This window comes from Apodemus sylvaticus, chromosome 20, assembly GCF_947179515.1.
Source record: "Apodemus sylvaticus chromosome 20, mApoSyl1.1, whole genome shotgun sequence".
Taxonomy (NCBI): domain Eukaryota; kingdom Metazoa; phylum Chordata; class Mammalia; order Rodentia; family Muridae; genus Apodemus; species Apodemus sylvaticus.
Window position 1 is genome coordinate 3,958,414 of NC_067491.1, and position 72,089 is coordinate 4,030,502.

The following is a 72,089-nucleotide window of genomic DNA, read 5'->3' on the forward strand; positions in this document are numbered from 1 at the left end:
TCCACTCTTCTGTTGAGGGATACCTGGGTTCTTTCCAGCATCTGGCAATTATAAATAGGGCTGCTATAAACATAGTAGAGCATGTATCCTTATTACATGGTGGGGAATCCTCTGGGTATATGCCCAGGAGTGGTATGGCAGGATCTTCTGGAAGTGAGGTGCCCAGTTTTCGGAGGAACCGCCAGACTGATTTCCAGAGTGGTTGTACCAATTTGCAACCCCACCAGCAGTGGAGGAGTGTTCCTCTTTCTCCACACCCTCTCCAACACCTGCTGTCTCCTGAATTTTTAATCTTAGCCATTCTGACTGGTGTAAGATGAAATCTCAGGGTTGTTTTGATTTGCATTTCCCTAATGACTAATGAAGTTGAGCATTTTTTAAGATGCTTCTCTGCCATCCGAAGTTCTTCAGGTGAGAATTCTTTGTTTAACTCTGTACCCCATTTTTTAATAGGGTTGTTCGGTTTTCTGGAGTCTAACTTCTTGAGTTCTTTATATATATTGGATATTAGCCCTCTATCTGATGTAGGATTGGTGAAGATCTTTTCCCAATTTGTTGGTTGCCGATTTGTCCTCTTGATGGTGTCCTTTGCCTTTACAGAAACTTTGTAATTTTATGAGGTCCCATTTGTCAATTCTTGCTCTTAGAGCATATGCTATTGGTGTTCTGTTCAGAAACTTTCTCCCTGTACCGATGTCCTCAAGGGTCTTCCCCAGTTTCTTTTCTATTAGCTTCAGAGTGTCTGGCTTTATGTGGAGGTCCTTGATCCATTTGGATTTGAGCTTAGTACAAGGAGACAAGGATGGATCAATTCGCATTCTTCTGCATGCTGACCTCCAGTTGAACCAGCACCATTTGTTGAAAAGGCTCTTTTTTCCATTGGATGTTTTCAGCCCCTTTGTCGAGGATCAAGTGGCCATAGGTGTGTGGGTTCATTTCTGGATCTTCAATCCTGTTCCATTGATCCTCTTGCCTGTCACTGTACCAATACCATGCAGTTTTTAACACTATTGCTCTGTAGTAGTGCTTGAGGTCAGGGATACTGATTCCCCCAGACTTTCTTTTGTTGCTGAGAATAGTTTTAGCTATCCTGGTTTTTTTGTTGTTCCGGATGAATTTGATAATTGCTCTTTCTAACTCTGTGAAGAATTGAGTTGGAATTTTAATGGGTATTGCATTGAATCTGTATATTGCTTTTGGCAAAATGGCCATTTTAACTATATTGGTTCTACCGATCCATGAGCATGGGAGGTTTTTCCATTTTTTGAGGTCTTCTTCCATTTCCTTCTTCAGAGTCTTGAAGTTCTTGTCATACAGATCTTTCACATGTTTGGTAAGAGTCACCCCAAGGTACTTTATACTGTTTGTGGCTATTGTGAAGGGGGTCATTTCCCTAATTTCTTTCTCAGCCTGCTTATCCTTTGAGTATAGGAAGGCCACTGATCTGCTTGAGTTGATTTTATAACCTTCCACTTTGCTGAAGTTGTTTATCAGCTGTAGGAGATCTCTAGTGGAGTTTTTTGGGTCACTTAGGTAGACTATCATGTCGTCTGCTAATAATGATAGTTTGACTTCTTCCTTTCCAATTTGTATCCCTTTGACCTCCTTATGTTGTCGAATTGCCCGAGCTAGTACCTCAAGTACAATATTGAAAAGATAAGGAGAAAGGGGACAGCCTTGTCTGGTCCCTGATTTCAGTGGGATTGCTTCAAGTTTCTCTCCATTTAGTTTGATGCTGGCTACCGGTTTGCTGTATATTGCTTTTACTAGGTTTAGGTATGGGCCTTGAATTCCTGTTCTCTCCAAGACTTTAAGCATGAAAGGATGCTGAATTTTGTCAAATGCTTTTTTAGCATCCAATGAAATGACCATGTGGTTTTGTTCTTTGAGTTTGTTTATGTAGTGGATTGCATTGATGGATTTCTGTATATTGAACCAACCCTGCATTCCTGGGATAAAGCCTACTTGATCATGGTGGATGATCGTTTTGATGTGTTCTTGGATTCGGTTGGCAAGAATTTTATTGAGTATTTTTGCATCGATGTTCATAAGGGAAACTGGTCTGAAGTTCTCTTTCTTTGTTGGATCTTTGTGTGGCTTTGGTATCAGTGTAATTGTGGCTTCGTAGAAGGAATTGGGTAGTGTTCCTTCTGTTTCTATTTTGTGGAATAGTTTGAAGAGTATTGGTGTTAAGTCTTCTTTGAAGGTCTGATAGAATTCTGCACTGAAACGATCTGGCCCTGTGCTTTTTTTGGTTGGAAGACTTTCTATGACTCCTTCTATTTCTTTAGGCATTATGGGACTGTTTAGATGGTCTAGTTGGTCCTGATTTAATTTTGGTATTTGGTATCTGTCAAGGAAATTGTCCATTTCCTCCAGATTCTCCAGTTGTGTTGAGTACAGTCTCTTGTAGTAGGATCTGATGATTTTTTGGATTTCCTCAGTTTCCGTTGTTATATCTCCCTTTTCATTTCTAAGTTTGTTAATTTGGATACTTTCTCTGTGCCCTTTGGTCAGTCTGGCTAAGGATTTATCTATCTTGTTGATTTTCTCAAAGAACCAGCTCCTGGTTTTGTTGATTTTTTTGTATGGTTCTCTTTGTTCCTACTTGATTGATTTTGTCCCTGAGTTTGATGATTTCCTGCCTTCTACTCCTCCTGGGTGAAATAGCTTCTTTTTGTTCCAGGACTTTCAGGTGTGTCATTAAGCTGGTAATGTATGCTCTCTCCATTTTCTTTTTAGAGGCACTCAGGGCTATGAGTTTTCCTCTTAGCACTGCTTTCATTGTGTCCCATAGATTTGGGTATGTTGTGTTTTCATTTTCATTGTGTTGTAAAAAGTCTTTAATTTCTTTCTTTATTTCTTCCTTGACCAAGGTATCATTGAGTAGAATATTGTTCAGTTTCCACGTGTATGTGGGTTTTCTGTTGTTTTTGTTGCTATTGAAGACCACTTTTACTCCATAGTGATCTGATATGAGGCATGGGATTAGTTCGATCTTCTTATATTTGTTGAGGTCTGTCTTGTGACCAATTATATGGTCGATTTTGGAGAAGGTACCATGAGGTGCTGAGAAAAAGGTATATTCTTTTGTTTTAGGATAGAATGTTCTATATATATCTGTTAAATCTAATTAGTCCAAAGCTTCAATTAGTTTCATTGTGTCCCTGTTTAGTTTCTGTTTTCCTGATCGGTCCATTGAGGAAAGTGCAGTGCTGAAGTCACCCACAATTATTGTGTTAGGTGTAATGTGTGCTTTGAATTTTAATAAAGTTTCTTTTACGAAAGAGGGTGCCCTTGCATTTGGAGCATAGATGTTCAGGATTGAGAGTTCTTCGTGTTGTATTTTTCCTTTGACCAACAAGAAGTGTCCCTCAGAGTCTCTTTTGATGACTTTGGGTTGAAAGTCAATTTTATCTGATATTAAAATGGCTACTCCAGCTTGTTTCCTGAGACCATTTGCTTGTAAAATTGTCTTCCAGCCTTTTACTCTAAGGTAGTGTTTGTCTTTGACCCTGAGGTGTGTTTCCTGTAAGCAGCAAAATGTAGGGTCCTGTTTACGTATTCAGTCAGTTAGTCTGTGTCTTTTTATTGGGGCATTACGTCCATTGATGTTAAGAGATATTAAGGAATAGTGATTGTTACTTCCTATCATTTTTGACGTTATTTTTTAAATTTGATTGCTTAATTTCTTTTGGGTTTGATGAAAGGTTACTATCTTGCTTTTTCCAGGGTGAAGTTTCCCTCCTTGTATTGGTGTTGTCCTCCTATTATCCTTTGTAGGGCTGGGTTTGTGGATAGATATTGGGTAAACTTGGTTTTGCCATGAAATATCTTAGTTTCTCCATCTACGGTGATTGAGAGTTTTGCTGGATATAGTAGTTTTGGTTGGCATTTGTGTTCTCTTAGAGTCTGCATGAGATCTGCCCAGGACCTTCTAGCCTTCATAGTCTCAGGTGAAAAGTCTGCTGTGATTCTGATAGGTCTTCCTTTATAGGTTACTTGGCCTTTTTCTCTTACTGCCTTTAATATTCTTTCTTTGTTTAGAACATTTGGTGTTTTGATTATTATGTGACGGGAAGTATTTCTGTTCTGGTCCAGTCTGTTTGGAGTTCTGTAGGCTTCTTGTATATTCATGGGCATCTCTCTCTTTAGGTTAGGGAAGTTTTCTTCCATAATTTTATTGAAGATATTTGCTGGCCCTTTAAGTTGTAAATCTTCACTCTCATCTATGCCTATAATCCTTAGGTTTGGTCTTCTCATTGTGTCCTGGATTTCCTGGATATTTTGGGTTACAAGCTTTTTGCATTTTGCATTTTCTTTAACTGTTGAGTCCATGGTTTCTATGGAATCTTCAGCATCTGAGATTCTTTCTTCTATCTCTTGTATTCTGTTGTTGATATTTGCATCTCTGTCCCCTGATTTCTTCCCAAGGCTTTCTATCTCCAAAGTTGTCTCCCTTTGAGTTTTCTTAGTTGTTTCTACTTCTGATTTTAGATCCTGGATGGTTTTGCTTAGCTCCTTCACTTGCTTGTTTGTGCTTTCCTGTAATTCTTTAAGAGATTTTTGTGTTTCTTCTTTCATGACCTCAGCCTGTTGACCAAAGTTCGCCTGTATTTCTTTAAGTGTTTTTTGCGTTTCCTCATTGTTGGCTTTTGTATTCTCCTGGATTTCTTTCAATGATTTTTGTGTTTCCCTTGCAAGGGCTTCTAACTTTTTGATCCATATTCTCCTGAATTTCTTTAAGTATGTCCTTCATGTGTTCCTGTACCAGCATCATGACTAGTGATTTTAAATCCAAATCTTGTTTTACTGGTGTGATGGGGTATCCAGGACATGTTGGTAGAGGAGAATTGGTTTCAGATGTTGCCATATTGCCTTGATTTCTGTTAGTGACGTTCCTGTGTTTGCCTTTTGCCATCTAGTTCTCACTGGTGTTAGTTGGTCTTTTCAGTGCTGGACTCACCAGTGCAAGCTGCCCCTTCCCAGTTGGCCTCTGGTGCACAGCTTACCTCCTGCACTGCCTGTAGACCGGGTGCTGCTGCCCAGGCTGTTCAGATCCCGAAGCAGGCACCCGAAGGCTCCTGCTGGGGCCCGCTGGATTCACCTGAGCACACCAACTTCTCCCCGCTGGCTGCCCGGAAGCCCCTCTAGCCTCTTGCAGGACCTGGAGATGTGGTGCTGCCGTCCAGGCTGATCTGGATCCGGAAGCGGAGAGAGTTGAGCTGAGGGCTTCCGCCTGAGGCCTTGCCCCAGATTGTGTCTGTGGACCAGATGGAGCCAGTGTGCACCCCCAGGGAGTGCCGACAGTGTATGCTGCCGGGACCTCCCCTGTGTTCTGATCACTCTGCTGGGCAGCCGATCCCCCAACCGGGCTGGAGCACACAAGGTTAGCCTGGCCGCCCAGGCCCTGAGTCCAGGCAAAAGCCTGGGAGGCCAAGGTCCGAGCAAAGTTCCCCTAGGGCTATGACTGTTAATTGGGTCTGCCAGGTGACCAGGATGAGTTTCCTAAATTCTTAATGTTCAAATTTTTTCTTTAAAATGGAATTACAATTTCTAGAGAGTTTTTGAAAAATCCAATGAAATTATTTTAAAAATTGTTCTTTATAGGTATGTCATATTCAGACTCCAAAATTAGCTTTAGTAATTCTGTCATTTTCTTTCAAATTCTTCTCTTGGAAAATTATATTCCCAATAGTTGTAATTTTAAAAGGTACCATGTATTCGAATCTTTCTGGGTTTTTATTTTAAACCTCAGTTGGGCTTACAAAATTTTTATTATTATTCAAAAATGAAGCACTGTGGTTCAGAAAGATTGTATAAAATACACTAATTTGTGTAGCTAGCAAATATCAAGCATAAACTTAGATCACTTATGAGGAAATGTATTCCATTAAACACAGTCCTGCATAACCTATACTTGAAATTAAACACAGACACAGAAAGAGTAATTTCTTCCTTTTAATCAGTAAAAAATAGGTTTTATAAATTAAAACAGAATATACCACTTAATGTAACTTCAATATATCATTTTACAATATTGTTTGATATAATTTACTTAGTTTGACTAAAGTTGAACTATTGATTTTAAAATACAACTTTAAAAATAAGAATTCAAATGGAGTCATTGGTGGACTATGTTATTCTCAGAAGACATTTGTTATTATTTCCCTACAAGATATCAAATGCCTCCCATGATTTATTGGCAAGGTTGAGCCCCAATATCTGCAAAACTACACAGGCTATTACCATTTCCCTTGGTTGGCCAACATAATACATGGTAAGAACTCCAGTTCTGAAAACATCACACACCTTGAATGCAGGAATTAGAGAAAACAATCTCAAGACACCCAGAGAACTTTCTCTTTGCTACAAGTTTTCATAGTACTGAAAAGTTCCATGTAGACTGCTGGGGAGCAAACTCATCAGTGACCTTACCCAGCAGGAGACACTGCATGCTGTGGTGCTGTCCTGCTAGATGAGATGCAGCCACGTGTGCAATAGCGGAGAGACTGTCCGGGATAACTAAACACTTTACAATTGGAACTGAGGCCTACTCTTCAGAATAGAATTCTATATTTTGTGTTTTGATCGTGGTCAAAAGTCCATAAATATGGAGGCCATAGGTCCAAGTCACTTGAAATGGAAATATTATCAAATCCCTTCTATGTGCTTTTGTTCATACACACAGACTCTCAGTCTTTATCAGAAGAGCCTTTTTTGTAAGTGACACTAAGTAGAGGGATACATAATTGGTCAAAGTGCAGAATTGCTGAGTGCCCAGCCAGAATTGGGACATCTGTTTTAGTCCCCCTCCACCAAGGCTGAGGTAACCCCAAGAAAGAGGAGGTGGAAATAATGCAAGAATAAGAAAATAGGAGGCATGCTATGAATACCGTCTGCTGTACATGGCATGGCTACCACACTCATGGAGTTATAGGAGCTGTGGTAACCTGCACAAGGCCTATACAAGACCAAGTCCATCAAAATCCCAGCACAGAGAAGGCAGATAATCTCCAGACCCTGTGCCTCACTGAGGAACTATTGGCAGTGTATACCTGATGGAAGAGAGATTTATTCTTTTATGAGAATGTGGCCACTCGTAAGTTCCTCGTGCTCCTGGAGCATGGTGGCCTCACATCCATGAACAAATGTACTAAGTGGCTTATAAAGAAGCAAACAGAAAAAAGGCCTGAGGTTGTGAGGGAATGAATTGGGAAGGTGGAAATAAGTAGGCAATTTTCATTATATACATATATGAAATTCTCAACTATGAAAAATTTAAACTAAACTATTAGCTAATGAATCAATGCTGATATAATCTTCCACTGTATTATATATGCTTAATACATAGATATATATTAACTCCAATTTTTAGTGGTTAAGAATGGTTAAGAGTGCTTGCTACACCATGAGAAGCAGACTTTGGATATCAGTAGCCAAATAAAGTCTGAGTGTATCCCCACCCTTGCCTGAAACCCAAGAACTGAAGGGAATAGGAAAAAAAGTGGAAATTTAAACAAGGGAAAAGAACAAAACTAGTTAGGTTTTGCTTATGCTGAGCCTAGCTGAATTCCAGGTTCAGTGAGAGTTTTTGCCCCAAAGGAACAAGGCTGGAGTGATAGACAGAAATGCCCAATACTCTCCTCTGGTCTCCATACAGACATGCACATTCACACATAGGTACACAAATTCCTACACTGGCACACCACCCCAAATATAAACACAAAAAGGAATAGGCATAATAGAATACACACACAATATAAAGGAATATAAAACATGATACAAAAATGTATCTTAGTTTAAAAAGGAAGATTGAAAAATTGTGCCCAGTGAAATGGAGAAGAAAATAATAACAAATATATAACACCATGCATAAATTAATTTTATCATTAGCATCATAGTTTTGGAGATAAACATAGTAACCAAAATTAGTTCATATTCCACAGTATGATTGTTTATCAAATGTTTCATAACATTTACACTAATCTCCAAATCTCCAGGATAGAATGTTCCAATGCAGAGGAAAGGTAAATTACAGAGGTTTAAAGAAAAATATAATATAGTTACTTTCAATTTTAAAAAAAATAAAGAGACTAGAGAGATGGATCAGGGGTTTAAAACACTATCTTTTCATTCACAGTATAGTGGAGCAATTCCTAACATACACACACACACACACACATCAAATACCTTACAATAATTTGTAAATCTGGGGGATTCAACATCCTCCTCTGACATCTATGACTACCAGGCTTGTAATAGGTACATAGAAATATATACAGGCATAAAGGCAGGCAAACATGCCATACACAAAAAATACTCCTTTAAAAGCTGAAAACAAATGAGCTCATAATATAAAGTTTGATTCCTACATTTTTGAAAGGGACACAATGACATTCATGTTAACCAGTACATTCATTTCTTTCTATTAAGCACTACTTTATTAATCAAATCCTTGAAGGCTTGTTTTACCTGCTGATTTCTCAAGGTGTAAATAAAAGGGTTCAGCATAGGGGCAATTGAAGTATTGAGAACAGCCACCCCTTTGGTCAGCGATGCTCTTTCGTTTGCAGAAGGTTTGACATACATGAAAATGCAGCTGCCATAAGAGATGGAGATGACAATCATGTGAGAGGAGCAGGTGGAGAAAGCCTTTTTCCTCTGGCTGGCCGATGGGAACCTCAGAATGGTGCTGATGATGCAGATGTAGGACAAGATCACTAGGGCCAGGGTGAACAGCAGAGTGATGGAGGCACAATAAAAGCCAAATGCCTCTAAAAGCCTTGTATCTGAACAAGACAGTTGTAACATGGGGAAGTAGTCACAGGAGAAGTGATCAATGATATTCAAAGCACAAAAATCTAACTTGAGCATAAGCATGATCAAAGGGAAGATGCTCAGGAATCCCGCCAGCCATGAGGTGAGGACAAGCAGGGTGCAGACTTTCTGATTCATGATGACAACATAGTGCAGTGGCTTGCAGATGGCCACATAGCGATCGTAAGACATGGCAGTTAGAAGAAAGAACTCAGACACTCCCAGGGAAAGGAAGAAATACAACTGAGCCAAACAGTTGTTATAGGAAATGGTCTTGACTTTAGTAATTATTGACTCCAAAAATCTAGGGATGGAAACACTGGTGAATATAATTTCTAAGAAGGAGAAATTCTGGAGGAAGAAATACATAGGAGTCTTTAGCTGGGAGTCCAGCAAGGTGAGAGTGATGATGGTCAGGTTTCCAGTGACACTTAATATGTAAGCAATGAATAAAAGGATAAAAATCACAACCTGAACCTCTGGTGTGTCTGATATGCCCAAGAGCACAAACTCAGTAACCATAGTGTGGTTTCTCATACTGATTTATTGTTCATAGACTCTATTGATAAAAGAGAAATCGAAGTGTAAACACAACCTAAAAGGAACAAAAGCTTAAATGCTGATATTGCTACATTCTGTGAAGTTAAGCAATGGAATATTTTCACAAGGATTTTACATTCTCTGCTCATTCCTCTTAAACAAAAAACATTGCTGAAAGGAAATATTTTTGTACATGGGTATTTAAAGCCCTCTTGAGCAATTTATACACCAACACTCTACATATGGTTCTAATTTGTATGTGTGTAATGTACTGTTGAACTATAGGTTTATATAGCAATGTTTTAATAGCATCTTCATTTTCAGTATAAAACATTGTTTTGGATTCACATACTGTATTCTTTCAAAACTGAATATAACATTACATTTCAACTTCAATACTATTTCAAACTTCTATAGTTTAATAGTAGAAACTGAGCACCCAATCAAATTTACTAAACCTAAGTGATGTAATGGTTATTTTCAACAATAATTTGTATTATTTATTTTAAAATGGCTAAGGAAGTAAATGTATTTGTAGACACAGAAATCAGAATAGATTTTTTGTTATTATAAAAACAAAATCTTGGCTTGTGAGAATTAAAACATGGGCCAGGGAAAATAATTAAACAAAGCCAGGAATCAATAGTTATTTTCTATGAATGCTGAGACACTCGTATCATTCTAAAAAAAAATTGCTATGTTTATTTGCTATTTTATCTTTAAACTTTCTTGAGGACAAAAGGAACTTATACAAAGTTTATTTTTTTATCTCAAAGTGAAATAGTGCCTTCCTTCTCAGAGAATTATCAGAATGAATAAAATTATGTGTTGGAATTAATTTCTCATACCACAGAGCTCTACACCAGAACCTATATGACTTCCATCACTCCTGTTTTCTCCTGATATTTAACAGGCAACACAGAGCCTGTGATGTAAAGTACCAAAGTCGTACTAGTTTCTGTGCTGTGCAGTTCAGCAAGTGATAAGTACTAAAGCTGATAATGAATATCATTTACCTTTTCATATTTTAGTCTCCCAGCTCTTCCTGTTTTTTCTCTTTAGGAATATACACTTTTCATCAATATGCCATCAAAACTGACAAATAACTGTTATGTGGTTTACATGATAGTTAAAATATATTAAAATCTAAATTTAAAAGTAACAAATATATTTAAATGATAATTTGGGGATCCTTACATTTTTTTCAGTAAATTAACCTTTCAAGGAGGGATAAACATTTGTTCACAAATATGAAATATACTGTTTTGTATATATGGTAATATCATTCAGAAATAATATCATACAGTAGTCAGCCATGGCTTAAATTCTGCCACTTAAAAACATAAAAATAAACATATTCCTATTATTCTTCAGAAGATGTTTTTTGTCATTCAGGTCACACTTGCCTCTTTTAATTATCCAAAACATTAACATAAAAAACATACATGGTGAACTGCTTGTAAGAATGCTAACAGCCTCACTTAGAAATGAAAACAAATGTACCTTTCATCTCTTTTATCTTTTCACGGGCACAGAATGTGCTATAAACATAATGTTGTCATCCTTGGAATTGTTTAAGAAAACGAAGCAACTGATACTGTTTTAAGACACTGGAAGGTAAAACATTTTGAAGGTCTCTGGATAAGATAAAATGGAAATCTGCACAAGCATAAGTACAACTTTACCTTCTCTGAAAGTCTATGAATCCCTGACACACTCAACTAAAGACAAGAAGGATGCAACCAGAAGCTCAAGACATGGATGCAGTAATGCCATGACTCATCTTTCTTGAAAACCACACAAGATAGAGAGACAGAGATGAAAAGTGTACCAATCAACTGATAACATCCAACCTGACTTCCCTTTGGTCAAGCAATTCTCTTTAATGAGTGCATGGACTCAGTCTATGCTCAGGAGATAATTTATTCTCAATTCATTTGGGATTAGTTAAACCCAGAATATACCATCCTACAATGGTCTCTTCTTTGACAGTCTTACTGATATTTTACTAATTAGTAAATTCTGCCAGTACAGAGCAGAATAGGGAACTAAAGAAGTATTTGTTAATATATTCAAAAGTTATAATTGTACTTTGCTCTTGTTTTCTATTTTTTAACTTTAAATTTAATATATGAATCACAATATGGGATCCAGAGCCACAATAGTATGTCCTTACCCCATCCTACCAGGCATACATTTATATCTGTTGATTATTTAAAATAAAATATACTACACCAATTTGAATTATCTATTATGCATACACAACCACATAGTATTACAATTCACACAATGTTACAAGTCCAGACATTATGAAATTTTATTCCACAAAATGTTGTCCCAAATTCTTACCTTGATTTTTCAGTTAACTCTGAATGATTCATGTCATTCCTTGACAAGGTATCTTTAAAAAACACTGTACTTGTAACATTTGTATGGGATATCTAAGAAGACTTGTACATAATTCATTAATTTTATTATTGGCCAAGATTAGGATTACTACCCTCCCTCCAAAACAGTAACAGACTGGAAAGCCATCAAGGGTAATCTTAAAGATTGTGTAAGAATGCTGAAGTGTAGCCTTCTGTAACTGGTGGCTTCTGGTGAGGGTGTGAGTGGTAAATGACTCAGTGGTCTTTAAGGGTCTGTCCACTAGGAGTTTGATCATGCTACAGTGAATCTATCAGCACTACAAACTGAATTTTTTGCTTTTGTTTTGTGTTTCTTCTTCCTCTTCTTTCTCTTCTTCCTCTCCTCCCCTCCTTTCCTCCTCCTCCTCATCTCTCTTCTTCTTGTCTTTCTTCTACTGCTTCTCCTTTTTCTTCTTTTCCTTCTTTTTCCTCTTCTTTTTCTTCTTCTTTCTTTCTTTCTTTCTTTCTTTCTTTCTTTCTTTCTTTCTTTCTTTCTTTCTTCTTCTTCTTCTTCTTCTTCTTCTTCTTCTTCTTCTTCTGCTACTGCTGCTGCTTCTGCTCCTTCTTCCTCTTCCTCCTCCTCCTCCTCCTCCTCCTCCTCCTCCTCCTCCTCCTCCTCCTCCTCCTCTTCTTCTTCTTCTTCTTCTTCTTCTTCTTCTTCTTCTTCTTCTTCTTCTTCTTCTTCTTCTTCTTCTTCTTCTTCTTTTCCCCTTCTTCTTTTCCCCTTCTTCTTTTCCCCTTCTTCTTTTTCCCCTTCTTTGAAGTGAAATCCAAAGGGTGAGGGGTGGTTTTGGGAGGACTAGGAAGTAAAGGTGTTCGGGGTTCACAATGTGAAATTCCTAAATAATAAGAATATTATGAAATAAGATTAGGGTTAGAATCACATTTCATTCACTTTTAGATCTCTGTTGGCACACAGCAGCATGAGAACTTTAAATCATTTAAATGTGTTTTAAAATTTAATATCATACATTAGCTTAGGAAAAAAGGGACTCATGAAACCATAGCAGCTGTGGTTGACTGTGCAAGACATATACGATATCATGGCTTGGGAGGCCTAGCTGTTCCTGGGGAACCACACGTTCATAATTTTCTGGTTTTAATATTATCCATCTTACAAAAGAGTTGTTCACATCTTGTTCAGTTACATTTTAAATTTTGGTATCACTCAACAGTGACACTATCTGAACCTAGACTTGTATTTTTATGTGGTCTTACCTGCACATTCAAATTATTAGTAAACAGTGATATGCAGATAACTATTTCATCAGTGAATTTTGGTGAATGCATCATAAGAAATTTGTTCATTTCACCAAAGTTTTGAATTTTTTTCTTTTTTTATTTGATATATTCTTTTTTTATTCGATAAATTTTTATTTATATTTCACATGATTTCCCCATTCCTGGCTCCCCACTCCCTGAAAGTCCCATAAGCCCTCTTCCCTCCCCCTGTTCCCCCATCCACCCCTTGCCACTTCCCTGTTCTGGTATTGCCCTATACTGCTGCACTGAGACTTTCCAGAACCAGGGGCCACTCCTCCATTCTGCTTGGACATGATTTGATGTGTGGATTATGTCTTGGGTATTCCAAGTTTCTAGGCTAATATCTGCTTATCAGTGAGTGCATACCATGATTCATCTTTTGAGACTGGGTTACCTCACTTAGTATGATGTTCTCTGGCTCCATCCATTTGTCTAAGAATTTCATGAATCATTGTTTTAATGGCTGAATAGTACTCTGTTATGTAAATATACCACAGTTTTTGTATCCATTCCTCCATTGAGGGATACCTGGGTTCTTTCCACCTTCTAGCTACTACAAATAGGGCTGCTATGAAAATAGTGGAGCATGTATCAGTTGGGCAGTTCCTCAGAAAACTGGGCACGTCACTTCCAGAGGACCCTGCTATACCACTCCTAGGCATATACCCAGAGGATTCCCCAGCAATAAGGATACATGCTCAATACTTTTTTTTAATTTTATTTTCTAAATTTCCCATATGTCCCATTGTTTTTAATTGCAGAGTAGTATCCCATTGTGTAAATATACCACATTTTCTGTATCCATTCCTCCATTGAGGGACATCTGGGTTCTTTCCAGCTTCTGGCTATAAATAAGGCTGCTATGAACATAATGGAGCATGTGTCCTTATTGCGTGCCAGGTAATCCTCTGTGTATATGCCCAGGAGAGGTACATCAGGGTCCTCCAGAAGTGTCATGTCCAGTTTTCTGAGGAAACGCCAGACTGATTTCCATAGTGGTTGTACCATCTTGCAATCAGTGGAGGAGTGTTCCTCTTTCTCCACATCCCCACCAACACCTGCAGTTTCCTAAGTTTTTAACCTTAGCCATTCTGACAGGTGTGAGGTGAAATCTCAGGACTGTTTTGATTTGCATTTCCCTAATGACTAATGATGTTGAGCATTTTTTTATTTGATATATTTTTATTTACATTTCAAATGATTTCCCCTTTTCTGGCCCCCCACTCCCCAAGAGTCACATAAGCCCCCTTCCCTCCCCCTGTTCTCCCATCCGCCCCTTCCCACTTCCCTGTTGGTTCTGGAAAAACTCAGTGTAGCAGTATAGGGCAAAATTGATATATTCTTTATTTACATTTCAAATGATATCCCCTTTCCTGGATCCCCCCTCACTCCCCCTATTCCCCCAATTAACCCCTTCCCATTTCCCTGTCCTGGTATTCCCCTACACTGCTGCACTGAGCCTTTCCAGGACCAGGGGCCTCTCCTCCCTTCTTCTTGGGCATCATTTGATATATGAATTGTTTCCTAGGTATTCCAAGAGTGTGGGCTAATATCTGTTTATCAGTGAGTGCACACCATGTGTATTCTTTTGTGATTGGGTCACCTCACTCAGAATGACATTCTCCAGTTCCACCCACTTGCCTAAGAATTTCATGAATTCATTGTTTTTAATAGCTGAATGTAATTTAATTCCATAGTGTAAATATACCACATTTTCTGTATCCATTCCTCCATTGAAGGATATCTGGATTCCTTCCAGCTTGTGGCTATTATAAATAGGGCTGCTATGAACATAGTGGAGCATGTGAATTTAAAAAAAAAATCTTAGCTGTGAGCTATTTCCTAAATCTGAAATACAATAGCAAAAACATAATATTTTCATTCAAACATGAGAATGCAAACATTTCACATCTATTTAACAATGCACATTTTATACAAATAAATAAATGAAATGGAAGAGAGGGGACAGAAAGCAAGACTATGACCCAAAATGACAAATACTAGATCTTGTAATTAATATCCCAGTATAAAGAATATATGGTGGTAAGTCCTAATGACTTTAGCAATACTGTCATTGCAGCATCAACACCTGTATCCCACACAGGCGCTCTCTTGGGCTGAGACCACTCAATGCTTGCATCATTCCTTAGCAGATATTCTATATTCCTGTGCTGTTTAACTATGTGTAGGGACTCCAGCACTACCATCCAATACCTTGTTATTAATGATCACACTTAAGCAGTTTTAAAATGAAAAATATTAAATACAAAATATGCAGTTTAAAAGAAGAAAGAGAACCAGGAAGCTTGATATTGCAGACAAGACTTGAGATGAGACAGAGAAAGAGTGTAAGGACAGGCTTGCTCTGCATTGGAATATACACGTTACTCATCTAAGCTTCTAACTTGTATAAGGAAAATGACTGAGAATTTACTGATCCTAGAAAGAAAGACTAACAAGAAATCAAAAGTGATTCAAGAAGCCCAGGTTCCTTACCAGACTAACTGCCAGATAGTCATAGTGTCAGACAATGTATAGCAAGAAAATTCCTAAATAAAGGACCTGAGAGACCACAGTATTAAACTGTAGAAGTAAACACAGATGCATTGGAGACCCTAAGATGATGGAGAAGCCAGGAGCATTAGATGTCTACCAAAGAAAGCTAAACACTGGAAGTGAGACCTGCTTAACAGAAAAGGTATATTGTAATCAATAAAGCTAAAATGGTAGAGCTATTGCAGACCTTTGGCACTGGACATGATGCTACAGAATTTGACATTGCCTGTTGGGTTTTGATCTTGCTCTTCTCAGACTCCTCACTAGGCTCCCATAGCTCCATTTTCAAATGGTAATGTATACTCTGTGTCTTCTTGGGTTAAAAGAACACACTTGCTTTTATTTTACATGGGGTTACAGTTACAGGATCTCCTTGAGTTTTAGAAAAAACTTTGATTGTGGGATATTTAAATATTGGTGAGACTTTGTAAGGCCAGAGAGACTTTTGAGATTGTGCTAAATACATTTTGCATTGCAATATGACCAAAAGCCTATGGGTCAGGCAGTAGAATATGGTAGTTATATTAGATGCCCCCATATTATTAGGCATTTGAATATTTGGTTCTCATTTGGTGTGCTGCTTAAGGTAATTTAGGAAATGTGGACTTACTGAAGGAAGTATGTTACTAGAGGATGGATTCAAGGTTTCAAAATCTAGGAGGTAGGTACCCTTATTCATTTTCTGAAACTTGCTTATGCCTTTCAATGTGTTCTCAGCTTGATGCTTCAACTGCCATGTTTCTCTACTGTGGTATTAATGGACTCTTACCCTCTGGGACCATAGGCCCAAATAAAACTTTCCTTCTTATGTTGCCTTTTGATGGCATGAATATTTTTAAACACCTACATGACAGAAACTATACTGAGTCAGAAAAGCCAATAACACAGGTGAAAACAGTTGACTTTATTGTCTATTAGCATCCCCATCAGACTTTGAAGTCTTATGTATTTACAAGAATTAGAAGTTTGTACTGAATGTCATATAGATATATGACACATGGCTACATGAATTATAGAAAATAGCCTATGGTTTGCTTCTGTAACACCATCTCAACTATCAAATACAAAAAAACAGCCTCCTGCAATTTCTCACTTAACCTAGAATTACAACATTGGAGTAAAGTTCTGCTGTATATGGTGGTTGTAAATGAATCATCCACCTGAATTACAAAATCCTCACCTGGGTAGTAAAATGCTTTTCCATGGGATGTCTGTGATGATTTTTCCTAAAAGATTATCATTTGAACTAGTACAATATAAAGATGGCCTTTCCTTTGTGTACATTTAGCCTAGTATAGATCACAAAAAAATATAAAAGAATGGAGGGAGGGTAAAGTTTCTCTATTATTTGGTGTTCCTGTCTGTGCACATGTGAGCATGTCACAACATGCATGTAGAAGTGATAGAAAAGTCTGCTTTGTTCTTCCACTACATAGAATTGATACAGGGTCATTGCACATGACCACAAGTATGTGTCCTGTTTATCCTTCATGGCAGGCTCATTTATTTTGCACCATGAATTGTGATATTCATATATTAGTGACCGTGTACAGTTTTCACATGTTAATACTCAGGCTGGACTTGAAGCAAATAGATCCTTTTTTCCTCATTTTTTATTAATAATTTTATACACTCCGTATTTTATTCTTCACCCAGCCAACCCCTGTCCACCCACTGATTGTTTCACATCCCATACCTCCTCTCCTCCCACTGTCTCCACGTGAATGTTCCTACTCCCGACCCACCTGACCTCTAAACTCCCTGGGACCTCCAGTGTCTTGAGGGCTAAGTGCATCATCTCTGAATGAACACAGACCCAGCATTCCTCTATTGTATGTGTGCTAGGGGCCTCATATCAGCTGGTGTATGTTGCCTGTTTGGTGGTCCAGTATTTGAGAGATCCCAGATGTCCAGATTAATTGAGACCGCTGGTCCTCCTACAGGGTAGCCCTCAGCTTCACTCAGCCTTCCCTAATTCACCTAATTCAACAACAGGGGTCAGCTGCTTCTGTCCATTGTTGAATGCAAATATCTGCATCTGACTCTTTCAGCTGCTTGTTGTGAACTGCTTAGAAAAGGTTAGGAAATGTGGTCTACTTGGAAGAGTTGGGTCATCTAGGTGTTGAAGGATTTGAAGTTTTAAAACCCCATGCCAGAGTCTCCAGAGTCTCTCTCTTTTTCTCTCCTTCCCTCCCTCCCCCCCCCCCTCTCTCTCTCTCTCTCTCTCAGCAGATTTCAGATCAGATATGCATGCTCAGCAACTTTTACAACACCATGCCTGCTTACTTGCCACCATGCTCTTGCTGTAATAATCATGGCCGAAACTTCTAAAACTGTAACTAGACCTCCTATTTAATGCTTTTGGCTGTAGGTTGCCTTGGTCATGATGTCTCCTAACAGATATAGAACAGTAACTAACACAGTGGAAATGCATAGGAGCTAAACAACATCCTATACAGAAAAAATATTTCTATTCCTGTTTTAAGGTATTTTTAACATATATAATAAAGAACACTATAACTTTTTAAAAATATAGCAACATTCAAGTATTTCAGGGTCTGTGTCCACATGCAAGGGTTCCTTTTGGAATTTCTATTAACTGGTTATAGCAAAAATTCCTCAGAAGTAACTTAATGGTTAAAAGAATTATTTTATTAGATTTTATTGTCAATTTTACATAAGTTTGCCTAGTAAGATATGAGTGTGGTGCTCATTACTTTTCATAGTAGTGGGCAAGTTCAATCTTAAAGATCAATACCAGTGTGTCTAGAAACAAATCTGTGGAAAAGAGAAGCCGCTATATTCAATTTAATAAGAAGTTAATAAATAGTCAATAATAATACTCAAGATGTATATGGACTTTGTTCGCCATAAACTGATGAGAAGGCCCTATTGCTGAAGACACATGCATATCTCATTGAACACAGAGAAGCCAAACTGATGCCTAAGTAGAGCCTTCACTCCTATAGACTAGCCTTCATGGAACTGGAAGTTACTTTGTGTGCAACCAGAGTAGAAAGGCAAACACTAACAGAGCTATCAGCCCTTTGCTCTACAGTGGTGACCTGCCTACATGATACACTGATTCAATGGTGACACTGCTGTGGGCCTAACCACCTGCTATATGATTAGATTTAAGCCCAGTTTCACAAGATGGAACCCATGACTGACACTGCCCATGTGGCCATAAGAGCTAGAACTAGATAGACCATAGCCCTAGAGGAAAGCCAGATATTTTTCTGCTAGACAATAGCAATGTGATGATTCCTAACTACATTCTGCTATACTCAAAGACCAGTATTGCTCAGCAATTATCAGGAAGCTTCCTCTATAGCATATGAGAACAAATACAGAAACCCACAAAAGGACAATGGACAGAGAGTAGGAGACCTTGGAATACTCAATCTTTAATGGGATATCTCCAACAAACTCCCTTTCTCAGGGCTCAGAGGACCTACAGAAGAGGAAACAGATCGATTACAACAGCCACTGAGGATGTAAGACACTAAAGAGACAATGTCTTCAAGACACAGCAGGCTGACACACATATAAATTCACAGAGACTATGGCAGCATGAACAGAACATACACAGAGCCTAGCCAGACATGGTCCCAGCACTGAGAAGAGAAATGAATGTGAGCTCCCATTCCTAACTGCATAAATCAGGGTTTTGCTGTTGTTTTGTTTTGTTTTGTTTCTGTTTGTTTTTGTTTTGTTTTGCTTGCTTTTTTGAGACAGGGTTTCTCTGTATAGCCTTGGCTGTCCTGGAATTCTGTAGACCAGGCTGTAATCGAACTTAGAAATCTGCCTGCCTCTGCCTCCCAAGTGCTGGGATTAAGGCATGCACCTCCACTGCCCAGTTTAGGGATTCTATTCCTGCACAAACATCATGACCAAGAAGCAAGTTGGGGAGGAAAATGTTTATTTGGCTTAAACTTCTGCACAGTTGTTCATCACCAAAGGAAGTCAGGACTGGAACTCAAGCAGGTCAGGAAGCAGGAGCTGATGCAGAGGCCATGGAGGGATGCTACTTGCTGGCTTGCTTCCCCTGGCTTGCTCAGCTTGCTCTCTTATAGAACCCAAGACTACCATCCCAGGGATGGCACCACCCACCAGGGGCCCTCCCCCCACCCTTGATCACTAATTGAGTAAATGCCCCACAGCGTTCATGGAGGCACTTCCCCAACTGAAACACCTTTCTCTCTGATAACTTCAGCCTGTGTCAAGCTGACACACAAAACCAGCCAGTATACTAACCAAGACCCTATCTCTCTTTGACAACCACTCACAACAGAAAAATGAATCTGGTCCAATGGTGTATCATTGGGTATATGAACCATACTTAAAGGCAGGAACTACACCCTACAAAATGGTTTAATTACCAACAAAAAAGGAACTCAGTGCAACTTTTTGGACATATTATATCTCAAACCTTTTTTTACATCACTGATATTTTATTTAAATATGATTTCCAATTTTGTGTTTAGTGTATGTCTATCGGTCTGTGTCTGTCTGTTTTTGTACCTTGAGCTGTTTCTTTATTTCATTATTCTTTTGAGAAACAATACCCAATGAAATGGAGAGGGAAATGATTACAAGCATATAACACTAAGTATAAGTGAATTTTACCATTTGGCATCATATGTTTGAGGACAGATACAATGAAAAGAGGTTCTCATTCCAAAATATGTATGTCTATCAAATGTCCCATAGAATTGTACAGGGAGCCGACCTCCTCCATGAATAAAAGTTTCAGCATGGAGTAAATAGTAAACAATGCCCATACAATTTTGAAAGAAAACATAACAAAGATACTTTTAAATTAAAAGGAAAGTTGAAGAATGAGAGAGGTAGCTCCAAGGTTAAAAGTTTTTCCAGTTCCTTCTGAGGACACTGGGGCAATTCACAACACCAACATAACAGCTCATAGCCTTCAGCAACTCCGCTGCCAGGAGACCCAATGCCCTTTTCTGGACTCTGTGGGGACAAAGCTTGTAATAGGTACACAGAAATGCACATAGATATACAAGCAGGCAAAATACCCATATGCACAAAATACTTTTTTAAGAAACTGAAACCATGGTGGTCATAATATAATTAAAGGTTGATTCCTTCATTTTTGAAGAGGTACAATGACTTTGATGTTCACCAGTATGTTCATTTCTTTCCATTAAACATTAATTTATTAATTAAATCCTTGAAGGCTTGTTTTACCTGCTGATTTCTCAAGGTGTAAATAAAAGGGTTCAGCATGGGAGCAATGGAAGTATTGAGAACAGCCACCCCTTTGGTCAGCGATGCTCTTTCGTTTGCAGAAGGTTTGACATACATGAAAATGCAGCTGCCATAAGAGATGGAGATGACAATCATGTGAGAGGAGCAGGTGGAGAAAGCCTTTTTCCTCTGGCTGGCCGATGGGAACCTCAGAATGGTGCTGATGATGCAGATGTAGGACAAGATCACTAGGGCCAGGGTGAACAGCAGAGTGATGGAGGCACAATATAGACCAAATGCCTCTAAAAGCCTTGTATCTGAACAAGACAGTTGTAACATGGGGAAGTAGTCACAGCAGAAGTGATCAATGGTATTGGAAGAACAAAAATCTAACTGGAGGATAAGCATGATTAAAGGGAAGATGCTCAGGAATCCCGCCAGCCATGAGCTGAGGACAAGGACAGTGCAGACTTTCTGATTCATGATGACAACATAGTGCAGTGGCTTGCAGATGGCCACATAGCGATCATAAGACATGGCGGTTAGAAGAAAGAACTCAGACACTCCCAGGGAAAGGAAGAAATACAACTGAGCCAAACAGTTGTTATAGGAAATGGTCTTGACTTTAGTAATTATTGACTCCAAAAATCTAGGGATGGAAACAGTGGTGAATATAATTTCTAAGAAGGAGAAATTCTGGAGGAAAAAGTACATAGGAGTCTTTAGCTGGGAGTCCAGCAAGGTGAGAGTGATGATGGTCAGGTTTCCACACACACTCAATATGTAAGCAATGAATAAAAGGATAAAAATCACAACCTGAACCTCTGGTGTGTCTGATATGCCAGAGAGCACAAACTCAGTAACCATAGTGTGGTTTCTCATACTGATTTATTGTTCATAGATCTATTGATAAAAAAGAAATCAAGATGTAAACACAACCTAAAAGGAAAAAAACTTTAAATACTGATATTTGCTACATTCCATGAAGTTAAACAATAGAACATTTCCAATTTTTCTAATCTCCTATCATCCTCTGAAACAAAAAACATCTTGCTGAAGGGAAACATTTTTGTATGTGGATGTTTAAAGCCCTCTTGAGTAATTATACACCAACAGTCTACATATAGTCCTAATGTCTATGTGTGTGACATATTTTGAATTATAGATTTATATAACAATATTTTAATAGCATCTTTATTTTTAATGTAAAACATTTTTTCTGCTTTGTCATATTGTATGCTTTCAGAACTGAATATATAACATCAAATTTCAACTTCAATACTATTTCCAGACTTCTATAGTTTAGTAGTAGAAACTGAACTCCCAATCCTATTTATTAAACCTAAGTGCTGTCATGGTTATTTTCAACATTAATATGTGTTAAAGATAAAATTATCTTGAGGACAAAAGGAACTCATATGAAGGCTTTTTTCATCTCCAAGTGAAATAGTGGCTTCCTTCTCAAAGAATTATCAGAATGAATAAAATTATGTGTTAGAATTACTTTCTCAAACCATAGAACTCTACACTGTAACCTATATGACTTTTATCAGTCCTGTTCTCTCCTGATATTTAACAGACAACACAGAGTTTGTGATGTGAGTTATCAAAGTTGTTGGACTACTTTCTGTGTTATATAGTTCAGCAAGTGATAAGAACTAAAGCTAATAACGGATGTTATTCAACTTTCTACTTTAGTCTTCCAAGTTTCCATGTTCTTACTCTTTAGGAATATACATTTTTTAATTAATAAGCCATCAAAACTGACAAATAACTGTTATGTGGTTTATATGACAGTTAAAATTTACTAAAATTTAAAATTAAGAATAATAAATATATGTCAATGATCAGTTCAGGATTGTAGCATTTTTCAGGTTAAAATAACCTTTCAATGATGGATAAAAAGCACTTTTTACAAATGTGAACCATGCTGTTTGGTATATATGGTACTATCATCAGATATAAAACCCTAAAGTAGTAAGCCATGACTTAAATTCTACCACTTAAAAGCATATAAATAAACATATTCCTATTATTCTTCAGAAGTTGGGTTTGTCATTCAGGTCACGCTTGCCTCTTTTAATTCTACAAAACTTGACATAAAAAACATACATGGTGAACTACTTGTAAGGATGCTAACAGCCTCACTTAGAAATGAAAACAAATGTAGCTTTCATCTCTTTTATCTTTTCACAGGCACAGAATGTGCTATAAACACAATGTTGTCATCCTTGGAATTGTTTAAGAAAATGAAGCAATTGATACTGTTTTAAGACACTGGAAGGTAAAACATTTTGAAGGTCTCTGGATAAGATAAAATGGAAATCTGCACAAGCATAAATACAACTTTACCTTCTCTGCAAGTCTATGAATCCTTGACACACTCAACTAAAGACAAGAAGGATACAACAAGAAGTTCACAACAAGGACATAGAGATGCTGTGACTCATCTTTCTTCAACACCAAACAATATAGAGAAACGGAGAAAAATGTGTGTCAATCAATTTATAATATGCAACCTGACTTCCCTTTGGTCAAGCAATTTTCTTAATGAGTGCATGGACTCAGTCTATGCTCAGGAGATAATTTATTCTCAATTCATTTGAGATTAGTTAAACCCAGAATGAAAATGTCCATAAAGGATCTCCTCTTTGACAGTCTTACTGATATTTTACGAATTACTAGATTTTGCCAGTGTAAGACAGAATAGGGAACAAAAAAAATCATTATGTTGATATATTCAAGTCTTGCAAGTTCAAAACACAAAATAACAAGCATTAAATCTTGTAATTAATATCCCAGTATTAAGAGCATATACTGGTATGGTGTAAGTCCTAAAGATTTTAGCAATGCCATCACTATAGCATCACCATCTGGATCCCACATAGGCGCTCTCTTGGGCTGACACCTCTCATTAACCACATCATTCCTGGGCAGACATTCTATATTCCTGTCCTGTCTAAACATGTTTCAGGACTCTAACACTACCACTCACTACCTAGTTATTAATGACCACTTTTAAGTAGCACTAAGATGAAAAATATCAAATAAGACAGAAATAAATACAAAACATACAGTATAAAAAAAGAAAGAGAACCAGGAAACTTGATATTGTAGATAAGGCTTGAGATGAGATAGAGAAAGAATTTAAGAACAGGTTTGATCTGTATTGCAATAAAGATCTCACTCATATAAGCTTCCAACTTATATAAGGAAAATCACTAAGAATTTACTGATCCTAGATAGAAAGACAAATGAAAATGCTGTAAATGTGATTCAAGAAGCTCAGTCTCCTTACCAGGCTAGCTGCCAAATACAGAGCCATAGGTCCAGGCAATGTGTAGCAAGGAAGACCCCATGAAAAGGACCTGAGAAACCACTGGGAAGTGAAACCCAGATTGCATTGGGACCCTAAGATGATAGAGAAGCCAGAAGCATGAGATAAATATCTGTGAAAGAAAACTACACACTGGAAGTAGGATCAGCCCAACAGAAAATGTATATTGCAATCAACAAAGCTGGAAGGGTAGAGCTATTCCAGCCCTTTGACATTGGACATGATGCTACAGAATTTGACACTGCCTGCTGGGTTTTGATCTTGCTCTTGAAAGGCATCTCCTGACTATGTTCCCATATCTCCATTTTCAAATAGTAATGTATACTCTGTGTCATCACACATTAGAAGAACACAACATGCTTTTATTTTACATGGGGTTACAGTTACAGGATCCCCTTGAGTTTTAGAAAAGACTTTGGTCATGGGACATTTAAACATTGGTGAGACTTTGAAAGACCACAGAGACTTTTGAAATTGTGCTAAATACATTTTGCATTGCAATATGGCCAAAAGCCTATAAGGGTCAGGCAGTAGAGTTTGGTATTTACATTATTAAGGCATTTGAATATTTGGTTTTCATTTGATGTGCTGTTTAAAGTAATTTAGGAAGTGTGGACTTACTGGAGGAAGTATGTTACTAGAGGATATAGTCAAGGTTTCAGAATCTAGGAGATAGGTACCCTTATTCATTTTCTGAAACTTGCTTATGGCTTTCAACGTGTTCTCTGCTTGATGCTTCAACTGCCATGTTTCTCCACTGTGGTATTGATAGACACCTATCTCTCTGGGACCTTATGCCCAAATAAATCTTTTCTTCTCATCATCCCTATAGCTGATCTAAAATCCACCTAACATATTCAAAGTCTACTAAACCTGTAAGAATCCAGGACAGTGGCCCCAAGGGCCACTACTCTGATTGGCCGTGATAAGAGAAACCATAATGCTGAAGACATGTGCATATCTCATTGAACACAGAGAAGCCAAACTGATGCCTAAGTAGAGCCTTCACTCCTATAGACTAGTCTTCATGGAACTGGAAGTTACTTTGTGTGCAACCAGAGAAGAAAGGCAAACACTAACAGAGCTATCAACCCTTTGCTCTACAGTGGTGACCTGCCTACATGATACACTGATTCAATGGTGACACTGCTGTGGTCTTAACCACCTGCTATATGATTAGATTTAAGCCCAATTCCACAAGATGGAACCCATGACTGACACTGCCCATATGGCCAAAGGAACTAGGACTAGACAGGCCATAGCCCTAAAGGAAAGCCAACTATTATTTCTCTGCTAGACAATAGCAGTGTGATGACTCCTAACTGTATCCTGCTATATCCTGTTGCATGTGATTTTTAAAGACATACTTTCTCCATTTAGCAGCTGCCCACCTATTGTATACAATGCCCAAAGACCAGTCTTTCTCAGCCATCTTCAGGAAGATTCCGCCTACAATAGATTAGAACAGATACAGAAACCCACAACTGGGTGATGTGCAGAGAGTAAGAGACCTTGGAACACTCTATCTTTAATGAGATGTCTCCAACAAACTTCTCTCCTCAAGGCTCTGGGAACCCTGCAGAAAAGGAAACAGAAAGATTACAAGAGCTGGCATAGATGGAAGACACTAAGGAAACAACATCTTCAAGACACAGCAGGCTGACACACACATATAAACTTGCAGAGACTGTGGCAGCATGAACAGAGCCTACAGACAGCCTAGCCAGACTGAGAAGAGAAGTGGCCATGATCTCCATCCCTAAACAAGAGGCTATCTCCACTTGACAACCACTCACAAAGGACAAACAAATCTACACTGATGGAATATCATTGGTTATATGAACCACACCTAAGGGCAAGAACCATGCCCTACAGTAAATGGTCAACAAAAAGGAACTCAATATGATTTTTGGAGATATTTTATCTCAAAGCTTTTTGTGGAACTTTTTTTTTTTGCAAATTTGATATTTAAATATGGCTTCCAAATTCATGTGTTTAGTGGGGTGTGTGTGTCTCTGTCTGTCTGTGTCTGTCTGTCTTTGTATCTTGAACTGTTTCTTTTTTTTAATGTTAGTTTTGTTCTATTCTGGTTGGATGATTGGTTGATTGGTTGTTTGTTTGGTTGGTTGTTTGTTTGGTTGTTTGGTTGGTTGGTTGGTTGGTTGGTTGGTTGGTTGGCTGTTTGGTTGGTTGGTTGGTTGGGTAGTTGGTTGGTTGGTTTGATGACCTGTTTGTTTTCAAAGCAGAGAGAGAAAGAATGCCTGAAGTTATATAAGCAGGAAAGTAGGGAAAAATCTTAGAGGAAATGAGGACCATGATAAGAATATGTTGTAAGAAAAAAACCTATTGTCATTAAAATATTAATAAATAAGCACATGAACTTTGCATTAAGGAGACAAACAATCAACGCACTAATAGGCATTTAAAGGGGTTTCTGGTGTTGGATTTTAATCTTAATTTCCTTAGTCTTCAGGTTTTTTAATGGAATAATTTCAATAGATTTTCTGAGAATTCAGTGACATTATATAAATAATTGTTCATTATGTAAGTGTTGCATACAGGCTCCAAAAAAATTGCTGTAGTGATTTTGTAATTTTTCCTTCAAATGAATTAATTCTTAACTTGGGGAAGGATGTTCACAGTGGCTGTAATTTATAAAAGGTACTGTTTATTCTAATTACTGCAAATTTAATCTTTGGCTTTTCAACATTTTTATTATTATTCATAAACTAGGCATTATGTATCAGAGATCTTATGTACTATTCACTAATTCATGTAGCTATCAAATGTCAAATATCTTAGATCTGCTATGAAAATGTGTATTATCTATTCTAAAAAAATCTTTTATACCATGTGCTTGAATTAAACACAGGCATAGAGTAATTTCTACCTTTTAATCAGTAGGAAGCTAGTTTTTATATACTAAAACAAAATATACAATTCAATGTAATTTTAATATATCATTTCACAATATAGTTTGAGGTAATTTTCTTACCTTGATAAAAGTTATGCTATTAATTTTAAAATATAACTTTCAAATAAGAATTCAAATAGAGTCATAGGTGGACCATAAAACTCCCAGAAGACATTGATTGTTAAATGAAAATTTCCCTACAAGGCATCAGATCTCTCTCTCTCTCTCTCTCTCTCTCTCTCTCTCTCTCTCTCTCTCTCTCTCTGTGTGTGTGTGTGTGTGTGTGTGTGTGTGTGATTTATTGACAAGAGTGAGCCCCAAAGTCCACATAACTAAACAGGCTATTACCATTTCTCTTGGTCATCCAACATAATACATGGTGAGAATTCCAGCTCTGAGGACACATCACACCTTGACTACAGGCACTGCAGGAAATAGAGAAAACAATCTCAAGACACCCAGGGAATTTTCTTCTGGCTACAAGTTTTCATCGTGCTGGAAAGTTCTATATAGACTGCTAGGGAGCAAACAGATCGGTGACCTTACCTAGTGATACACACTGTATGCTGTGATACTGTATACTATACAAAAATGTGTCCATGTGTGCAATAGCAGCAAGATTGTTTGAGATAAGTAACCAGTTTATGAATGGATTAGGGCCCTGCTTCACAGGACAAAATTATATATTTTTGCTGTAAACCTTGATAAAAACCCATAGATAGGAAGGTCATAGGTCCAAGTTGTTTTAAATGGCCACACCATCAAGTACCTTCTAAATCAGTGATTTCTCAGCCTTCCTAATGCTGTGACCCTTTAATACAGTGGCTCACATTGTGGTGAACCCACCCATAAGAGGTTTTTTTACAAAAAAAAAGAATATTTTTACTACCTCATAACTGTAATTTTGCTACCATTATGAATCATAATGTAAATTTCTGTATTTTCCAATGGTCTTAGGTAACCCCTGTGAAAGGATCATTTGATCCCCAAATGACCCTTATTTTGAGAACCTCTGTTCTAAATGTTTATGTTTATACCCATAGAATTAAGTTCTTAGTCTTTGTCAGAAGAGCTTCTTTTGTAAGTGAGTGAGTGTCAGTGGAGAGATGCAGAACTGGCCAAAGTGCAGAGAGTGACAGGGTGCTCAGACAGAAATAGTCATCTCTTTTATCCACCCTCCATCAAGGTTCACTGAACACCAAGAAAGAAGAGGTGGAAAGGCAGGAAGGGGAGAGTGGGCAGGTGGAGGAGCACCCGGGGTGGAGGAGTACCTCATAGAGGTAGGGGAAGGGAAATGGGATAGGGAGGTTCGCAAGGGAAGACTTGGAGAGGCAATAACATTTGAAATGTAAATAAAGAAAATATCCAATAAAAGGGAAAAAAGAATGTAAGAACCAGAAGACGGGAGGCATGCTATGAGTACCATCTGCTGGACATAACATGTCTACCACACTCACGGGGTCACAGGAGCTGTGCTGATCTGCACAAGGTCTATACAAGATAAAAACAATCAAAATTCCAGCACAGAGAAAGCAGATGCTCTCCAGACTCCTCCCCTTACTGAGGAGCTATTGGCATTGTATATTTAGTAGCATTTATAGTTTATTTAGTAGAGATTCATTGTTTTATGAGGATATAGGCACTAGTAAGTTCCCCATATACCAGAAGGTGACATCACATCTACAAACATATGGGAAGCACTAGGTGGCTTATGAACAAACAAACAAAACATGGGATGGTGAGGTTGGGAAGAAGTGATTTGGAGAAGCTGAGGGTAGATATAATTCATTGTAAACACAGGTTAAATCTTAAAAAGTGAAAAAAAATAAGTTAAGCTGTTACCTAGTAAATTAAGGCTGAAATCAGAATCTCTATAGTCTTCTGTATGTTTAATACATGGATATATATTATGATCCATGCAATTTTATAGCATCCAAAATGGCTATAGTAGTGATAGTATCAGCTTATGACTATGACTGAAATGATTCTGTATCTTAGTTTTCCCATTTTATAGAAAGTATTTGTATTAATTTGGCTGAAGAGATGAAAAAGCAAAACTTTAAAAGGAAGAGAGTAAGACAGAAGGCATTTAAAATTATTTGGCATGTTTTTACATACATTCCACGTAGCGTGAGATGCTTAATGTATGATCTTTTCTCTTCCACCTGCCCAGGGGACTAATTTATTTTAATAAATTTGCAGTCTACTTGGCTTTAGAGATGCTCAGTGGTTAGGAGTGCTTGCTGTACAATCATGAGGAGCGGAGGAGTCTGGATATCAATAGCCACATAAAGCCTGAGCACAGTCCCTTGCTTACCTATAACCCAAGAACTGAAAGCAAGAGAAACAAGTGGAAACTGAAACAAGGGGACAGAAACAAAATCAACTGGGCTTGTTGATGGAGATCCTAGCTGAACTGCAAGTTCAGTGAGAGTCTTCCTCAAAGGAACAAGGCAAGAGGGATAGAAGGAGACGCCAGTACTGTCCTCTGGCCTCCAAACACACAGGCGCGCACGTTCACACATATGTACATGTGTGACTATAACACAGGCACATAACACCAAATGTAAGCAAATTTTACCATTAGCATCAAATGCTTGGACACAGAGATACAATGAAAACAGGTTCTTATTCCAAAATACGGGTATCTGTCAGATGTTCCATGACATTTTACAGTGATCCTACCTCCTCAATGATGGAATGTTTCAACACTGAGTAAACAGCACACAATACTCACACAGTTTTAAAGGGAAACATAACATGGTTACTTTCAAATCACAAAGAAAGTTCAGGGATTAGAGAGGAGGCTCTGTTCTCTCTGAATACACTGGTGTAATTCACAGCACCAACATAATGGCTCACAGCCTTCAGCTACTCCACTTCCAGGAGACCCAATGCCCTTTTCTGGACTCTGTGGATACAAGGTTTGCAATAGATACCCAGCAATGTACACAGGTATACAAGCAGGCAAAATATCCATACATACAAAATACTTTTTTAAGAAGCTAAAGCCAAGGTACTCATAATATAATTAAAGCTTGGTTCCTCCTTTTTACAACATCTATTTTATATAACTTACATTCATGTATGAAATATGTATATAGAAAGCTATTATATCTTGCTACAAGATAAGCATTGTATAATATATAACATAATTACATATTATATATAGTTATATCATGCATACTTATAAAGCTATTCTTCAATTTCTTAAAATACTGATGTGTGAATTAACTTTTGGTTTAGTTGTGAAAGTAATATTTGATTAGACATATTAAAATCCTTCTCGCTTAAGAACTCAAACTTCATTTGAAATAAAGACCGCAGGTAGGAAACACAAAGTGTTATTTGTCCCAGTCGTCTAGAGCAGTGGTTATCACCCTAATGATTCCTCCATTTTTGAAGGGGCACAATGACATTTATGTTAACCAGTGTGTTCATTTGTTTCTATTAAACATTACTTTGTTAATCAAATCCTTGAAGGCTTGTTTTACCTGCTGATTTCTCAAGGTGTAAATAAAAGGGTTCAGCATGGGAGCAATTGAAGTATTGAGAACAGCCACCCCTTTGGTCAGCGATGCTCTTTCATTTGCAGAAGGTTTGACATACATGAAAATGCAGCTGCCATAAGAGATGGAGATGACAATCATGTGAGAGGAGCAGGTGGAGAAAGCCTTTTTCCTCTGGCTGGCCGATGGGAACCTCAGAATGGTGCTGATGATGCAGATGTAGGACAAGATCACTAGGGCCAGGGTGAACAGCAGAGTAATAAACGCAAAGTAGAAGCCGATTGTCTCTAAAAACCACGTGTCTGAGCAGGAGAGCTGTAGCATGGGGAAGTAGTCACAGCAGAAGTGATCGATGACATTCGAAGCACAAAAATCTAACTTGAGGAATAGCATGAGCAGTGGGAAGATGGTCAGGAATCCTCCCAGCCATGAGGCGAGGACAAGGACGGTGCAGACTTTCTGATTCATGATGAGGGTGTAGTGCAGTGGCTTGCAGATGGCCACATAGCGATCGTAAGACATGGCGGTTAGAAGAAAGAACTCAGACACTCCCATGGAGATGAAGAAAAATAACTGAGCCAAACAGTTGTTATAAGAGATTGACTTGACTTTAGTAATTATTGAGCCCAAAAATCTAGGGATGGAAACACTGGTGAAGATGATTTCTAAGAAGGAGAAATTCCGGAGGAAAAAGTACATAGGAGTCTTTAACTGGGAGTCCAGCAAGGTGAGAGTGATGATGCTTAGGTTTCCACACACACTCAATATGTAAGCAAGGAATAAAAAGATAAAAATCACAACCTGAACCTCTGGTGTGTCTGATATGCCCAAGAGCACAAACTCAGTGATCACAGAGTGGTTTTTCATGCTAGTGTATTGCCCAAAAATCTGTTAATTAAAAAATTTAAGCCAGGCGATGGAGGAGCACACCTTTAATCCCAGCACTCTGGGAGGCAGAGGCAGGCGGATTTCTGAGTTCGAGGCCAGCCTGGTCTACAGTGTGAGTTCCAAGACAGCCAGGGCTACACAGAGAAACCCTGTCTTGAAAAACCAAAAAAAAAAATTAGTTGAAGAAAATTGAAGTTTAAATGTTGATATTACAATATCCAATGAAGTGAAATAATGGCTGTTCATTCCTATTAACCAGAAATCATCTCGTTAAATGGAAAAATATTTGTAAGGGGATATACAAAGCCCCTTCAACAATTATACAGAAAACTCTATATACAGTCATAATTTCTATACATGTAGGGTACCTTTGAACTATAGATTTATGTAACAATATTTTAATAATATCTTCATTTCCAATATGAAACAAGTTTTCTGACTTCACATGTTATATGCTTTCTAGACTGAATATATAACATTTGATTTCAATTCTAATACTACTTTAAAACTTCTTTAGTTTATTGGTAGAAACACAAACATATTTGCTAAACCTACATGCTGTCACGGTTATTTTTAACCTTATGTGTTGTTTTTATAATTTTTTGCTATGCGCCCAGCCTTTAGTGGCTGAGCCAGCTCTCCAGCCAGTGTGGATTGTTTTTAAATGGCCAAGGAAGTAAATGTGTTTGCAAATACCAAAAGTGAGACCAGATTTTCTTTTATTATAAAAACAAATAAAGCTGGGTGATGGTACTACAAGCATTTAATCCCAGCACTCAGGTGGCAAAAAGAGGACAATCTCTATGAGTTCCAGGCCAGCCTGGCCTACAGAACTAGTTCTAGGACACCCAGGCTTACACAAAGAGACTCTGTCTCGAACAATCAAACAAAATAAAACAAGCCAAAAACAAATAAGTTGGGCTGGAGAGGTGGCTCAGTGGTTAAGACTGCTCTTCCAGAGGTCCTGAGTTCAATTCCCAGAAACCACATGGTGACTCACAACCATCTGTAATGGGATCCAATGCACTCTTCTGATGTGTGTGAAGAAAGCTACAGTGTATTCACTACATTAAATAAATAAATACAGAAATACATAAATATTAAAAATATAAATAAAAATAAATTTTGATTTGTGACAATTAAAACATGGACCAGGAAAAATAACTAAACAGAGCCAGGTATCAATAACTATTTTCTATGAATTCAGAAACACGTGTTATTTTAACATTTTTTTACTTAGTTTATTTGTGACTTGATATCTAAACTTTCTTGAGGACATAAGGAATTCATACAATTTTTTTTATCTCAGAGTATAATAGGGCCATCCTCCTCAAAGAATTATCAGAATAAAATTATCTATAGGATTGACTTTCTCAATTGGAATACCCAAAACATAATCCACACATCAAATGAGGTACAAGAACGGAGGAGTGGCCCCTGGTTCTGGAAAGACTCACTGTAGCAGTATAGGGCAAAACCAGAACAGGGAAGTGGGAAGGGGTGGATGGGAGAAAAGGGGGAGGAAAGGGGGCTTATGTGACTTTCGGGGAGTGGGGGGCCAGAAAGGGGGAAATCATTTGAAATGTAAATAAAAATATATCAAATAATAAAAAAAAAAGGATTGACATTCTCAAACCACAGAGCTCTACACTGTATGCTATAAGACTTCTGTCTGTCAGTCCTGTTCTCTCCTGATATTTAACAGACAACACAGAGGTATCAATGTTGCTGTACTAGTTCCTGTGCTGTGCAGTACAGCAAGTCATAAGAACTAAAGCTGATGATGGTATTATTCACCTTCCTACTTTAGTCTTCTGAGTCTCCATGTTTTTTTCTCTATAGGAATATACATCTTTTCCATCAATATGTCATCAAAACCAACAGAAAACTGTTACATTGTTTACATAATAGTTAAAAAATACTAAAATGTAAAATTAACATATGAAAATATTCAAATAATAATTTGGGAATCCTTCCTTTTTCCAGTAAATCAAACCTTTCAGTGATAAAGATGCATTTGTTCACAAATATGAAACACGCTATATGGAATATATGGTAATATCACTCAGATATAAAACCCTACAGTAGTCAGCCATGACTTAAATTCCATGCCACTTAAAAACATAAAAATAAACATACTTGTAATATTCTTTAGAAAACAGTTTTGACATTTGCTCTTGCCTCTGTATATTGCACTGAAGCCTGCCATGCTAAAAGGTACATGGAGAATGTACCCTTCTAAGTTTGTTAACAGCCTCACTTAGAAATGAAAATAAATGTATCTTTAATCATTTTTATCATTCCACAGGAACTGGGTGTGCTATAAATATACTATAGTCATCTTTGGATTCTTTTTTTTTAATTCTTTAAGAAAATGAAGCAACTGGTGTTTTTTTTTAAGACAAAGAAAGTGAATTGAAGGTCTTTAGATAAGATAAAATTAAAAACTGCACAAACATAAATATAACTTTACCTTTTCTGGACCGTCTATAAATCCCTGACACACTCAACTAAAGACAAGAAGGGTGCAACCAGAAGTTCAAGACATGGATGAGGTGACATCATGACTCATCTTTCTTGAAAACCACACAATATAGAGAGACAGAGATGAAAAGTGTACCAATCAACTGATAACATCCAACCTGGCTTCCCTTTGGTCAAGCAATTTTCTTAATGAGTGCATGGACTCAGTCTATGCACAGGAGATAATTTATTCTCAATTCATTTGGGATTAGTTAAACCCAGGACTAAACTGCCCTACCATGTTCTCCTCTTTGGCAGTCTTACTGATATTTTATAATTAATAAGTTCTGCAAGTACAGAAAAAGAATTGAGAACTAAAGGAACATTGCATCGATATCTCCAAAAGTTAGGATTGTATCTTGTTCTTGTTTTTTATTTTATAATTTCAAGACTGATACTTGCTCCATCATGTGAGATACAGAGCCACAGAGACCTATCCTTGCCCTACCCTAACAGCTACACATTTTCTTCAAATCTTTTGTTTAATGTAAAGAAGATACTATATATTACACCAAACTGTTTATATGTATTACATAATGACACATTCAGATATTTTATTGTTTTTTATGTACTTTATTGTATTTTATACAGTATACAAATACAGACATGATGAGATTTTATTACACAAAAATGTTCCACAGATTTCCTAACCCAGAATGCTGGAACTCAATCTACCTCAAGACAAAGCTATACCACCTTAGGGCATATAGCCAAAAGAGGCTCCATCATAACACAAGGAGACTTGTTCATCCATGTTCACAGCAGCTTTATTCATAATAGCCAGAAACCAGAACAACCTAGACATCTCTCAACTGAAGAATGGATAAAGAAATTTTGGGTACATTTACACAATGTATTATTATTCACCTGCTTTAAAAAAAATGGCATCATGATATTTGTAGGCAAGTAATTGGAACTAGAAGATAATTATCCTGAGTGTGGTAACCCAGACCCAGAATATGGTATGTACTCATAAGTGGATATTAACTGTTAAGTAAATGATAATCAAGCTGCAATCCATAGACTCAGAGAAGTTATGTAAAAAGGGGGGCTCTAGTAGTAGGATGTATGGATCTCTTTGGGAAGAGGAAATAGAATAAATTTTGTGGGTAGACTGGTGGTGAGTGAGGACAGAAGCAGGAAGGATCAGGTTGGGGAAGGAGTTAAGGGAGAGAGTTCAGGGAAAGGCAACTGAAACTGGGGTCATTTGGGGGGAGGCAGGCATGGAAACCTACCATAGTCAAAACTTCTTGAAATCTATGAGGATGGCCATAGTGAAAACTCCTTGGATATGAAGTAATGGAAGATATGGAGTCTGAAATGGTCATCTTTTGTTGCCAAGCAAGGCTTCAGTGATGGCAGCAGGTTGCATTCAGTTGAGCTATTGACCAAGGAGGACCCATGGAGTTTCCTAAACAACCCAGGATGATACTAGGAAAAAGAGCTACTCTCTGCAAAACTGAGGCCCCATTGCTAAGAACTTCCACACAACTCATTGGAGAGGTCAGACTGGTGACTACATGGAACCTTCACCCTGACATTCTAGTCTCTTTGGCAGAAGGCTATGGAACAAGAAACCAGGACACCAACCCAGTCACAAATCTCTTGACCAACAATATGTCCTGACTGCAAAAATTGCTGGAGCAATGGTGTCACAGAACCTTTCAGAGTGGCCAACCTATGTTGGGTTTAACTTGAAGTCCACACTACAAGGAGATGGGGTGCACGTCCTATGCTATCTGGATGGTCAGAAACGAGAGAGTAGATAACCCAGAGAACTAGTCAGGCAAAAAAAAAAAAAATCAATGAAATTATTCCTAGTGATATTCTGCTATACTCATAGGTTGGTCCTTGTCCAGTTGTCATCAGAAAGGCTGTCACCAGTGCAGCAGAGGGAACCTGGTGCAGACACCCACAGCCAGACATTATGTGGAGAGTCTAAATGGGGGGGGGAGGGTCTCCATTAGGTTCCTCCCCTCGGACATCAGGGAATTCTACAGAAGAAGGAGTCAGAGAGGATGGACACCATGAAAATGTGTCCAACTTAATCAACTAAACAGGGTTCATATGGGCTCACCAAAACTGAAAAGGTAATCATGAGCCTGCAAGAGTTTGAACCAACTCCTCTGCATATATGTTATGGCTGTTAGCTTAGTAGTTTTGTGAAACTCCTAATAGTAGAAATGAGTGTCCCTCTGACTCTTCTGGCTACTCTTGGGACTCTTTTCCTCCTATTGGGTATTGGGTTGCCTTGTGCAGCCTCAATCTGAGGTCTTTTGCCTTATCTAATTGTATCTTTGATGTACTCCTCCTCTTCTTCCTCCTCTTCCTCTCTCTCTCTCTCTCTCTCTCTCTCTCTCTCTCTCTCTCTCTCTCTCTCTCTCTCTCTCCATAATTGGAACTCCCTCTGTAGACCAGGCTCCCTCTGTAGACCAAGCAGAGATCTGCTTGCCTTCCGGCTGTCTCCACCTTTCTTTATACGCATGCCCCATCATGCCCAGTTGTGGGGCTGAGACTAAACCCAGGTTTTGTGTTTGCTAGACAGGCACTCCAAAATAAGCTACATTCCTGTGTCTGATTTCTCTCACTTCCTCTGAATCAATCAAATGTAGGGCCTCATGCAAGAGCTGTATGTCAAGCCTGTGTTAGTTTTTGTTGTTGTTGTTTCTTTGTTTTGGGGTTTTTGTTTTGTTTTGTTTTTCCTTTTTGGTGGGAGTTGTAGTTTCCTTTTCTCTTCTGGTTTGAGATAAGATCCTATTATATACAGCTGTGGCTGGCCTGGAACTTGTTATGTAGACCAGTGACCTTGAACTCAAAGATCTTGCCTCTGCCTCCTGAGTGCTGGGATTAAAAGTGTGCTTTCAGCTCCTTTGTCGAAGATCAAGTGATCATAGGTGTGTTGGTTCATTTCTGGGTCTTCAATCCTATTCCATTGATCCGCTTGCCTGACATTGTACCAATACCATGCAGTTTTTATCACTATTGCTCTGTAGTAAAGTTTAAAGTTTGGGATACTGAATCCCCCTGAAGTTCTTTTACTGTTGAGAATAGTTTTAGCTATCCTGGGTTTTTTGTTATTCCAGATGAATTTGAGAATTGCTTTTTCCAGCTCTATGAAGAACAGGGTTGGGATTTTTATCGGGATAGCATTGAATCTGTAGATTGCCTTTGGCAAGATAGCCATTTTAGCTATATTAATCCTGCCAATCCATAAGCATGGAAGTTTTTTCCATTTTCTGAGATCTTCTTCGATTTCCTTCTTCAGAGATCTGAAGTTCTTGTCATACAGGTCTTTCACTTGTTTGGTTAGAGTCACCCCAAGATACTTTATGCTGTTTGTAGCTATTGTGAAGGGAGTCATTTCCCTAATTTCTTTCTCAGTCTGCTTATCCTTTGAATATATAAAGGCTACTGATTTGCTTGCATTGATTTTGTAGCCAGCCACTTTGCTGAAGTTGTTTATCAGCTGTAGGAGTTCTCTAGTAGAGTGTTTAGGGTCACTTAAGTATACTATCATATCATCTGCAAATAGTGATAGTTTGACTCTTCCTTTCCAATTTGTATCCCTTTAAGCTGAACGCATCCAGTGGAAAAAAGATAGTCTTTTCAACAAATGGTGCTGGTTCAATTGGAGGTCAGCATGCAGAAGAATGCAAATCGATCCATTCTTATCTCCTTGTACTAAGCTCAACTCCAAATGGATCACGGACCTTCACATAAAACCTGACACACTGAAACTAATAGAAAAGAAACTGGGGAAGACCCTTGAGGACATGGATACAGGGGAAAAGTACCTGAATAGAACACCAATAGCTTACGCTCTAAGATCAAGAATTGACAAATGGGACCTCATAAAACTACAAAGTTTCTGTAAAGCAAAGGACACCATCAAAAGGACAAAACGTCAACCAACAGATTGGGAAAGGATCTTCACCAACCCTAAATCTGACAGAGGGCTAATATCTAATATATATAAAGAACTCAAGAAAGTAGAACCCAGAGAACCAAATAACCCCATTAAAAAGTGGGGTACGGAGCTAAACAAAGAATTTTCACATGAAGAACTTCGGAGAGCTGAGAAACACCTTAAGAAATGTTCAACATCATTAATCATTAGGGAAATGCAAATCAAAACAACCCTGAGATTTCACCTCACACCAGTCAGAATGGCTAAGGTCAAAAACTCAGGAGACAGCAGGTTTTGGCAAGGATGGAGAAAGAGGAACACTCCTCCACTGCTGGTGGGATTGCAAGATGGTGCAACCACTTTGGAAATCAGTCTGGCAGTTCCTCAGAAAACTGGGCATGACACTTCCTGAGGACCCTGTTATACCACTCTTGGGCATATACCCAGAGGATTCTTCAGTATGCAATAAGGACACATGCTCCACTATGTTCATAGCAGCCCTATTTGTAGTAGCCAGAAGCTGGAAAGAACCCAGGTGTCCTTCAACAGAGGAATGGATACCAAAAAAATGTGGTGTATTTACAAAATGGAGTACTATTCAGCCATTAGAAACAATGAATTCATGAAATTCTTAGACAAATGGATGGAGCTGGAGAACATCATACTAAGTGAGGTAACCCAGTCTCAAAAGATCAATCATGGTATGCACTCACTGATAAGTGGATATTAGCCTAGAAACTTTGAATACCCAAGACATAATCCACATATTAAATGATGTCCAAAAAGAATGGAGGAGTGGCCCCTGGTTCTGGAAAGACTCAGTGCAAGAGTATAGGGGAATACCAGAACAGGGAAGCGGGAAGGGGTAAATGGAGGAAAGGGGGAGGGAAGACGGCTTATGGGACTTGCAGGGAGTGGGGACCCAGAAAAGGGGAAATCATTTGAAATGCAAATAAAAAATATATCAATTAAAAAAAAGCAAAAAAAAAAAAAGTGTGCATGTGTCATTATGCCTGACTCTGCCTATAGTCTTGAAATCCCACCAGGAAAAAAACCAGAACTTGCCTGGTGTGATAGCACACATCTTTAATCCCAGCACTCAAGAAGCAAAGGAAAAACCCCACTGAAGATCAGCAGTGGCAGAAGGCAGAGGGCCATCACAGAGAAAGACTTGGGCAATGAATTTTTCAAAGAGGAGAAATATGAACAAGCAACTGAATGCTACAGCAGAGGGACAGCAGCGGACAGCACCAACGCCCTACTCCCAGCTAACAGAACAATGGCCGGTCTCAAGATTCAGAAGTATGAAGAAGCTTAAAGAGACCGCACACAAGCTATCTTACTAGATGACTCATATTCAAAAGCATTTGCGAGAAGAGGAACCACAAAAAAGTTTTTGGGAAAGATCAGTGAGGCCAAGCAAGATTTTGAAACTGTTTTACTTCTGGAACCTGGAAATAAACAAGCAGTGACTGGGCTTTCCAGAATTAAAAAGGAATTAATTGAGAAAGGGCATTGGGATGATGTCTTTCTTGACTCCACACAGAGACACAATGCAGTGAAGCCTGTAGACAATCCTCCTCATCGTCGTGGGTCACCTAAAGCATTCAAGAAGGATTTTATTGAAGAAACCGGCAATTTGATAGAGACTGTTGATGCACTTCTGCCACTGTCCCCAAGAGTGATCAAGCAACAGCGTCTGTGGGCACTGGAAGCAAGAAGAATTCAAGCCAGGAGGCCTCTTTGCCCGCATGGGTGCTCCAAGAGCTAAAGTGTTGAAAATAGAAGCAGTCAGTGGCACTTCAGCCCCACAAGCACAGGTGGACGTGAAGCAGGATGAGCATCAGCCTGTGAGTGAGGCCTCTGTGGGGGTAGAGCAGACCCAGGTCAGTTGGCCACTGTGGTTTTGCCTCCAGTTCCTGCCAACTCCTTCCAGCTCCAGTCTGATTTCAGACAGTTGAGAAGTTCCCCAGAGATGCTGTCTCAGTATGTAAAGAAAATCGAACCATCTTTATATCCGAAGTTGTTTCAGAAAAACCAAGATCCACATGTATTCAATCAAATCAGTAAAATTTCACAAAACTTTTACATTGAGAAGGAGAAGCCAGTGCTCATCTTTGAAGTCTTAGAAAGATATTCTCACCTGAGGTTTGGCATGGCAGTGATGTTTATGTCAGGACCTGAGAGAAAGCTCACAAATGTATTATTCAATCACTTAGAAAAATCAGGGGGGGAGGCACCTTGCTCAGGTGAATCCCTCTGGCATCCGGAGGCCTCTGGCGGGAGCCTTCCAGTTGCCACGGCTGGATCAGAAGCAGCCTGGGCCACGCTCCCATCCCCAAGCAGTGCAGAGGGCCAGCGGTTCATCTGGAGGCAGGCTGCAGGGACACATCTTGCAAGGGTGAGTCCTGCAATGACAACAAGACCAACTAACACCAGTGAGATCTAGATGGCAAAAGACAAATGTAGGAACGTTACTAACAGAAATCAAGGCAATATGGCAGCATCTGAACCCAATTCTCCTTTAATAGTAAGTCCTGGATACCCCAACACACCAGAAAAGCAAGACTTGGATGTAAAATCACTGGTTGTGATGATGTTACAAGAACACATGAAGGACATAAATAAATCTCTTAAAGAATTTCAGGAAAAAAATGATCAAAAGCTAGAAGACCTTACAAGGGAAACACAAAAGGCACTTAAAGAAATTCAGGAGAATATGGGTCAAACGATAGTAGCCAATAAGGAGGAAATGCAAAAATCACTTTAAAAAGTACAAGAGAAATTTGATCAACAGACAGAAGTCATGAAAGAAGAAACACAAAAATCTCTCAAAGAGGGCTAGAGAGATGGCTCAGTGGTTAAGAGCACTAACTGCTCTTCTGAAGGTCCTGAGTTCAAATCCCAGCAACCACATGGTGGCTAACAACCATTCGTAATGAGATCTGACACCCTCTTCTGATGTGTCTGAAAACAGCTTCAGTGTACTTACATATAATAATAAATAAATCTTTAAAAAAAAAATCTCTCAAAGAATTACAGGAAAACACAAACAAGCAAGTGAAGGAACTGAGCAAAAACATCCAGGATCTAAAAACAGAAGTAGAAACAACTAAGAAATCACAAAGAGAGACAACGTTGGAGATAGAAAACCTTGGGAAGAAATCATGGACCATAGATGCAAATATCAACAACAGAATACAAGAGATAGAAGAAAGAATCTCAGATGCCAAAGATACCATAGAAACCATGGACTCAATGGTCAAAGAAAATGCAAAATGCAAAAATCTTGTAACCCAAAACATCCAGGAAATCCAGGACACATTGAGAAGGCCAAACCTAGAGATTATAGGCATAGATGAAAACAAAGATTTACAACTTAAAGGGCCAGCAAATATCTTCAATAAAATTATGGAAGAAAACTTCCCTAATCTAAAGAGAGAGATGCCCATGAACATACAAGAAGCCTACAGAACTCCAAACAGACTGGACCAGAACAGAAATACCTCCTGTCACATCATAATCAAAACTCCAAAAGTACTAAAGAAAGAAAGAATATTAAAGGCAGTAAGAGAAAGAGGCCAAGTAACATATAAAGGAAGACCTATCAGAATCACACCAGACTTCTCACCTGAGACTATGAAAGCTAGAAGATCCTGGGAAGATCTCATGCAGACTCTAAAAGAACACAAATGTCAGCCAAAACTTCTATGCCCGGCAAAACTCTCAATCACCATAGATGGGGAAACCAAGATATTCCACGACAAAACCAAGTTCACCCAATATCTTACCACAAACCCAGCCCTACAAAGAATAATAGGAAGAAAACACCAATACAAGGAGGGAAACTTCACCCTGGAAAATGCAAGGGGTTTGTTTCATCAAAACCAAAAGAAGATAACAAATCAAATATAAAAGATAACATCAAAAATGACAGGAAGTAATAATCACTATTCATTAATATCTCTTAATATCAGTGGACTCAATTCCCCAATAAAAAGACATAGACTAACAGACTGGATACGTAAAAAGGATCCCACATTTTGCTGCATACAGGAAAAACACCTCAGGGTCAAAGACAAACACTACCTTAGAGTAAAAGGCTGGAAGACAATTTTAGAAGCAAATGGTCTCAGGAAACAAACCGGAGTAGCCATTCTAATATCAAATAAAATTGACTTTCAACCTAAAGTCATCAAAAGAGACACTGAGGGACACTTCTTGGTGGTCAAAGGAAAAACAGACCAAGAAGAACTCTCAATCCTGAACATCTATGCTCCAAATGCAAAGGCACCTTCATTCATAAAAGAAACTTTACTAAAGCTCAAAGCACACATTGCACCTAACACAATAATTGTGGGTTACTTCAACACTGCACTTTCCTCAATAGACCGATCAGGAAAACAGAAACTAAACAGGGACACAGTGAAACTAATTGAAGCTTTGGGCCAATTAGATTTAACAGATATATATAGAACATTTCACCCTAAAGCAAAAGAATATACCTTTTTTCTCAGCACCTCATGGTACCTTCTCCAAAATCGACCATATAATTGGTCACAAGACAGACCTCAACAAATATAAAAAGATCTAACTAATCCCATGCCTCCTATCAGATCACTATGGAATAAAAGTGGTCTTCAATAGCAACAAAAACAATGGAAAGCCCACATACACATGGAAACTGAACAACACTCTACTCAATGATACCTTGGTCAAGGAAGAAATAAAGAAAGATATCAAAGACTTTTTATAATTTAATGAAAATGAAGACACAACATACCCAAATCTATGGGACACAATGAAAGCAGTGCTAAGAGAAAAACTCATAGCCCTGAGTGCCTCCAAAAAGAAAATGGAGAGAGCATACACTAGCAGCTTAATGACACACCTGAAAGCCCTGGAGCAAAAAGAAGGAGGAGTAGAAGGTGGGAAATCATCAAACTCAGGGCTGAAATCAATCAAATAGAAACTAAGAGAACCATACAAAGAATCAATGAATCCAGGAGCTGGTTCTTTGAGAAAATCAACAAGATAGATAAACCCTTAGCCTGACTAACCAAAGGGCACAGAGACAGTATCCAGATTAACAAAATTAGAAATGAAAAGGGAGATATTACAACAGAAACTGAGGAAATTCAAAAAATCATCAGATCTTACTACCAAAGCCTAAACTCAACACAACTGGAGAATCTGGAGGAAATGGACAATTTCCTAGACAGATGCCAAACACCAAAATTAAATCAGGATCAAATAGATCATTTAAACAGTCCCATAACCCCTAAAGAAATAAGAGGGGTCATAGAAAGTCTCTCAAGCAAAAAAAGCATGGGACCAGATGGCTTCAGTGCAGAATTCTATCAGACCTTCAAAGAAGACCTAACACCAATACTCTTCAAACTATTCCACAAAATAGAAACAGAAGGAACACTACCCAACTCGTTCTACGAAGCCACAGTTATACTGATACCAAAACCACACAAAGATCCAACAAAGAAAGAGAACTTCAGGCCAATTTCCCTTATGAATATCAATGCAAAAATACTCAATAAAATTCTTGCCAACCGTATCCAAGAACACATCAAAATGATCATCCACCACGATCAAGTGGGCTTCATCCCAGGGATGCAGGGATGGTCTAATATACAGAAATCCATCAATACAATCCACTACATAAACAAACTCAAAGAAAAAATCCATATGATCATTTCATTAGATGCTGAAAAGGCAGTTGACAAAATTCAGCATCCTTTCATGCTAAAAGTCTTGGAAAGAACAGAAATTCAAGGCCCATACCTAAACATAATTAAAGCAATATACAGCAAACCGGTAGCCAACATCAAACTAAATGGAGAGAAACTTGAAGCAATCCCACTAAAATTGGGGACTAGACAAGGCTGTCCCCTCCCTCCATATCTTTTCAAAATAGTACTTGAAGTCCTAGCTAGAGCAATTAAACAACATAAGGAGGTCAAAGGTATACAAATTGGTAAGGAAGAAGTAAAATTATCACTATTTGCAGATGACATGATAGTATACTTAAGTGACCCAAAAACCTCCACCAGACAACTCCTACAGCTGATAAACAACTTCAGCAAAGTGGCAGGTTATAAAATCAACTCAAGCAAATCAGTTGCCTTCCTATACTCAAAGGATAAGCAGACTGAGAAAGAAGTTAGGGAAATGACACCCTTCACAATAGCCACAAACAATATAAAGTATCTTGGTGTTACTCTAACAAAACAAGTGAAAGATCTTTACGACAAGAACTTCAGGTCTCTGAAGAAGGAAATCGAAGAAGACCTCAGAAAATGGAAAAATCTGCCATGCTCCTGGATTGGCAGGATTAATATAGTTAAAATGGCCATTTTGCCAAAAACAATCTACAGATTCAATGCAATCCCCATCAAAATCCCAACTCAGTTCTTCACAGAATTGGAAAAAGTAATTCTCAAATTTATCTGGAATAACAAAAAACCCAGGATAGCTAAAACTATTCTCCACAGTAAAAGAACTTCTGGGGGAATTACTATCCCAGACCTAAAGCAATACTCCAGAGCAATAGTGTTAAAAACTGCATGGTATTGGCACAGTGACAGACAAGTGAACCAATGGAATAGGATTGAAGACCCAGAAATGAATCCACACACCTATGGTCACTTGATCTTCGACAAAGGAGCTGAAAGCATCCAGTGGAAAAAAAGATAGCCTTTTCAACAAATGGTGCTGGCTCAACTGGAGGTCAGCATGCAGGAGAATGTGAATTGATCCATTCTTATCTCCTTGTACTAAGCTCAGCTCCAAGTGGATCAAGGACCTCCACATAAAACCAGACGCACTGAAACTAATAGAAAAGAAACTGGGGAAGACCCTTGAGGACATCAGTACAGGGGAAAAGTTCCTGAACAGAATACCAATAGCATATGCTCTAAGATCAAGAATTGACAAATGGGACCTCATAAAATTACAAAGTTTCTGTAAGGGAAAGGACACCGTCAAAAGGACAAAATGGCAACCAACAAATTGGGAAAAGTCTTCACCAACCCTACATCCGATAGAGGGCTAATATGCAATATATACAAAGAACTCAAGAAGTTAGACCCCAGGGAACCAAATAACCCTATTTAAAAAATGGGGTACAGACCTAAACAAAGAATTTTCGCCTAAAGAAATTCAGATGGCTGAGAAGCACCTTAAGAAATGCTCAACATCATTAGCCATTAGGGAAATGCAGATCAAAACAACCCTGAGATTTCACCTCACACCAGTCAGAATGGCTAAGGTTAAAAACTCAGGAGACAGCAGGTGTTGGCGAGGATATGGAGAAGGAGGAACACTCCTTCACTGCTGGTGGGATTGTAAGATGGTACAACCACTCTGGAAATCAGTCTGGCGGTTCCTCAGAAAACTGGGCATGACACTTCCGGAGGAACCTGCTATACCTCTCCTGGGCATATACCCAGAGCATTCTCCAGCATGCAATAAGGACACATGCTCCACTAAGTTCATAGCAGCCTTACGTATAATAGCCAGAAGCTAGAAAGAACCCATATATCCCTCAATAGAGGAATGGATACAGAAAATGTGGTATATATACACAATGGAGTACTATTCAGCAATTAAAAACAATGAATTCATGAATTTTTAGGCAAATTGATGGAAATGGAAAATATCATCCTAAGCGAGATAAAGCAATCACAAAAGAATACACATGGAATGCAATCATTGATAAGTGGATATTAATTAGTCCTGAAGCTCTGAATACTGAAGATACAATTAGCATATCAAATGATTCCCATGAAGAAGGAAGAAGAGGGCCCTAATCCTGGAAAGGCTTGATCCAGCATAGTAGAGGAGTACCAGGACAGAGAAAAGGGAGGGGGAAAGACAGGAGAATGGATGGAGAGAAGAGGACTTATGGAACATATGGGGGTGGGGACTGGGAAAGGGGAAGGCTTCTAGAATGTAAACAAAGAATATAGAAAATAAATAAAAAAATTTTTTTTAAAAAAAGGAAAAATCAGAATTGAAGGAGGATTCTGATGAGGAACTCAAGAAAAGATACAGCAGCTGACCTCCATGATTGGACTGCTTCATTGTACATTATTTTCCTTACTGAAATCAAGTGTTTGACTTTTTACAAAAGTGAAACTTTACCCGAGAGGAGTTTCCTCTCTCTGGATGGCAATTAATTCACTGTAAGTGTTCTGTAGCCTAACTAGTGAGAAATGCTTCAAATAAACCAAGTTTTTATGAGGAACAAAAAGTATGTATGGGTTAATGCAGTGGGGTAGAAAAGTCTAAATGAAGATGAAAAGAGGTATACCAAAAATTAGGATTTGGGAGAGAGTCAGCCAAAACTCAGGATAGATGAAAAACTGCACACTTCTGTATAAGCTAATAAAAAAAATCCTAATTTTTATTTCAAATGGAGATATCTTGCTCCTCCCAGAGGCTATAGATTGGGAGGTAGGGTATTCCAGTGCCAGCTGCCTACTTCCCTATGAGCTGTTGCCTATAGAGTCCTTATAGCTGCTTATATTATGAATGCTAATTATGTTCCCAAAAAATTGTTTGCACAAGAGGATCTGCACGTAGCTTCTGGGAACCTACTCCTGATTGGTTCTGGTGAGTACATAAAGATGCCAGCAGCCAATAGCTGGGGAGGACAGACAGAGGTAGGATTTTAAAGTTTCCTGAGCTTAGGACCAGAGGACAGAAAGAAGAAATCCAACATGCCAGGAGAGTGTGGAGAGGGGGGAAACATGGGGTAGCGAAGCAAGGAGAGTGCCCTGGGCTCTGGGCCAAGAATCATGGCCTGGACTAATTGGAGGTAAGAGCAGCCAAGATGGAACATAGAATTTAGAAAGTGGTGACTCAGAATTATCAGTGGGAAGTAGATTCCAGTGGCACAGAAGCTAGGCAGTCGCCCAGCTATTGTGCTGCTTAAGGTATATTAAAATATAAAGGCTGTGCGGTGTGTGTGTGTGTGTGTGTGTGTGTGTGTGTGTGTGTGGTGTGTGTGTGTGTGTGTGTGTTTCATTTGGGATCCTAGACAATTGAGGTGAGTATTGAACCCCGAGATGGGATTTAATAATTATTTTAATTAATTCAACAGAGTCCTCTAGAGGCTCCCAAAACAGTAAAGTCTGCTGCTATAGCTCTTGATACCACACGCTTTGCAAACGGCATGCAGAGAAATCAAGCTGGAACCAAACTAATCCTCCATTTTGGCTAGTGTTCATAGTCCTCCTAGTCAGACTTCTGGGAAGAAAAATTCATCAACAGCCTTTCTAGACTATAAACCCAAAACGCAACTATTCTGTGAGATGGGCAAGATGTTCCCACAGCTGCAATACTGCTGTGACTGTTTTTAAGGTAATCAACTATTTTCTAATTCTAGCTGAGATGCTGTGGTAGGGGATACATACTTAATCAACAAAAGCTTACAGTTAAGGTGTCACAACTCCTAGGAGGGATTTGCTACTGATGTTTTACTAAATGCGCATATGACCAAGCTGTCTTCTAAGTGTGTAATTTTATACTCTTATCCTTGATTACAGAAGCTTCTTTTTGAGGTGAGTGGTGGGTAATACAAAGATTTACAATTAAACAGAGTGCTAAAAATAAATGATTTTTGAGTCCTTAAGAGTAAATAGTATGGATCTAGAGAGATGGCTCAGTGGTTAAAAGCACCAGCTGTTCTTCCAAATGTCCTGAGTTCAAATCCCAGCAATCACATGGTAAGTCTCACAACCATCTGTAAGGAGATCTGATGCCCTCTTCTGGAGTGTCTGAAGACAGCTACAGTGTACTTACATATAATAAATAAATAAATATAAAAAAGAAAAAGAAAAAAGAGTAAATAGTACACATGTATTACCTCCTACACAGGGAACAACACAGAAGAAGGGACAGAAAGACTGTAGCAGCTGTAACATGAAAGGAATTCTGTGGAGCGCGGTCTTCTGGTTCCGGCATGACTGTTGTGCATGAACACAGAGCAGTGGCAGCTGGTTTTGTATGTCAACTTGACACAGGCTGGAGTTATCACAGAGAATGTAGCTTCAGTTGGGGAAGTGCCTCCATGAGATCCAGCTGTGGAGCATCTTCTCAATTAGTGATCAAGTGGGGAGGGCCCCTTGTGAGTGGTACTACCTCTGGGCTGGTATTCTTGGTTTCTATAAGAGAGCAGGCTAAGGCACAAATAGCATAACAAATGACTCCCATGAAGAAGTATGGAGAGGGTCCTGATCCTGGAAAGGACTGACCTAGCGTTGGAGGGGAGTATCAGGACAGAGAAAAAGGAGAGAGGTGATTGGAGAATGGGTGGAGAGAAGAAGGTTTATGGGACATATGGGGATGGGGGATCTGGGAAAGGGGAAATCATTTGGAATGTAAACAAAGAATATAGAAAATAAAAATATTTAAAAAAAAGAAAAATGCAAATTCAGAACAAAGAGAGAGAGAGAGAGGGCAGGCTGAGCAAGTCAGGGGAAGCAAACCAGTAAGAAACATCCCTCCATGGCCTCTGCATCAGCTCCTGCTTCCTGACCTGCTTGAGTCCCAGTCCTGACTTCCTTTAGTGATGAACAGCAATGCAGAAGTGTAAGCTGAATAAACCTTTTCCTCCCCAACTTGCTTCTTGGTCATGATGTTTGTGCAGGAATAGAAACCCTGACTAAGACACTATACAAGACTCACCAAAAATCCGAAAGATATGAAACTAGACAGGAAACATTGAGGAGGAAGTAGGAGGTCAGTAGTAGTGTGATGAGGTAATGTTTTAAGAGATGAATATGATCACAGTGCATTGTGTATGTATGAAAGTCACAAAGATTGAAAAATAAAAGAAAGAAAACAATATCATGAAAAACCTTGGACTGGCTGGTTTTGTGTGTCAACTTGACACAAGCTGGAGTTATCACAAAGAAAGGAGCTTCCCTTGAGGAAATGCCTCCTTGAGATCCACCTGTAAGGCATTTTCTCAATTAGTGATCAAGGGGGGAGGGCCCAGCCCGTTGTTGATGGTGCCATCCCTGGGCTGGTGCTCCTGGGTTCTATAAAACAGGCTGAACATGAAATAGAGAGCAAGCTAGAAAGCAGCCCCCCTCCATGGCCTCTGCATCAGCTCCTGCCTCCATGTTCCTGCCCTGTGTGAGTTCCTGTCCTGACTGCCTTTTGTTGGATTCCATAGCTGCCTGCAGCTGTTAGGAACTGGGTTGCTGGAATAGAAGCTGAGGGATGGATGGGGAAGGGGCGAAAAGAAAGGAGGACCAAGACAATATTCACTGATCAAGGCCGGAAACGTTAATGGCGGTCAGACCTTTTAACAGTTTGGGCAAACCCTTCCCCCCCAGACTCTGGGCTGAGTTCCGGTGGAAGTTGTCTAGCTTCTCTTGGAGGTCCTTGTCTTGACTGCTCTGGCAGCTGGGTGAGTCACCTGCTTAATTCAGGAATTCCTAGACCTGGAGGAACAAAGAGTTTAACCTTCACTGAGCTTCTCCACCCTAGGATAAAAATTCCTGCTTTAACCTACTTCCCTATTATGTCCTAACTGCAGATTCCTGCCTGAAACCAGGGATTGTCTTGGACCAATGTCAAACTCCAACCAAGTGCATGACTGCCCCAATATGGCTCTGTACAGCCTTTGGGGATGAAAAGCAATGTGGAAGTGTAAGCTGAATAAACCCTTTCCTCCCCAACTTGCTTCTTTGTCATGATGTTTGTGCAGGAATAGAAACCCTAGGACAAACCTTATAAAAGTTATCCCTTTCTCAATGTTATAAGGCTACCATTGAATTCTTTTGTTGTTGTTTTTAAAATATCGTTATTTTTTTCATGTTTTAAGTAATGTTTATTCATTTTGTTTTCTACTAAAAAATGAACAGACTTTATCTTTTTATGTTCATTTAATAACATGTCCATTATTTTTATGATTGGTGTATATATATACATATATATTGTGTTGGATACAATAAGAAATAAAAATTAAAAAAACAATCCACTTAACAAGCAATAGTCATCTCAGAGTTTTTTTATTAGATATTTGCTTTATTTACATTTCAAATGTTATCCCCTTTCCTCGTTACCCATCCAAAAATTGCCTATCCCATCCCCCTCCTGCTGCTTACCAATTCCTGGATGTTTTTAGCTCGTTTGTCAAAGATCAAGTGACCATAGGTGTGTGGGTTCATTTCTGGGTCTTCAGTTCTATTCCATTGATCTTCCTGCCTGTCTCTGTATTAATACCATACAGTTTTTATCACTATTGCTCTGTAATATAGCTTGAGGTCAGGCATGGTGATTCCCCCTGAAGTTTTTATTGTTGAGAATCGTTTTTGCAATGAATAGACTAATCGTTTTTTCAATCCAATCTGTTTATCTTCATTTTTACTGAAAAATTTAGACCATTAAAATTAAAGTTATAGTGCAAAAATATTGATGCAAATGTAAAGGTATTACAGGTCATTTTACTGATTTGGGGTGTTTTGTGTCTATAACTGCTCTTTCAGTGTGACCTATTCTTCTCTGAAGAATGCTGAATGTTCATATTTCTTTCCAGTGTCAAGGATTCCTTTGGGTATCCTCTTTAATGCTAGTTTAGTGGTGATGAATTTCTTCTGATTTTTTTTTATTTTATGTATGTGAGTACTCTGTATCTGTCTTCAGACACACCAGAAAAGGGCATTGGATCCCATTATAGATGGCCGCGAGCCACCATGTGGTTTCTGGGAATCGAACTCAGGACCTCTTGAAAAGCAATCAGTGAGTGCTCTTAATGGCCGAGCCACCTCTCCAGCCCTCTTCTGCTTATTTTTATCAAGGGAAGTTTTTTCTCTTTTAATTATAACAGGTAGTTTTGCTGGACATAGTAATCTCTGTTGGCATTTATTGTCTTTCAATAATAGAATACATTGCTTCTGGTTTTTGTGGTTTCTGTTAAGAAATTTGCTATAGTTCTGATGTGTTTGCCTTCATGTGTGACTTGTTCTTCTGTCTCACAGCTTTCTTATTTTAATTCTCTAGGTTTAAGGCTTTGGCTGTAATATGGTATGAGATTCTTGTCTGATATTGTCTATTTGGTGTTTAAATGCTTTCTGAACCTATGTGATTGTTCCTTTACATTTAGAGAGGTTTCTGCTATGGTTTTATTAAGTACATTGTTTATGCCTTTAACATGTTCTTCTCCTTTTATTCCCATAATTTAAAATGCTGATCATTTCATGATGTCCTATAGAATTCATATATATATACATATATATATATATATATATATACACATGTTGATATTTTTTATTATTGTATCTTTTTTATTCCTGGTGGAATTTTTTTAGGGTCTATTGGGTATAAAGTAATATCTCGATGGGTCCAATCTTATTCATAAGTTATACATGTACCTTGCTATTTTTCCAATCTTGTGTATGCAGACATTTTTAGGAGAGACCGTTGCACAGCAGACATCCTGGTATTCTGACTCTTACAGTCTTTTTGCTCCATCTCCATGATGTTCTAGAGATCTGAGAACTGTGACATAGATTTTCCTATTTAAGGAAATTAGATATCTTGCTTAGTGCTGGAAGTTCAATAACCACTCAGTCTCAGCATTTAGCCAGCTACAAGTCTGCCTTCACTACCTTCCAGTGCAAACAAGTTAAGTGAAGCTACCATCCCTTATTAAAAAGGGCTTTTTACAGCAAATGGAGACCATCACAGAAAACTGCAACAGGACATAATGCAAGGGTAACAGACTATGGGGAGACCAGGCCCAGTGGAAAATCTACATCACAGTTCTCTCATCTCTAGAGCATCTTGGAAGATGAAGCAAAAAGACTATAAGAGTCAGAATACCAGAATGTCTGCTCTGCAACAGTCTCTCCTAAAAATGTCTGCATGCACAAGATTTGGAAAATAGCAATATCAATGGACATGCTCCTATGGAAGGGGGGAAATTTCATGGGGTCCCACCTATCAACAAAGAACTGCAGGCCACTAATGACTGCTGGGAGAATTAACCACTTCAAGGGATGACCTCTCTTATTGGTTAGCCATTGTAGAGTCATCAGCCTTTAAAACAGATACACGCAAACAACAAAAACAGACTCAAGAGATTGTGTGTGTGTGTGTGTGTGTGTGTGTGTACATACGTCTATATATATATAAAAAAATAATCAAAGAAAAAGAGGCTATCTACTTGAGCAGGATATGGAAGAGGTTCAAATGAAGGTATCTGGGATGGGATAGAAGGAAGAAAGGAAAAGGGAAAATTATTCTATTTCAATTAAAATCTTATCAAAAATAATTTACAACATATAATTAACAATAAGTGTAGTGTAAAATATAATGGAATTAAATGAGATTTTTTTCAGTCACATCGATTGATTTTTTTTTCCCTTGGTAGAATGGGTTTTGAACATTGTAAGATTTTGCATGTAGAGTCTACAATTGGCAGGGAAGACATAGTTTGCAGTTCTAGTTCAAATCAGTAAAAGTAAATCTGGGTTATGTGTTGCTCCGGTGGCATTTAGACCAATCACCTTTGGAAGTGATTTTCCCACACAACTACACAACTGCACAACTGCGGTTCAACTTCCTCTTTAATGGTCTATCTGGTTCAGTAGCTCGGTATTAGGGAAAGCAGGATGATATTCTGGTTGTACTTTCCTCCTGGCCTTGGCAGGGAAATTTGAGGGCAAGGCTATCTCAGCCCTCAGATTCACAATTCAGTCCCCTCACTCTCTCCCCTAAGTATATACAGCCATTGGTTCACCCAGCTTTGAGCTCTCAGAACCTCTCTCCCTATGGTATTCAACTGTGAGTTGTTGGGGGTGGGGGGACCCTTCCTGTGCATTACTGCCAACCTCACCCACCATCCTTATGAGAGAGCTTACACCACCTCCCAGGTGGCCATTGGCCCAAGGGCTCAAGTCCCTGCTTTAGCTCTTCTCAGTGCTGGTGTGAGTGGAGAGCACAGGGTGTAAGTCAACGTCAGACAGTTCCTACTGACATTAACAAAAGGTGTTCTGCTTCAGTGTTCAACTCCCAGGTGTCCCCACCAATTATGTGTCTAGTCCTTGGTTGTCCAACTAATTATTAAGGCAAGGATTTCCTGCAGTTTGGTCTAACCTACTCCAAGCCACTGGTGGCAGCTAGGCACTGTACACAGCCTCTCTCACCTGTTTTCTCAAAAAAAAAATCTCAGCTGGTATTAATAAATTCAGTGATAACTCTCACTTCTTTAAGGAATAAAAACGGCCGAATTTCATCCATTCTGCCTGTTTTCTTTCATCAAGTCTAATGGATGAGGCTGCTGAATGCTGTTTTACCTAGAGGTATTTCAGTGTTTTTAAATAGTATTTATAAGCATTTTGATACAACTGTAGAACAAACCACTACAATAAAAACAATAAAATATGTGATTTTATGTATTTCTCCATTTTCCTTAACTAATTAAAATTTATCAAATATTATAAATGATTCACATAACAAGCGTTAGATAAGAAATGTGGTTTTTATTAGATCTCCCCTTAGGTTTCATTTCAGATTATGTATTATGTCTAAGCCTGTAGATTAGAGGATAATCAGATACTTCTGTAGCCTTGATGCACTCTATCTAATGCTGTTTTCTTCTGTCTCCAAAGACACTGTCTCTAAAGAAGCACAATGCAGCATACTTTTTAAAACCTGAAATTGGCTTACTCAGAAGATTCATTAGTAGTTTATATCACCAGGGATTATGTTTCTTTAGTTAGTTGCATTTTTACCAAATAAGCAAATGTTTAACTGGAAGAACCAGATGCTCATTGCTATGAGAAGTCAGAATAACGAGTATCATAGTGGAGATGATTCCTCAGATCCTGCAGACTTCATATCAGTGATTTGTTGGATTGTTTTTACAGGAAGAAAGCTAAAACAGTATAATATGGAAGAGCAAGAAACTGGATATTCAATTCAATTTTCATTTTAATTTTGGAATTTTAAGACTTCAAATTTCAACAACCAATAATATCATCAGCAGTTATAATGGTAAACACAATAAATTTTCTTGTCTTTATTATATTTATCTTGCTTGATCTCAGTTTTTTATACCCTAGAAAAAAATTCTCTTAAAATGAGAAATAAATAAAAGTGATAATTTCTATATTTTATAAAGCATTCTCTTTATTTATACAATATGGTTTCTTTGCATATATAAATATAATTTGGGGAGATTTTTACATGTAACAATATGTTGACATTTAAGAGTTAAACTCAGTTGGTGATACATGCCTATAATCTCAGCACATGAAGGGTTCACAGTGCCAGGTGGTGGTGGCAGCGGCACACGCCTTTAATCCCAGCACTTGGAAAGCAGGTGGATTTCTGAGTTTGAGGCCAGCCTGGTCTACAGAGTGAGTTCTAGGACTGGCTACACAGAGAAACCCTGTCTCGGAAAAAAAAAAAAGTTCATAGAATAAATAAATGTTAAAATTGATGGCTATTGAGAAATCTTTCACCTTTATTGAGAAACTCAAATCAAAGAATAATAAGATCTCTGTGCATGTGACTGGGTAAACACCTGCCCCCCACAAAGAATGACAAATTGGTGAACAGTAAATTACCTCATTAGAAATCTCCCTCCTCATTTCATTTTGAAAATAGAATAAACAAAATCAGCTAGCTACCTCAATGGCACTGACTATTAAGGACTCGTAGTGACAATGGTAATCTTTTACTCAGTGGCATGATCTCTGTCACCTTTGAGACTAGAGGCAGAGTAGGAAGAATGAACTTTTGAAAGCATCCAAGAAAAGGAAGGCAATTCCTCTGTTGTGACCTATAAAGATAAAAAGAGCAATATGTCGGTCTCTTTAAAAATCAATGTAGTCATTTGTGGTGAAACATGTGTATAATCCCGGCAGGAGACTGAAACTGGAGGATTGGGGGTTAGAAGTCATCCAGGACTATACATAGCAAGATCCTGTCTGAAAACAATTTTAACTAAAACATATAACCAAAACTATACTTAGCCATCAGTTCAACTTCATACAAAATGTAAAGAAAGTCAGTATGAAAACGCTTTGCATTAGATATCTGACTAGAAAACATGCAATAGATCAATACATTTTTCAAGCATTTGTTAGGCAACCAGTTGTAAGTGGGATTGTCTAAGTATTGTCAAGTTTAATAATAAAAGGGGATCCACATTCTAAGATTTGATTCTTAAATGAGTGTTCTTTGTGTATTAATAATGGGTAATGTTTTTTGCTTGTTGCAGAGACAGGAGTTTCTAGGATCACAACTCTTAGATGCAAGAAACTCTCTGGTCAATGGTCTAAAACAAACAAAAAAACAAATTGACTCTCACAACCTCATAATTTGTAGAAAAGCCATTGTTTCTAACTGGATATGCAAATGTCCATTTCAAATTAATTAATACCATTTACTTATGCAAATGTCCTCCACTGTGTCAGAATATTTTCTCTTAATATTGGATTAGTCATTTTCTTTATTCTTTTATTCCATGTTTTATCTTGAGGTTAAGGCTATCTACATAGGAAAAGTGGATTCAAATGTAATTTGATGTGGTAAAGAATCATCACAGATGGCATCTTTGAAATTTATTTTTCAAGTATTTTTTGAGAGAATGTGTGTTGTCTGCATAATTATATCATGCTTTAAAGCCTTCTCTGCTATGAACTACCCTGAATTATCAAGTGATCACTAAGGGACAGAGAAACCCAATAAGGAGGCAGTATCATGGGAGCAACTACAGAAGTGTGTGTGTTTGTGTGTGTGTGTGTGTGTGTGAGAGAGAGAGAGAGAGAGAGAGAGAGAATGTGCACGAGTACATAGATCTCTGTGTGTGTATGTGTGTGTGTGTGTATGTGAGAGAGAGACAGAGAGAGAGAGAGAGAGAGAGAGAATGTGCACGAGTACATGGATCTGTGTGTGTATATGTATGTGTGTGTATGTGTGTGTGTGTGTGTGTGTGTGCTTGTATGGTATTTATAGATATGTGGTACGCATAGCTGAGTTGATATGTGTGCATGCACTGTATATTCATGAATGCTAACTCTGGAAGTCTTCAGGGTAAAAACACCAATTGCAGTAAACAAAATGTAAACGTTTCTAGAAGTGACTGTATTGTGCATAGTTCTCTCACATTGTTTCACAGAGGAGCAACACACTTGGAAATGTATCATAAAATTCCAGCCGATTTTGATAATTCTTAAGCCAAAAGGTATTTATGGTTCACATAAAATAATAGAACGGGAGGTAGAAGTCCTTACACAGTAGACATTTAAAAGAGTAATTTTTTAAAGTGAATGAATAAGAAAAATCTGGCAAATTTAAAACTGAATCTATATTAAAAAAGTCTCTGAATGTCCCATGCAGATCTAAAAGAACCCGGAAATCAGTGATGAGGAACCAAACTGTTGCAACTTTCATCTTGCTGGGACTGACAGATGACCAGCAACTGCAGGTTTTCGTCTTTATCATTCTCTTCTTCACCTACACACTGAGCATCTCTGGAAATCTGGCCATCATTTCGCTCATCATAGTGGATCCTCACCTTAAAACAGCCATGTACTATTTCCTTAAGAACTTTGCTTTCTTAGAGGTCTCGTTCACATCTGCAAGCATCCCCAGATATCTGTATAATATAGCAACAGGTGACAAAATGATTACCTATAATGCCTGTGTTGCCCAAGTATTTTTTACTGGCCTCTTTGGAGTAACTGAATTTTTCCTTCTAGCTGCCATGTCCTATGACCGTTATGTGGCCATCTGCAGGCCACTGCACTATTTGACTACCATGAATACGGCAGTCTGCAGAAGACTTGTGTTTTGTTGTTGGGTAGCTGGTTTGTGTATTTTAATTCCCCCACTTAGCCTGGTCCTAAATCTGGAGTTCTGTAATTCCAATATCATTGATCACTTTATCTGTGATGTTTCTCCTCTCCTAAAAATCTCTTGTTCGGACACTTGGTTCATGGAGCAGACAGTTCTCATCTGCGCTGTACTGACGCTCATTATAACGCTGGTGTGTGTTGTTCTCTCCTATGTTAATATCATCAAGACAGTTCTTAGATTCCCTTCTGCCCAGCAGAGGAAAAAGGCCTTCTCTACCTGTTCTTCCCACATGATTGTGGTTTCCATCACCTATGGCAGCTGCATCTTCATCTACATCAAGCCTTCAGCAAAGGAGGAGGTGGCCATCAACAAGGGTGTGACAGTTCTCACTACTTCCATTGCCCCTATGCTAAACCCCTTCATCTACACACTTAGGAATAGGCAAGTCAAGCAAGCCTTCTATGACTCAATAAGAAGAATTATAGCATTTTCCAAGAAATAAGACATGGTGAAACCCAATAAACATGGACAGTAAACCTCCCAAACGTCTGGGTCAGGTTGACATTTCCTGAACACTCTTTCTCATTGCGGTCAACTGACATTCCTGCTCCCACAAATCTCATTTAGGATCACATCCTTTCATGTGTGCTAATAGCTTTCAGAAACCATAACCCCTGTTTCACTTGAAAATTAAGAATACCAAAAAAATAATAAAGTAAAATAAAACAACAGAGAAGTAATTGCCCGAAGATTTTTACATCTTCAGCAAAAAAAAAAAAGAAACCATTGTTTCTTCTAATCCAAAACTTTCAATTTATTTATTTACTGGTTCACTTAATTAGTTCATTTAATTGGTGTATATTCTCCTTAAAGTAGGTGCTATTGAGGTCCTAAAAACAGAAAATGACAAAAGCCAAACAAAAACAAACAAATAAAAAAAAAAATCATACCCCCTCCCCACCATGTACTCTCAGAAATACAAAGGAGAAATGGGAACCAGCCAGTGAACAGATAATCAAAATGTTGCATATGGATAGCAGGGAATGCTTTTGACCATAAAATAGGATAAAGTTCTATCATATTTAATACAGGAAGGATAGAGACGATTGTGTAAAATAAGTCAGGCACAGAGAGGGAAATATGTGGGTTATAGAAGGGCTGATCTCAGAGAAGTTGAGAGTAGATTAGTGTTATCAGAAGCTAGGAGGGTAATGAGGAAGAGAAAGCTGAGAAAAGTTTAATTAAATCACAGGTAAGTAAAATATGGTGGCTATAGAGATAATAATAGCATACTATATAATTCAGAAAGTTTGAAAATGAATTTTGAATGTTTTTATCATACAGAAATTACTAATTCTTGAAGAAACACAATTTCTATTCTGATTTGGCTATTACACAGTGTTCTCTTGTATCAAGACACCATCTGATACTTCATTAATATGTACACCTTTATATTTTAATTCACGTTTAAAAATAATTAATATGTAATAAAATAACTCTAAAAATAAAATGGCTTACACTGAAATAGATACATGAAAGAAAATAAGCCTTTTGATATCATAAAATATCAAAAATAATCATTTATGTTCCTTAAAATGAATCATGTAATATGTTTTTGATGGTTTACTTATTGTTTTCAATAAATTTCTACCACAGTGACCCCTCCCTTGACTCCTAATCCTTCACACTTTTCCTCTGGTCTAAATCTTGCCCAGGATGTGAGGGTGGTCTGACTGAGACATCTGTTACACCATTGGTCACTGCCAAGGTTGATCTGCTGATCTGGACCACTAGGTGGGTCTACCCTCCCTTCCTCGCCACTCCATGTGAGTTCATCCCTCCTGAAGTTTCTCCATCAAAGAGGACAACCTTCCCTGAACAGAGGAGGACCTGTCTTCAGCCAAGGGTATAGGAGTAGATGTGCCTCCTACTAGAACCTCCAAACAAGCTCTCAAAAATATTCATATTTTAAAGGGTATCAAATTAACAACAATCAAAATCCTAAACGTTATGGGTTTGTTTTTTTTTTTCAAAAAGTAAGGCATTTAAAGTTTAAAAGAATAAACTGGAAATAGTTTTCTTAAAATAAGAGTCTCTATATAGCTCTGTCTATCCTAAAGCTGACCTCAAACTTATAGAGTCTGCTTATCTCTGCCTCCTGAGTGCTGAACTATTCTGAGACATCTTTTAATTGCAATATGCCACCTGTATATACATATATTAAATTACACAAAATGCCAGTAGTGTAAATAAACATATGCCAAGAAAGAATCAAAATAGTAAAGTAAACTGCATATATGAATGCTGAAAACTTAGGAAAGTGTCTTAAGGGAATATGCAAAAAATAATGCTGCCATTTTAATACACGGTAAAGGCACAGAGCGTTCACCACAGTTCATCCAAAGTGCCTTTGTTTTCAGTATCACAGTTCTTAAGTCGCAGGTCTCTACCATAATGGACTGTCAACCCTGAAGGAAGAAACAGCCAAGCACTCACTTCTTTGAGTATGAATAATGCCTAGGCTTTCAAGTATCTTGAAAATATGAATTTCTCATATATATATATATATATATATATATATATATATATATATATATACACACACGTATATATACATGTATATATACATATATACATATACATATATCATACATATACATCATATACATATCCATGTATATGTGTATGTATACATATATATACATATATATGTGTGTGTGTATATATATATGTTCAAATGTATCTGAGTGACTATTAATAGAAAACTAAAGGAATAAATGCTTTCTGCAAACAAAGATGAAATATACCAAAACATTTGCAACCAATGATGGATGTTAATTCTAATATAAATGTTTTCTGCACTTTACATTATCTAAGACTATAAATGAAAATTGAGCTCAATTTATTATACGTTGACAATCTTTGTGTCATTTCTATTTGTTTTGAGATGCATATTTAAACAACATGATGCTTTTATATACATGGGGGAATGGGTACAACAGTTAAGCAATTTAACATACCTGTAATCTCAAATTTTGCCTTTATTTTCTATCTAGTAAAATCATCTAGGATCTCACAAATGTTTCAATATAAAATGCAGTAATATAAACCAGGCATGGTAGTACATCCCTGAAGTCCCAACACTCTCAGAAGACTAAAATAGCAAGATCAGGAGTTTAAAGTCACTTCAGACTACATTGTAAGAACTAGTCTCAAAACTCTAAATGAAGCTTTTTAAAAAATCAGTATTATTAACTCAAGTCTTTTGGGAGGTAGGACAGAACACTTATTCATTTTCTTCCTGCAACCTTACTGTTTCCCTTCATTTTTATATTTTTTTCCTCTTATGAAAAATAGGATTTTTTTCTCTACTCTATATCCCGATTACAGTGTACTTCCATCTACTTCTCCCAGTTCCTTCCCCTTTCCCTCCCCCTCCAGATCCACTCCCTTTTGGTCTTTCATTAGAAAAAATATAATTCTAAGAGATAACAATGAAACATGACAAAATAAAATATAGTAAGACAAAGCTAAAGCCATCGTTGAAGTTGAGCAAGACAACCCAAGAGAAGGAAGAGTCCCAAGAGCAGCACAAGAATCAGAGACCCTCTCATTCTCACACTCAGGAGTCCCATAAAAAGTACTAAAGTCACTTAGAAAAAGCCATAGGGAAACTACTACTTTAGAAGCTTTACAAGTCACACACACACACACAAAGGTTTTATATGTAATTATCCTACAATGGGGCAAAAATGCCCCTACCAGACACCACAAGATAACAAAAAGTCCAATGCCAAAAAATGGGTTACCCCTTTGGGGGTTGTTAACAAGTAAGATCCCACAGACCCCCAAATGCTAAGCCCACCCTCAGCATTCAGACATGTCCTAGCAGAGGAAATAATGAACAGGCAGAAGGAAGAATGGATGAATGAGTCAGAGACTGTGGCTGGAGAATCTTGCATCTCGGACTGACTAGCAAGCAGGATGTTTATTTATACAGATTCCATAACAGAGGCAAACTTATGATTTCAAAAGAAATACAGATCATATCACATTGTCCCTGGACATGTGTTACAAGTACAGAGAGATAGGTATTACCAATCTCAAATCATTTTAGACTACATAAGCATTTATGACATATAACATCTTATTCTTCAGAAAAGTGAAACATTAAACACATAGAAATATATCTGAGTTCCCAAGCCTTGAACAATGCACAGTGATTGAAGGACAACTTGTAAGTTAACCTAACTTAAAAGTTTAAAAGCTCTCGCAGGCTGCAGGCCAATGTATTCTACTCACTTCTTTTCTCTTGGTTTTTTTGTTTAAAAGACTGGCTATAACTCTTGTTATCCGCTTTACATCCCGATCATAGCCCCCTCCCTCCTCTTCTTCCTGTCCCACCCTTTCAAAACTTCCCATTGTCCCCTCCTCTTCTCCTTAGAAGACACTGAGAGAGACACTTCCTCCTTGAGTGTCCTCCCACTCAAGCATCTAGCCCAGAAGAACTAGGCACATCCTCTCCCAACGAGGCCCAACCAGGCAATTCAGTTAGAGGAAGGGGATGTCATGGCAAGAACAGAGTTAGAGTCAGCCCTCCCCCGGCCCCCTCTTCACTTGTTAGGGGACTCACAGGAGCATCAAGCCACACATTTACTACAAATGTGTAGGCGGTCCAGTTCCTGTATGCTCTCTTGTGGGTGGCCCAGACTCTATGAGCCCCCATGGTCCCAGGTTAGTAGACTATGTGGGTCTTCTTACAGTGTCCTTGATCTCTCCCATTTTCTCACTTCTGTCTCCTAGAGCTCTACCTGACGTTTGACTTTGGGAATCTACATCTGCCTCTGGTGCTGGAAGAAGCTTCTCTGGAGACAGTTATGCTAGGTTCCGTCAGCAAATATAGCAGAGTATCATTAACAAGAGTTGGCTCTGTCACATGGAATGCAAATGGTTAGGGCAATCATTGGATGGCTGTTCCCTCAGTCTCTTCTCCATCTTTATCTCTGCACATCTTGTAGGCAAGACAAATTTTGGGTTGAAGATTTTGTGGGTAGATTGATGTCCCCCTCCCTCCTCTGAAAGTTCTGCCTGGCTACAGAAGGTGGCCACTTCAGTCTCTATGTCCTCCTTTGGGAGGAATCTTAGCTAAGGTACCACCCCCCTCCACCTGTATCCTCCCCCATCCCAGGCCTCCAGCTAGTCAACAACTCATCAGAGATACACAAACCTTCCTCCCCCACTGCTGATTTCAATTTTCACTCCCAGTCCTTTCTCACCTCTCCTCTCCCCACACCTGATTGCCATCCCCATTCCCCTCCTCAACTCCACTCCTACCTAGTTCTCTCTATATATCCACCTCCAATGACTACTTAGCTTCACCTTCTGACTGAGATTTGAGAATATTCTCTTGGAACCTCCATATTAGCCAGTTTCTTTGAGTCTGTGGATTGTAACATGGTTATCCTACACTTTGTAGCTAATGCTCACTTGTGAGTACATACTATAAGTATCTTTCTGACCCTGGGTTAGTTTGCTCAGGATGATAGTTTCAAGTTCTAGCCATTTGCCTGCAAAATTTATAATGTCTTTGTTTTAAGTAGCCAGATAGTATTCTATTCTTTGTTCATTCTTCAGTTGAGGAACATCTACATGTTCCAAAATACTCAGGATTAATGGTCAAATCTAGAGGATCAATACATATATAGAGGAAAGGAGTGTTTTACCCTTTAAAAGAGTATTGAGAAAAGCAGAGAATCAACCATAGGGCTTCCAGCCTGCATGATCCAAGCATGACCAACAAAGTGAAACTCAAAGTGAAATATTACTATAAGTATAGACAGCATAGTGAAAGCAAGAAGAGCTTGTAGCACACACTATCTAGATAATAAGCATAGAGGCCACCAAATTCACCTCAGGTCCTTGCCAAGTGGGAAGGTGTTTCCATGGACCTGGTCACAGTAGAGTCCCGACAGAGAATCACTCGTTCCCTGCAGATGCTGCATGGCCGCCACCAAGTCCCCTTATGATTAACAAATTCTTGTATTTCTTTTAAATTAATTTTATATCATATATATTATGTTTTAGGCAAACTAATTTTGTTATTAAGTTGTTATTATCTGGGGTCAATGTCCTATAGACTGCATATAAGAGGAAGCCTGTACTCTGATCTGTTGCCAAATCTATTGCTTTCTGAGTTTGCTGAAGGGCAAATGGACCAACAGAACTCTGGGGATATTCAGCTTTTTTGTGCTTTTCACAATCTCCGTGGCAAGAAAGACTCCAGATAAGTTTACTTCTTTGAGAGCAGAAACAATTTTCTGGAGAAAAGACATAAATGAATCATAATGTTAAAAGTCCCCACAGGAAAGAAAGGAAGGAATCTGAGACAGAAATGTTTTAATATATTTCTCTACACCCCAATCCAATCTAGATGTCCACATGTGTCCCACATGGTTATATTACTTTTTTCTCTTAACAATATGAAATAGCTGGCAGTCAAGGAACAAAATAGATACAGCTCTGGTAAGGAGTAAGGCCTCAACAAATAGGGAACTATGATTTTGGATCTGAATTGGATCTGAAGAAATGGAAGGCATCAGAAATATATTTTATCTTTGATTCTCAGAGCTTGTGGCTTCAGAGACCCCTCAGATGGTGAGAAACTAAAGGATGTTCAGTGACTGGGATCCTGGAGGCTGAGCTAGACATGGAGAACAGTCAGATAGACTGTGTGAACAGGGAATTGTGGAATCAGAAAGACAACTTGGCAGTTATGAGTGGCTTCTGCAAGGACAGTTTAACTAGATGCTTTGTCATGGATTTGTAAACATTTTGTTCTTCACTGTAGTATTTAGTGAATAAATAAAACATGGGTTCTTTGTTTAGATATCAAAAAAAAAGTCCCTCACAAATGCAACATGGAGAGATCAGAACCCCAAAGTAAAAATCAGCACAGTGGCTAAAGCAGCATTCACCTCGGCCATGCTGGACTGTGTCAAAAAGCTATGCTGGCTTTGTGGCTTTTGTGATTTTTAAGTAGTCATTGGCTGTGCCACCCAAACATTACACATATTTCCCATGCTCTTAGTTACCTTCAAAAATGTGATGGTGAGACCCTACTGCTGAAAACAGCACCAATTTGAGTTAACAGAGAAATCAACATGTTATACAACTGGAAGCTTCATCTCTACTGGTTAGATTCCATACTGTTGGAAGGAGCTGTGCACTCTACTACAGAAGAAGTGGAATCATGAATATTACCAAGCTGTGAACTCAACACATAACAACAATTACCAACTTGTCACCACATGCCCATTGATACAATGGTGGCACAAATGTCAAGGTAGTAACCAACCATTTTCCCATTGTATTTAAGGCCCACAAGTCAAACCTATACCTGGCACTATTATCCAGTCCAAAACTCTATGGATAGACCCAGATGCCCCTCAACAGAGGAATGGATACAGAAAATGTGGTATATTTACACAATAGAGTACTATTCATCTATTAAAAACAATTAATTCATGAAATTCTCAGGAAAATGGATAGAGCTAGAAATTATCATCCTGAGTGAAGCAACCCAGTCACAAAAGAATATAAGTGGTATGCACTCACTGATAAGTTGATATTAGCCCGAGATTTCAGAATACCCAAGATACAATTCACAGACCACATGAAGCTCAAGAAAGAAGACCAAAGTATGGGTATGTCGGTCCTTCTTAGAAGAGGAATCAAAATGCCCATGGGAGGAGATACAGAGACAAAGTGTGGAGCAGAGACTGGAGGAAAGGCCATTCAGAGACTGCCCCACCTGGGGATCCATCCTATATACAGTTATCAAACCCAGACACTATTGCAGATGCCATCAAGTGCTACCTGATAGGGACTGATATAGCTATTTTCTGAGAGGCTCTGCCAGTGCCAACAAATACAGAAGTTGATGCTCACAGCCAACCATTTAAATAAGCACAGGGCCCCCAATGGAGGAGCTGGAGAAAGGACGCAAGAGCTGAAGATGTTTGGAGCCCTAGGAGGAACAACAATATGAACCAGCCAGCACCCCCAGAGCTCCCAGGGAACAAACCACCAACCAAAGAGTGCACATGGAGGGACCCATGGCTCCAGCCACATATGTAGCAGAGGATGGCCTTTTCAGACATCAGTGGGAAGAAAGGCCATTTGTCCTGTGAAGGCTCGATGCCCCAGTGTAGGGGAATGCCAGGACAGGAAAGTGGGAGTGGGTAGGTGGGTTGGTGAGCAGGGGGATGGGATAAGGGGTTTTCAGAGGTGAAACTAGGAAAAGGGATAACATTTGAAATGTAAATAAAGAAAATATCTACTAAAAAAGAAAATTCTTTTAAATAAAGTTTTAATAAATAAGAAAAAGAATATAGTATTATACTGACTCTTAATGACTCCTTGCTGTACCTATAGATTAGTGAATCCATCAATCCTCATTGTAAATGGGTGCAAGTTAACAGAAACCCACAACTGACCAAAGTGTCCATAGCTATGGAATGCTCAGCCCCAGGCACGACACCTGTATCATACCCCCATTTCCCCAAACCTCAGGGATCATTTGAAAGTAAGGGTGGATGACTACAAGGAAATGGTATTTCTTGGATTCATCATGACAGTTACTTGTATGAATCTGAAGCAGCTGATATAGCATGTATAATATTTATGCAGGCTTAAGTGGGTAGAATTCCAACATGGAAAGTTATTTTCCTTTCAGGTTTTAGCTGTCAGCAGGTTTACCACCCTCCAATGAAGGCAACACATCCAAGAATATATGGGCAGATTGTGCTTGATGAGTTTCAAGAAAAAAAAAAAGACATAAAGTTGGGTTGTTATGGAAGGAGAAGGAAGGGAGGCTATTATAATTGAAATACATTGTACAAACTTCTCAAAGAAGAGTCATTTAAAATATAAATGGATGACGAAAAGTACATAACATGTACCATACATCTCTATGGCTATCGTTTTAATAACAGTTTATGTAATTATGTGAAAAAAGCAAGTTACAACTTTAAATAATAAAAATAATATTTCTACTTTTAAATATTCAATGCTGTCATTTACTCCCAAATATTAAAAGGAAACTTGCTTCAAGTTTTCCAGTGTTTTTGTTTTACCACCTTAATGACTGAGAAAAAATAGTATTTGAAACAGTCTTGTGGTCCTCACCTTTCATTTAGGTAAGGAGAAAAACACGGGAGCTGCCAGCCAGTTCTTGACCATGTGAATTTTCTCCCTTGTGTTCTGGTCTGTGCCTGTTGCTATGACATCATTGTGTCTCTAAGGACACTGTCCCCACTACAGCATCTTTCAGGATTTTTTGCCCAAGTTCATTATAGATACTCATTAGTGAGGTCTAGGCATAGGTCACTGAGGACTCAGACATTTATTTATTTAGTTTCAGCTTTAAGAAATAAATCAACTGAAAACTGTAACAGTGGAAAAAAACTATCCAAAGAAATCATCATGTCAATGCTTTGGAAAAAAAGAAGACAACATTTGCAGTTGTGTTATTTTCAACCAAAAGAAATCTAGGATACATGTCTAGGATAAAAAGGAACCAAAGTCCTGGTTAAGAAAATCTGTCCAGTGTGTTGGAAATGGAAAAACTCTGGAGGATTTGTAGGGCTAGGCCTTCACACAGCATGAGAAAGTTCTACATGAGCCTTTGTTGGTAGGTTCTCTGTGTTAAAATAGACTCCAGACTCTGGTTAAAGAATCAGCTGAACCTACGGTTTGCTGTCAGAAGAGTAAGCACAGTGGCTCTTCATTCAACTTCGTATTTGGCAATGATTTTTCTGGTAAGCACATTGGACCTGACATACCAAAATCAACTGCTATAATCATTTATATAAATTGTTACATAAAGATACACAGATAGTTCTAAGTTGTATTTTAATGGTGCTGTTTTATTTTTTTCATCAAAGTGTAAATACCATGTGAATACCATGTGGCCAGTTGCTGTGATTTCATAACCTCACTCTCCTGTTTAAAGAGAAAATATGTAGAATCAAGAATCATCCAGGAAAAAAAAAATCATCCAGTATGATAATTTATCCTGATTTGGACAAAACTGGCTCTCTGAAAACTTTTTACAAAAAAGTTTCTTTGGAAGAAGTAATTATTTTCTAAAACTTTGCCTCTTAAAAGCTAGGATATATTTGCCCTTAATGAAGCAAATGAAGATTATTTTGTAGCCATGGTTATCACACAGTAGCACAGGAATAAGCTAGTTACCACAAACTAAGTCCAGGAGTAGAGACTCAGAAGACATGTATTTACAACATATAGGAGGGAAGCTAAAAAGAGTGCACTCAACTGATTAAAACTATTAAGTCTTACTATTTCTTGGGAATATCATGGGTCTTCCAAAACCATTGTTGTCCCTCCTTCCCATTGATGGAGGTAGTAATCTGCCATATAACGTAGGGAGATGCAGCCTTCATCTCTTGAAGCAGTAACTAGTTTAAAGGCAAAAGAACAACTGTCCACATAACATTCTAGCCTTATTAGGAAAATGTAGACAAAATTGTTTTCTCTTCATCCTCAAACACTGGAGATAGTCATTCAAAAACTAAAATACACTTCATTCAATGTGCTAATGAAACAAAGTGTCACCTGAGAAAAACAATGGAGCAACTATTACTCTAAATCAACAATTAGGAAGTCCTATTTGCATATATTACTAAAATATCCATTGAAGAAGCAGAAATGGAAAATACAAGGGAAAACTCATAAATAACAGTGGTGAAATCCTTAAATGGAAACTGAAACTGACTATTCCATGGTATATGTTTATGAATGAAAACCTCAAAGATCAGAACCTATATCATGATGTGATTTTATGAATGAAAACCTCAAAGACCAGAACCTATCAGTACCTATATCATGGTGTAATTTCATAAATGAAAACATCATAGACCAGAATTTATATCAAAGAATAGAAAACTGCCTAAAATCTTGAAAATAAAATACACACACACACACACACACACACACTCACCAGCCACGGTGGTAAGCACGATTAATCTCAGCACTTGGGAGACAAAAGCAGGCAGGCAGATCTCTGTGAGTTAAAGGCCAGCTCTGTCTATATAGTGAGTTCCAGGACAACCAGGTCTAGATAATGAGAGTCTGCATTTAAAAAAACAAATCTTGAAAAAAGGTATATTTAACATATTATACTGTGTCAATTGTAGTGTTATTACTGCAACATGGCCACACTATAAATTCAGGGGAAAGTAATGTAAAGTTTGAAAACAACATAAAGGCTCTAAATAAATGTAGCTTTAGCTATTGAAGGTACATTTTAAGAATTATGAAACTATAAAAACACACTTTGCAGATATTTTAAGTCTTATAGTGATGTATAACAGCATATAAAAAGTTATTTTAAAGTGTAGCATATGTTCATATTATTTTTAACATACTTGAAACTTCAAAATCATAACAGTTTAAAAACTAGAGGGAGTTTTTAACTTTTAACACAAATGTAGTGTGGTAAATTAAATGATCTTAAGTGAACTTATGGAAATGCCAAAATATTTGCTATATATTATCGTGTAAATAGTGTGAAAGTCATATATTAAAGTATGTGAATTCCTTTACTTCTAACTTGAATATATTACTGACAGATGTCCCAAGAATGCTAAAAATTTTCAGTAACTGAGTTATAATGACAGCTAATGCAAGGAGGAGATGATATTTAACATTTTGAACAGCATGTAAAGAAGTAATGACCTTACTCACTAGTAACTCTCTTGTTTCAAACACAAAAAGAAAATATCAAGATCAAATTAAAAACATGCAAAAATTTTACAGTTGAAACCAATGACAGGACCTGAGTTAATATCTCAGTGAATAAAACGCTTGCCAACATAAGGACCTGAGTTCAGATCCCCAGCAACTACATAAAAAGCCGGGTGCTGTAGTGCACACCTGCGATCCTTGGGAAGATTCACGGTGTTCACTGGCTAGCTAGCTTCGCCAAATCAGCAAACCCAAAGTTCAGTGAAAGATTTTTGTCTCAGAAAATAAGAAGGAGTCCAAGAGAGGAGGACACTTGATGTGGACCTCTGGGCTCCAAATGCATGCACATAAACATGTGCATGCTCTAATACACACATGTGTGTGTCATGCACAGATACAAAACAGTTTGTCAGTTACGTCACTGTTCACAAATGAAAGCAAAAAAAAAAAAAAGCAATGCCCCTTTCAGTGTATAAGCCAATAGTGTGGGTATGTATACTGCTAAAGTGTTTCTTACACATGGATTACCAATCTAGGACTGTGTTGGTTTGGGTTGCTATGTGGGTTAAGAGACTAGAACAGTTCATGGTTTTAACAAGCTTACTTTCTCAGAGAGAGTGCCAAAGTAGAATAACCTGACCCAGGCACACGAGTGAGCTACACAGACAATAGAGCTTTAGATGACTTTAGTAAAGTGACATTCAAACTAAACATCGAAATAATTAGTTATTCAGAGTCAGCATGTAGAAAGCATGTGTAGTACTTTTAACTTGAGTTTGAACTTGACGTTATTAATAAAACATTCCCCATACTCTACACACTGAAAGAATAAAGGACATATGTTTTCTTTTCTCAGCTTGGGAAAACATTTTCACATGTAGCCAATTGTGTATCCCAGTAAACAGTGTGTGTGAATTACATGCTAGCAGGGAAATATAAAAATAAAGATATTATAAAGCAATATAAAAGTTTCAACTTAGAGAAAGCATACTTCATCAATGCATGCTTAATCATCGTGGCAAAATGTAAAGTACAAGTTACTGCTAAAGCGACAGAGGTTGTCCATGGGATCCAGAAAGTTGTTTCATGTTTACATTTTATCCAGGACCAAATATTTTAGGAAAGGCATGTGAATGTGAACCTTTCAAATACAAAAGAAATCTTAGACATACAAGGACAATAATTCTATTGAATCAGAACACATTGTGATTCAAATCTAACCCCACAAGAAAACCCACTTAGGTGTAGATTACAAGTATAAAAATGAAGAATATGGATGTCATAACGTTTAAGTGGATCTTTAAGATCACAAACTGTGAAGCTAATAAACTAAATTATTGAATAGCTAACTATTCCAGACTATCAGCTTCCACTTGCAGAAGAAACTACACAGGATTAAGTTCACTATAACAGTCACTGTTTACTGCTCTCTGGCTCCACTACTTTTCAAAGAAGACATCACTAATTTTATGAGAGGATTGAATAATTCAGTAGTTGGTGATGAACAACACGATAACCACCTTCATTCTGTTGGGACTAACAGATGATCCTCAACTTCAGATTCCAATTTTTGTGTTTCTATTTTTTGCCTACATGCTCAGCATAACTGGAAATCTGACTATCATATCCCTCACTCTATCAGACTCTCACCTTAAAACACCTATGTACTTTTTCCTACAAAATTTCTCCATATTAGAAATTTCATTTACATCTGCTTGTATCCCTCGATATTTGTACAACATAGCAACCGGAGACAGGTCAATCACGTACAATGTTTGTGTCATTCAAGTGTTTTTTACTGATGTTTTCGGAGTAACTGAATTTTTTCTGCTGGCCATTATGTCCTATGATCGCTATGTGGCCATCTGCAAACCCCTGCATTATGTAACCATCATGAACAGCAAGGTGTGCCAGACGCTCGTGGTCTGCTGCTGGGCGGCTGGTGTGCTCATCATACTTCTGCCACTTACCCTGTTCCTAAATTTGAAATTCTGTGACTCAAATGTTATTGATTATTTCTTCTGCGATGCATCTCCCATCTTGAAGATCTCGTGCTCAGACACTTGGCTCATAGAGCAGCTGGTGATTGTCTGTGCAGTGCTGACCTTCATTCTGACCCTGGTGTGCGTTACGCTGTCCTACGTACATATCATCAAGACTATTCTAAGATTCCCCTCTGCCCAGCAAAGGAAAAGGGCCTTTTCCACCTGTTCTTCTCACATGATTGTAGTTTCAATCACCTATGGAAGCTGTATTTTCATTTACATCAACCCTGCGGCAAAAGAATCAGTGGCTATCAATAAAGGTGTAGCAGTTCTGATGACATCGATTGCTCCCATGTTGAACCCATTCATTTATACTCTGAGAAATAAGCAAGTGAGACAAGCCTTCAGTGATTCCTTCAAAAAGATTGCCATGCTCTCAATGAAGAAAAAGAATGTTCATATATAGAAATAAAATATTAATTAAGCATAAACCATTAAAGTCCACATATGTTTGTCTCTTCTTGAATGAATCTATATTTAGATGAACTTTCACAAAAATTTTTGAGAAAGGGACAGAAGCACACATGTGATATAAAAACAGAGGTGATGAATACTGTGAGGAGGCTTATGTGACAATAGGGACTGGGGTTGGGGAGAGGAGATCATAAGAGAGGAAAGTTAACTACAACTAATGATGTGTAAAAAATATGAAAAGCCACTACTTTATAAGCTAATTAAAAAATATTCTAAAGAATTTTGAACACAGAAACACTATCTGGATAGATTATACTGTTCCCAGAAGCTATAGGTTATGAAATTAAAATTCTAGTGTCAGGTATGGGATATTTACCTCTCTCTGTCTTTTTCATTGGGGAAGTCCCCAAAGACCTCCAAAATAAAACAAGCTATCGCCCCTGCTCTTGGCTACCTACCATAACCAGATGACCTATCTTTATGGTTAAAGGCATCACACACTTCAGATATAAGACATGGAATAAATCAACCTCAAACTAAGCTAGAAGCTTCTTTCCTAATGGTTAGCTTTTGTTGTACCAAAAGATGCCCTGCAGAGTACTGAGGGAAATATCTATCAATTACATAACCAAAATGGGCCTTTCATACTGTACGAATATTAACATTCTATGTGAGATGTACTGGCTCACTCAGTAGTGGTATATATGCTAGAGGGATAATCATTCACTTTCTGATTGCATTTAAGATCCTCCCTACTGAAAGAAATTCATGCCTGGTAATTTAGATATGGTAAGTTAATGGCTAGAGAGAAGTGGGGAACCTACTACTGCCATTTAGCTAAATGGGCCTGTCAAACTGGCTTTTTATTTTTTTTAGGTTTTGTTCCAAGAATTTATATTTAGATGAAGTTATTTCAACAGTGTCCACTGTATTTAATTACATTTCTGTAATGAACATCATTTTATCACACAGAATGGGATAACATAGTCAAACTGGCTTTAAATATTTGTGTTTGTTCTCATAAATTAGTGCTGCCTTCAATGCTGGTCAGAGTAGCTTCTTTTGAAGGGGTCAAAGACTCATAATTGGTAAAAGTACTGAGAATAACTGTCTGTTGAATGGGGGCTAGTGAGATGACACAGCATTTA

At 38.2% G+C, this 72,089-nt stretch overlaps 5 protein-coding genes and 1 pseudogene across 5 annotated transcripts; 3 read left to right on the top strand and 3 right to left on the bottom strand.

Annotated features, from left to right (window-relative positions):
- Nucleotides 1–8,418: 8,418 nt before the first annotated feature.
- LOC127671214 (olfactory receptor 6C3-like) lies at nt 8,419–9,357 on the bottom strand. The gene has a single exon (XM_052165945.1). The coding sequence runs from the start codon at nt 9,355–9,357 to the stop codon at nt 8,419–8,421; it is 939 nt and encodes a 312-aa protein (XP_052021905.1).
- Nucleotides 9,358–20,744: 11,387 nt separating this feature from the next.
- On the bottom strand, nt 20,745–21,683 carry LOC127671208 (olfactory receptor 6C3-like). The gene has a single exon (XM_052165938.1). It carries the CDS (start codon nt 21,681–21,683, stop codon nt 20,745–20,747), a length of 939 nt encoding a protein of 312 aa, XP_052021898.1.
- An 8,806-nt stretch (nt 21,684–30,489) lies between these two features.
- LOC127671212 (olfactory receptor 6C3-like) lies at nt 30,490–31,428 on the bottom strand. The gene has a single exon (XM_052165943.1). It carries the CDS (start codon nt 31,426–31,428, stop codon nt 30,490–30,492), a length of 939 nt encoding a protein of 312 aa, XP_052021903.1.
- A 2,064-nt stretch (nt 31,429–33,492) lies between these two features.
- On the top strand, nt 33,493–47,875 carry LOC127671286 (RNA polymerase II-associated protein 3-like; annotated as a pseudogene).
- An 8,407-nt stretch (nt 47,876–56,282) lies between these two features.
- Nucleotides 56,283–57,218, top strand: LOC127671222 (olfactory receptor 6C2-like). The gene has a single exon (XM_052165953.1). It carries the CDS (start codon nt 56,283–56,285, stop codon nt 57,216–57,218), a length of 936 nt encoding a protein of 311 aa, XP_052021913.1.
- A 4,222-nt stretch (nt 57,219–61,440) lies between these two features.
- Nucleotides 61,441–70,933, top strand: LOC127671288 (olfactory receptor 6C2-like). The gene is made up of 4 exons (XM_052166013.1): nt 61,441–61,450; nt 61,520–61,666; nt 66,431–66,534; nt 69,977–70,933. Exons 1-4 carry the CDS (start codon nt 61,441–61,443, stop codon nt 70,931–70,933), a joined length of 1,218 nt encoding a protein of 405 aa, XP_052021973.1.
- The last annotated feature ends 1,156 nt before the right edge of the window (nt 70,934–72,089 follow it).

Coding starts and splice junctions, on each gene's coding strand:
- LOC127671214 (XM_052165945.1), bottom strand. CDS start 9,357: ATGAGAAACCACACTATGGTTACTGAGTTTGTGCTCTTGGGCATATCA.
- LOC127671208 (XM_052165938.1), bottom strand. CDS start 21,683: ATGAGAAACCACACTATGGTTACTGAGTTTGTGCTCTCTGGCATATCA.
- LOC127671212 (XM_052165943.1), bottom strand. CDS start 31,428: ATGAAAAACCACTCTGTGATCACTGAGTTTGTGCTCTTGGGCATATCA.
- LOC127671222 (XM_052165953.1), top strand. CDS start 56,283: ATGAGGAACCAAACTGTTGCAACTTTCATCTTGCTGGGACTGACAGAT.
- LOC127671288 (XM_052166013.1), top strand. Junction 61,667..66,430: donor TGTCACATGGAATGCAAATG/GTTAGGGCAATC, acceptor GTGTTAAAATAG/ACTCCAGACTCTGGTTAAAG. Junction 66,535..69,976: donor ATTTGGCAATGATTTTTCTG/GTAAGCACATTG, acceptor ATAATTCAGTAG/TTGGTGATGAACAACACGAT.